The sequence below is a fragment of the Heterodontus francisci genome, chromosome 31 (genome assembly GCF_036365525.1).
Source record: "Heterodontus francisci isolate sHetFra1 chromosome 31, sHetFra1.hap1, whole genome shotgun sequence".
NCBI lineage: Eukaryota > Metazoa > Chordata > Chondrichthyes > Heterodontiformes > Heterodontidae > Heterodontus > Heterodontus francisci.
Genome location: NC_090401.1, coordinates 37,311,879 through 37,383,967, shown reverse-complemented (window position 1 = coordinate 37,383,967; position 72,089 = coordinate 37,311,879). Strand labels below are relative to the sequence as shown.

The 72,089-nt window shown below is 41.4% G+C and overlaps 1 protein-coding gene across 3 annotated transcripts; it reads left to right on the top strand.

Moving 5' to 3' along the window:
- The first annotated feature begins 36,934 nt into the window (after positions 1-36,934).
- Positions 36,935-60,150, top strand: LOC137346969 (transcription factor GATA-4-like). 3 transcript variants are annotated; one of them, XM_068010934.1, is made up of 6 exons: positions 36,935-37,765; positions 47,406-47,572; positions 52,346-52,471; positions 53,860-53,947; positions 55,835-55,959; positions 58,303-60,150. In XM_068010934.1, exons 1-6 carry the CDS (start codon positions 36,949-36,951, stop codon positions 58,438-58,440), a joined length of 1,461 nt encoding a protein of 486 aa, XP_067867035.1. In that variant the 5' UTR covers positions 36,935-36,948; the 3' UTR covers positions 58,441-60,150. The 3 variants fall into 3 exon arrangements, with proteins under 3 accessions (XP_067867035.1, XP_067867036.1, XP_067867037.1); XM_068010936.1 differs by lacking the exon at positions 36,935-37,765 and adding an exon at positions 39,895-39,944; XM_068010935.1 differs by lacking the exon at positions 55,835-55,959.
- Positions 60,151-72,089: the final 11,939 nt, after the last annotated feature.

The window sequence follows — 72,089 nt, the reverse complement described above, 5'->3', positions numbered from 1 at the left end:
GGAAATGTCATGCTGTAATAGAGCAGATTAGGAAACTGTGAGGAGAAAGATTGGAGCTCAGCGCCCAGCTCCAGTAACTGAATGACGCCGGCGGAATATGGGTTGGCACGAGTCAAGGGGGCAAAGGTCTATTCACACCCAAAGAAACACACACCCAGCTGACAGCAGGCAAAACTGTTAACTTCCTTTCGTTCGGTGAACATTCGACCTCCATTTGATTGTACTTCCTTCCTTTTTCTTTTGCACAGATCTCATTAGTGTGCACTCCTGCAATCATTTCCAATATCCTGTTTTGATCACTGGCCCTGTCTAAATCGTTTTTAAAGATCTAGACTTCTGTGGTCAATGACAGAAGTGCACCACACAGGGTAGCATTTTCCTTTAAAGCTATGTGTCTCTGACTGAAATGTCTAAAAGTTCAAGTCTCGCATGTTACCATTAACACTTACTATGTACAGTCTACACACAGATAGGGCAAGAGTTAGGTCACCTTACATTTCTGTTGTTTTTATAAACTTATAACAAAATTACATACAGCAGCACATCGGTGCTGTATGTGTAAACTGGATAGGAATATTTTAAAGAGAAACCATTCCTTTCACAAGATCACTGACTGTCTATTCCTGTCCAGACGATTGTCTAAGCAGCCATATTTTCATTTGCTGATCCTCCACATCTTAGCCAGGAAATTACAAATGCGTGTTAGTATTACCTGTAAGTCCAGAAACCCTCTGTTGGATATGTATGCATTTGCAATCAATAGCCAAGCAGACCATGATGAGGCCTGTCTATGCCTTTCTCTTAGGCCAGAGTGAGGAACCTTCAATTCTCCGCTCTTTCTTCCGTCCTTTGACATGAATGATCGACCTTGTGGCTTTTCTCTCTACTGCCTTCTGGTTATAAATGTTTTGCATGTGTCTCAGTGATCAAGACTGCACACAGTACTCAAGGTGCAGAGCACTGTACAGTTTTAACACAATAACCTATCATTTGAACTCTACTGATTTGACAGTAATGACATTATTTCAGTGCACTAAAATTCTGACCATTTTCTTGTGTAGTGATATCACAGAAGATTGGATAACATAAGTCATTCCTATGATCAGTTTTAAAGGATTTTATAAGAAAAAATACCATAATACAAAAAAAAATAGGGGCCCTAAATTCAATCCTGCCCCAAACTGGGCAAGATTCGGTACGCAACAACAACCACCAGAATGGGAAGGCCCGAGGGCCAAATTTGTCCTCGGACTTCATCATCATAATTTAGATGAGCTTTTTGGTGCCCACAGCTCACTTATTTGGGCCAAAATAATTTTGGCCTGTGCCAAGACCTACAGGTAAGTCAGCAGAGAGATGACACCCTGTTCCTTCCAACTGAACAAAAACACAATGGGCTTAATTTTAAGCTCCTCTGTCAGGCAGGTTTTTAGGTGGGGGGAATGGAGAATTAGTGTGGATTTGTCTGCCATGGAACTTGACGCTGTAATGCTGCATTCCGATTGTGTCGAAGGCAGCGAACTGCCGTGGCGCCATTGGCATTTACATATGTTAAACACTCTTTAGCATCCATCTGAATCTAATTAATAGTGATCGTACCAGGCATTCACAATCTTGTGTTGGGAGAACTCGGCAAGCGGTGTGTCTGTGGCAGGGTGGGGTTAGGAGAACTTGGCAAGTGTAGAGGTGGTTTTCTTTTGGAAGGCCAGTGCAGGGCACTGAAACGTTGTTGGTTTGCTCATGATGGCTCGCATCTTGGAAATGGTGCGGGTCCAACATCAATCCATACCATGGAGCTAATGTAGATTTCCTGTGACCAAAATTAAAACATCTTTTTGCCCAGAAAGGTAAACTTAACCTTTGAAGGAAGCCGAAGGACGATGAGGATGGAGATGGGTACGATTCACCCTGGTTTCTTGGATCTCCCTGCTGTGCTGAGGCAAATCCGCTGGGGGCAGGCCCAAGAGGCAGCTGCGGTGCAAGGGGAGCCTCCCAGACGTGAGCAACAGCAGCTGCGAATGTAACAAAGAACACAGTTACAGAATTCACCTGACATACCTGCAGATGTCTGAGTGGAACTGCCAGGGAAGACTGCGGCTGTCCAGAGAGGCTGTCACAGACCGCTGCACACTGCTTCAAGGACGATTTGCAACCAATGGGTTTTGGTGATCATCCCGTGCCTGTGGCCCTGAAGATTACTGTGGCCCTAAACTTTTATGCCTCTAGATCATTCCTGGGATCCACTGGGACATGTGTGGGTCTTTCACTCCACAGTACACTGCTGCATCAAGGAGGTGACCAATGCTCTGTAGGGCCGGCGAGTATTTGCGCTATAGGACAGACCCTGAGAGTCAAGCCGAGAGGGCCATTGGATTTGGGGCTATTGCAGGATTCCCACAGGTCCCAGGTATGATCGACTGCACGCATGTGGCCATCAAGGCTCCCACAGACCAATCAGCCGCCTTCATCAACAGAAAGGGTTTTCTTTCCATTAATTACAACTAGAATGCGACCACAGAAAGTGCTTCTTACGTGTTTGTGACTGCTTCCTGGGAAGCTGCCATGACTCATACACACTTAGGTCGTCCCAGATGCCACATCTTTTCACTCCTCTCCACTCGCCTTCAAGGGTGGATTCTCAGGATGACTTGATGCCTGTAAGGAACCTCATCAATGATGCGGAAGAGCGTTACGACGCCTGCCACAGCTCCACCAGAGCCACCATCGTGCAGGCCATTGGTATGCTGAAGATGTGGTTCCGCTGCCTCAATAGATCTGGTTGAGTCCTTCAAGAATGTCCCACAGAAGATTGGGTGCATCGTTGTGATCTGCTGCGTTCTACATAACATAGCACTACAGAGGGGGGGAGGCATTGCCAGAGGAAGGCATGTGGGAGTATGAAACTTCCTCTGATGAAGAGGATACAGAGGGCACACAAGGCCAAGTAGCCATGGAAGATCCTAGCAGAGTGATGGAAGGCAGACATCTTGAGCAGCGTGCAAGTGAGGCAAGGCACAGCCTTATAATGGAACGTTTCCGAAATGACACCCTCATGCAAGTAATCTGCCTCCGTACTATCTTGCCCTCCAGTATGAATGGCAACATTCAATTCAGCCAGTGCCCATGTGACATCATTCAAGTAATGAAACAATCATGCTCATTGGCATGTTAATGATATCAGTGGTCACTTTGCCAATGTAGTAAGGCGCTTGAGGGGATTGCAGTAGTTACACTCACGCCATGGTGGAATGCAGTTAACTATCAATGAAGGTTGAGGATTTGCATCAATGAACTTTTAATTACATTAAACAAGAGATATCTGTTTCACCCGTGAATACCCATGTGTGTCAAGGTATCTTTTTTATATGTTTGAGTGTGCTCCTGCATGGTACATCCCCTGCGATAGCAGCTGGACTGGAGGCAGGCTGTTGATCATCATTCCCCTTGGCTTGGGATAACTTTGGCAGGTGTCCTCTGGGTGCTTGAGGCCTGGAGGGCCCCGGCTGCCTGAAGGCTTCCTGCATTAGTGCAGGAGTGCACTCAGGCACATGGCTGCTGGAGCTTGGCCCATTGGCAGAGCGGATGGGGAGCCAATGTACACACTCAAATCGCCCTAAGGGCAGACCCAAGATGTGAAGCACATCCTCTCCTCCTCCCTCTAAAGGCACCTTGGAACCTCCTTGCTCACTGGAGAAGGACTAGAAGCTGGATATTGTCTGGCCTACAGATGTACATGTATACTATTTGTATTATATAACTAGCAGATGTCTTGTGGCATTGCCCACAGTGAATTAATATGCTGTTTTATATGAATAGGGATGTTAATCAACAAAGTGTTACTGGAAAATCTTTTGCAACAGGAAGGGTGCATCATACAGAAGACTGTTAATATTATACAACAACATGATGGTATGTATTATTTCAGAGGTGATTTATGATTTGACAAACTTTAAGTTTTCATTTGCTGTTGTGCATGTGTATAATCTGTAATATCAAAATGTTAGTTTTAATATTTGTTTCTCATTGTTTGTTGTCCCTGTCTGAAAAGTGTTGGCTGTTAGTCTGAAAGATGGAGGCATTCAAAGTATTAAACTTATATGATTAATTAAACTGATTCAACATTCTGTATCTTTGTGCAACTGTGCATGTGCAACTGTGCATGCTGTTCTCCCTTCGTCAGATACAGGAGAAATGCCGCGAACAACAGATGCCCCTCTACATTGCTTTCATTGATCTCACCAAAGCCTTTGACCTCGTCAGCAGACGTGGTCTCTTCAGACTACTAGAAAAGATTGGATGTCCACCAAAGCTACTAAGTATCATCACCTCATTCCATGAAAATATGAAAGGCACAATTCAACATGGTGGCTCCTCATCAGACCCCTTTCCTATCCTGAGTGGCGTGAAACAGGGCTGTGTTCTCGCACCCACACTGTTTGGGATTTTCTTCTCCCTGCTGCTTTCACATGCGTTCAAGTCCTCTGAAGAAGGAATTTTCCTCCACACAAGATCAAGGGGCAGGTTGTTCAACCTTGCCCGTCTAAGAGCGAAGACCAAAGTACGGAAAGTCCTGATCAGGGAACTCCTCTTTGCTGACGATGCTGCTTTAACATCTCACACTGAAGAGTGCCTGCAAAGTCTCATCGACAGGTTTGCGGCTGCCTGCAACGAATTTGGCCTAACCATCAGCCTCAAGAAAACTAACATCATGGGGCAGGACGTCAGAAATGCTTCATCCATCAATATTGGCGACCACGCTCTGGAAGTGGTTCAAAAGTTCACCTACCTAGGCTCAACTATCACCAGTAACCTGTCTCTAGATGCAGAAATCAACAAGTGCACGGGAAAGGCTTCTACTGCTATGTCCAGACTGGCCAAGAGAGTGTGGGAAAATGGCGCACTGACACGGAACACAAAAGTCCGAGTGTATCAAGGCTGTGTCCTCAGTACCTTGCTCTATGGCAGCGAGGCCTGGACAACGTATGTCAGCCAAGAGCAACGTCTCAATTCATTCCATCTTCGCTGCCTCCGGAGAATACTTTACATCAGGTGGCAGGACCGTATCTCCAACACAGAAGTCCTCGAGGCGGCCAACATCCCCAGCTTATACACACTACTGAGTCAGCGGCACTTGAGATGGCTTGGCCATGTGAGCCGCATGGAAGATGGCAGGATCCCCAAAGACACATTGTACAGTGAGCTCGCCACTGGTATCAGACCCACCGGCCGTCCATGTCTCCGCTTTAAAGACATCTGCAAACGCGACATGAAGTCCTGTGACATTGATCACAAGTCGTGGGAGTCAGTTGCCAGCGTTCGCCAGAGCTGACGGGCAGCCATAAAGGCGGGGCTAAAGTGTGGCGAGTCGAAGAGACTTAGCAGTTGGCAGGAAAAAAGACAGAGACGCAAGGGGAGAGCCAACTGTGTAACAGCCCTGACAAACAAATTTTTCTGCAGCACCTGTGGAAGAGCCTGTCACTCTAGAATTGGCCTTTATAGCCACTCCAGGCACTGCTCCACACACCACTGACCACCTCCAGGCGCTTACCCATTGTCTCTCGAGACAAGGAGGCCAAAGATGAGCATGTCTCAGAATAGAATTGTACATCTTCACTAGCCTTCAGGCTTGTTTTCACTGGAACTGTTAATTCAAATTGATTCTGAATACAGATCCCTCTCATAACCTGATGACCACTGAGTTACCATCTTTTGTCAAATCCAAAACTGGACAGGGGCTGGGTATCATGGGTGATATAGTCCAAATCGTAACAGGTTGTAACCCTGTTATATTAGTGAATGGAGGTCAGATTAGGCCAGGCCAAGTCCAAAACTCATAGCAGTACTCACCTCTCTGTGCAATATAATAGCTCCACAGTCAGATCGGTGCTGATTTCATGCTGGGATCAATTTGGGCACCTAGCAGATTATTGTAACTGTATCTCCCATGTCCTGCGCTGCATTCCCTCTTCCCACCCCCTTCCTTGTTCCCTAACACTGAAGCCATAATATTCAACTCAGCATCAAGTATATTTCAGTTAATTTTTTTTATGAGAAGGTTTTATTTACAAACTATCTCATGTGGAGGTTGTTGCGTTTGTATGTTTGTGTGACAGTGGGCAAGACAAAGAAAGAAGACAAGAAGAACTTGCATCTATACAGCATCTTTCACGACCCAGGATATCTGAAAGCATTTCACAGCCAATGGAATACTTTTGAACAACAGTCACTTGTAATTAGTGGAAAGTGGTGGTCAATTTTAGCACAGCAAGGTCCCACCAACAGAAAATGAGGAAGGTTCATCTGTTTTAGTTGTGTTGATTGAGGCGTAAATGTTGGCCATTAGGTGAACAGCAAACCTGGAGCAGCTTAACCAATCAGCCTGTACAAATTCCTCAGCCCAGGCAACTGCAACAGCATCCAAAGTAACTGGGCACACATTCTGACCTGCAAAAGTCAGCCCTTGTTCCTGGTATATCTAAGGTACTAGATTCTTACAATTCACAGTTAATTCAAATTAAATTAGCAATGTTTGGTAGCAGCATGTAATAATGAGGGGTTTGTATTCTTGTTCTTTTTATCTTATTTAGCCTTTTTTCCTGACTTGGAGCACAAGAATAATATTCTGTTTGATGGCATGACATGGTAGTTGGCATTACCCGCGAATATCGTTTGCTTCACTTCAACTCTGCCATTCCAGGTTCCAGTGACAAGTGCAATAAACAGGCTTTCTCTTTGTTCCTACATCGACTAGAAACCAGCTTGGTAGTGTCAATATTTGTCATCAGTTTTACATTTTTTAAAATGAACCCAATTCTGTGGGATCACTTGGGAGTAAATACAGATACTAATTTAAGTATTGAAGAAAATCTCTCCAAAACAGCTTGTGCAACCATGCTTGCTTCTTACCTCACCATACTACACAGACTCCATGTCTGATTGTATCAGATCTTAGTCAAACTGCCATCCCATGAGGCAAAAGGTTAACCGTGTTAAGCAAACACTGTAATCCCAAGTACTGATTGCTTTGATAGACAACCATTTTCTTTATTTTATCAAAATATTTATTTTCCTTTAACTATTAACTTGAACTAATTGTATGTGAATTGGTTGTCACTAATCTTGTGCTATCCTGAAAACTATATCTGATGCTGCAAACTGCTCCCAGACACTTAATACAGAATAAACATGGATACTATGTTTAGTGTTTAACCCACGAAAGCATTCCCATGGTCCCTATTAGTATTTCCAGAGATGCTATCAAATATCAGAGCTTCATTTCATCATTGGACATCTACACCACTGTACAATCTACTCATTTTATGTAGAAGGCCCTGCTGAAAGTGAATCCTGCAGCTAACTGAGAAACTCATGGGTATTTTTCTCCTTATTATAATATCCTGCATAAATAAAAGATAAATAAAACAAAACTAAATAAGAGCACCTTTCAGGATGATTTCTATTAGTTTCTATGGAAGCCTCTTCTGTTCAGTGTCAAAGCTGGGAACATGCTGCAGGGGTAGGGAGAAGAGGAGGTGGGGAGGGGTGTTATTTTGGTGGAAGGGCAGAGTCAGGCACAAAATGGGTGATGTGCTAATAAGAAACAGCTGTTCAAAAGTCTGGCTTTAGCATGAAATTTTGGTCCTAATTGCTGATTACCATAATTTGAACTTGCCTGGAGGTGCTAAAACAGACACCTGTAGGTTTAGCACTCAAGCACTGATTAGGTACAATCTTCATGGAGCAGTATATGTGGGCTCCACTCACCTATTTCCACTGAAGGTGTGGAGTCTACTGGCTGACACACAGGATTGCTCAGGAACTGAGTGAGAAGGTGCACAGGATTTTGGATGCGGCACTGGAGGTCCTGATGGAGAAGGTTCAGGAAGGAGGAATGTCCTGGACTCACAGGGAGAGATGGGGTCCATCTCACCCTCCTGTCCCTCTCTCCTGCAGCATTCTGTCCTCCCATTCCTCCTGCAGCCCAAGAGGAGTCCGTAGCAAGATACCAATGGCCAAGTACTCCCTTTCTCCTGGTGACTCCTATAAGGTGTCCATCAAAGTAGAGTAGCACAGCACTTACTCTTTTTAGATGAAGTCCTCAGAAAATTTTTTACAATAGACATTGGGAGAGCATTGGTGAATTATTGACCATGTCCCAAAAAGTCTCCCGATGTGTTTCAAAAGTTTTCTTCAAACCTCTAGCAGCTAGTGAACTTTAAAAGGTGATATACCTTTAAGTAGCGCTCAAAATCTCTGCAATGACTAGTTTACTCCCAATCAGCTGTTAGAAGTGGGCTTTAAGTCAAACATTCTTCACCAAAATGTTGTGCAGCCTTAGTGAGAGCTAACAGACAGTTGAAATAGTAATTAGCTACTTAATGTTTTTCTGGGTGCCCTTCCGACTGCAAATTTCAACTCCTTTACCAAGGTGGCATCTTATGCTAAACATGGGCCAAACTGTTTTTTCAGTTTAAAACCCCATCTTAATCACCTCAGAGGGTCTTTAGGACCTAAAGTATCTGGGGAAAATAACCCCTGAAGTTTTATGAGGTTCAATTTATTCCACAATTATTCTCAATGCTGCCCTGTCACTGATTATTGAAAGGTACTGATGCTAAAGAAGGGTAAAGAATTATACTAATCTTCCTTCTCCTATAGATAGTGGATATGCATTTTAAGTATATGGGGGTTTGTACTTTTAGTGTAAGCGAGGTATAGGTTTTTAGTTCTGAGTCAAGACTCATTGCTTAGTAGGAATAAGTGATCAGGCAGCCCAGGACTAAAGTTTACAACAATCCACATTGGATTCTTGTGTGGTAGAGGCTTGTGAAGATATATGCATCAAAATCAGGCTAATTCTGATTTCTTACTAGGATCATAATATCACAGGAAAGAGGAGCAGGAGTAGGCCATTCGGACTGTCGAGCCTGCTCCACCATTCAAACAGATCATGGATGAACATCTACCTCTATGTCATTTTTCCCCACCATCCCTATATCCCTTGATGTCATTAGTATTCAGAAATCTACCAATTTCTGTCTTGAATGTGCTCAATGATTGAGCTTCCACAGCCCTCTGGGATAGAGAATTCCACACATTCACCACCCTCTAAGTAAAGAAATTCCTCCTCATCTCAGTCTTAAATGGTCTGCCCGTTATTCTGAAACTGTGTTCCCTTCCTCTGGACTCACCTGCCAGAGGAAATATCCTATCCACATCTACCCTGTCACGCCCTGTAAGAATTTTGTAGGTTTCAATGAGATCATCTCGCTTTCTTCGAAACTCTAGAGAATACTGGCCCAGTTTCTGCAATCTCTCCTCATAAGACAATTCCCAGTGATTAGTCTGGTGAAAATCCTTGCACTCCCCCTATAGAAAGTATATCCTTCCTTAGAAAAGGAGACCAAAACTGTATACAATACTCCAGGTGTGGTCTCACCAAGGCTTTATAAAGTTGAAGCAATACATCTTTACTCCTGCTCTCAAATCCCTTTGCAATGAAGGCCAACATACCATTTGCCTTCTTAATTGCTTGCTGCACCTGCATACTAGCTTTTAGTGCCTCATGAACAAGGACACCAAGGTCTTTTTGGACATCAACACTTCCCAACCTCTTACCGTTTAAGAAATACTCTGCCTTTCTGTTTTTGCTACCAAAGTGGATCACTTCACATTATTCACATTATATTCCATCTGCCATACTCTTGCCCATTCACCTAGCCAGTTCAAATCCCCTTGAAGCCTCCTTGCATCCTTCTCACAACGTACATTCCCTACCAGTTTTGTGCCATCCACAAATTTGGAAATATTACAATTGGTCCCGATATCCAAATCATTTCTATAGATTGTAAATAGCAATGGCCCAAGCACTGACCCTTGCAGTACCCCACTAGTAACAGCCTGCCATCCTAAGAATGACTCATTTATTCCTACTCTCTGTTCTCTGTCTGTTAACCAATTCTCAATCCATTGCAGTATAGTACTCCCAATCCCATGTGCTCTAATTTTGTTTACTAACCTCTTGTGTGGGACCTTATCAACAGCCTTCTGAAAATCCAATACACCACATCCACTGGTTTTCCTTTATCTATGCTATAAGTAACATTCTCAAAAAACTCTAACACACTTGTCAAACATGATTTCCCTTTCATAAATCCATGTTGATTCTGTCCAATCATATCATTATTTTCCAAGTGTCCAGTTATCTCATCCTTTATAATAGATTCTAACATTTTCCCTACTACTGACATCAAATTAACAGGTCTGCAGTTCTCTGTTTTCTCTATCGCTCCCTTCTTAAATAGTGGGATTATATTTGCTACTTTACAGTTTGCAGGAACCCTTCCAGAATCTATCAAATTTTGAAAGATAACCACCAATGCATACATTATCTCCGTAGCCACCTCCTTCAACACTCTGGGATGCAGTTCATCTGGTCCAAGGGATTTATCAACTTTCAATCCAATTATTTTATCGAGTACTACCTCTTTATTTATACTAATTACTTTCAGTTCCTCATTTTTACAAGTCCCTTGGTTCCCTACTATTTCTGGGAGATTTTCTGTGCCTTCCTCCATGAAGACAGACGCAAAGTAATTGTTTAGTCTCTCTGCCATTTCCTCATTCTCCACCACAAATTCTCCTGTTTCCCCCTACAAGGGACCCACATTCATCCTTGCTAATTGTTTCCTTTTCACGTACCTAAAGAAGCTTTTACAGTCCGCCTTTATGTTTCTAGCTAGCTTACATTCATAATCTCCTTTCCCTTTCTTTACCAGTTTCTTGGTCCTCTTTTGTTGGACTTTAAATTGCTCCCAGTCCTCAGGTTTACCACTTTTCTGGCGACCTTATAAGTCACTTCCTTTGGCCTAATGCAGTCCTTAACTTTTTTTGTTAGCCACAGTTGATTCACCTTTCCTGTTGGGTTATTGTGTCTTAGTGGAATGTATATTTGTTGTAAACCAGGTAATAATTCTTTAAATACTAGCCATTGCCTGTCTACCATCAAATCTTTTAATGTATTTTCCCAATCCACCATAGCCAACTTGCTCCTCATATCTTCATTGTTTCCTTTGTTCAGCTGTTGTATAGCTGACAAGCTATACTTCTAATTCAGAGTGTTGCAACAACTCTTGTAATAGATAACACAGGAAGCTATTAGGAATACTGTCACAATCAAATATTTGATTGCTTATGGATACCTTCTTTTTTTTTCTTCTTTGGCCTCCTTATCTCGAGAGACAATGGATACGCGCCTGAAGGTGGTCAGTGGTTTGTGAAGCAGCGCCTGGAGTGGCTATAAAGGCCAATTCTAGAGTGACAGGCTCTTCCACAGGCGCTGCAGAAAAATTTGTTTGTTGGGGCTGTTACACAGTTGGCTCTCCCCTTGCGCCTCTGTCTTTTTTCCTGCCAACTACTAAGTCTCTTCGACTCGCCACATTTTAGCACCGTCTTTATGGCTGCCCGCCAGCTCTGGCAAACGCTGGCAACTGACTCCCACGACTTGTGATCAATGTCACAGGATTTCATGTCGCGTTTGCAGACGTCTTTATAGCAGAGACATGGACGGCCGGTGGGTCTGATACCAGTGGCGAGCTCACTGTACAATGTGTCTTTGGGGATCCTGCCATCTTCCATGCGGCTCACAAGGCCAAGCCATCTCAAGCGCCGCTGACTCAGTAGTATGTACAAGCTGGGGATGTTGGCCGCCTCGAGGACTTTTGTGTTGGAGATACGGTCCTGCCACCTGATGCCAAGTATTCTCCGGAGGCAGCGAAGATGGAATGAATTGAGACGTCGCTCTTGGCTGACATACATTGTCCAGGCCTCGCTGCCATAGAGCAAGGTACTGAGGACACAGGCCTGATACACTCGGACTTTTGTGTTCCGTGTCAGTGTGCCATTTTCCCACACTCTCTTGGCCAGTCTGGACATAGCAGTAGAAGCCTTTCCCGTGCGCTTGTTGATTTCTGCATCTAGAGACAGGTTACTGGAGATAGTTGAGCCTAGGTAGGTGAACTCTTGAACCACTTCCAGAGCATGGTCACCAATATTGATGGATGGAGCATTTCTGACATCCTGCCCCATGATGTTTGTTTTCTTGAGGCTGATGGTTAGGCCAAATTCATTGCAGGCAGCCGCAAACCTGTCGATGAGACTCTGCAGGCACTCTTTAGTGTGAGATGTTAAAGCAGCATCGTCAGCAAAGAGGAGTTCCCTGATCAGGACTTTCCGTACTTTGGACTTCGCTCTTAGACGGGCAAGGTTGAACAACCTGCCCCCTGATCTTGTGTGGAGGAAAATTCCTTCTTCAGAGGACTTGAACGCATGTGAAAGCAGCAGGGAGAAGAAAATCCCAAAAAGTGTGGGTGCGAGAACACAGCCCTGTTTCACGCCACTCAGGATAGGAAAGGGGTCTGATGAGGAGCCACCATGTTGAATTGTGCCTTTCATATTGTCATGGAATGAGGTGCTGATACTTAGTAGCTTTGGTGGGCATCCAATCTTTTCTAGTAGTCTGAAGAGACCACGTCTGCTGACGAGATCAAAGGCTTTGGTGAGATCAATGAAAGCAATGTAGAGGGGCATCTGTTGTTCACGGCATTTCTCCTGTATCTGACGAAGGGAGAACAGCATGTCAACGGTCGATCTATCTGCACGAAAGCCACACTGTGCCTCAGGGTAGACGCGCTCGGCCAGCTTCTGGAGCCTGTTCAGAGCGACTCGAGCAAAGACTTTCCCCACTATGCTGAGCAGGGAGATTCCATGGTAGTTGTTGCAGTCACCGCGGTCACCTTTGTTTTTATAGAGGGTGATGATATTGGCATCGCGCATGTCCTGGGGTACTGCTCCCTCGTCCCAGCACAGGCATAGCAGTTCATGTAGTGCTGAGAGTATAGCAGGCTTGGCACTCTTGATTATTTCAGGGGTAATGCTGTCCTTCCCAGGGGCTTTTCCGCCGGCTAGAGAATCAATGGCATCACTGAGTTCTGATTTGGTTGGCTGTATGTCCAGCTCATTCGTTGGAAGGATGAATGAGAACGGGCAGAGACTGCTTGAGTTGTGTACCTATCATAACCTCTGCATCACCAACTCGTTCTTTCACACTAAACCCTGTCACCAGGTTTCATGGAGGGACCCAAGATCGCGTCGTTGGCACCAGCTAGACCTCATTGTCACAAGGCGAGCCGCCTTAAACAGTGTTCAAATCACACGCAGCTTCCACAGTGCGGACTGCGACACCGACCACTCCCTGGTGTGCAGCAAGGTTAGACTCAGACCAAAGAAGTTGCATCATTCCAAGCAGAAGGGCCACCCACGCATCAACACTAGCAGAATTTCTCACCCACAGCTGTTACAAAAATTTCTAAATTCACTTGTAACAGCCCTTCAAAACACTCCCACAGGGGATGCTGAGACCAAGTGGGCCCACATCAGAGACGCCATCTATGAGTCAGCTTTGACCACCTACGGCAAAAGTGCGAGGTGAAATGCAGACTGGTTTCAATCTCATAATGAAGAGCTGGAACCTGTCATAGCCGCTAAGCGCATTGCACTGTTGAACTACAAGAAAGCCCCCAGCGATTTAACATCCGCAGCACTTAAAGCAGCCAGAAGCACTGCACAAAGAACAGCCAGGCGCTGCGCAAACGACTACTGGCAACACCTATGCAGTCATATTCAGCTGGCCTCAGACACCGGAAACATCAGAGGAATGTATGATGGCATGAAGAGAGCTCTTGGACCAACCATCAAGAAGATCGACCCCCTCAAATCTAAATCAGGGGACATAATCACTGACCAACACAAACAAATGGACCGCTGGGTTGAGCACTACCTAGAACTGTACTCCAGGGAGAATGCTGTCACTGAGACTGCCCTCAATGCAGCCCAGCCTCTACCAGTCATGGATACCTACTTTCTAACATCATCTTCAGTACTGATACTTTCCAGTGGCAAGTATCAATAACATTTTCATTCAGGTAAAAAGGCCTCAAAAAGCATCAGTAAATCTCACAGTAAATTGAAATAGGTAATTCTCTTGGTTGCTTGGCACAGATTGTTCTTCTCCTCATTTGGCGGCAAGACTTCTTTACAGCAGCCTTCAATATTTACAGTCAAGAAATAATTGTCCACAATGCAGGTGAGTACGGGATGGTCCCTCAGGTATGTTATGTTTCAAAACGTGCTAAGTACTTTGAGAACTTTGTAATGTATTTCTTAGTAGGACTGTCAAAACTTTTGTTTTAGCTTGATTTTTGAAATTAAAAATTATACAATTTAAGAGGGGAGAGCACCTCAAGCAGAATGAATGGAGAATTGCATCAAGCTCTCACGGAAGCACAGAGAGTAAAATTTGGCTGTTGCGTATTCTTTTAGCATGCGTCAGTTACCAGGAAAATGATCTGATCCCAGTGTTCCCAGGGGTTCATTGAAAAGGAGGAATCCCAGCAACTGCACAAACAAGAGGGAAGGGAGGAGCATTAATCAAACATGAGATAAATATTAACTCATTCAAAGCTGGTTTCCTAAGGATTCTGTAACAATATCTGTCATTAAAAACATTGTGAACTCTGCATGTGTTTCAGACATAAGCATTTCTGGTAAACAATCAAAAATAAACCAGCAGCATAGATATCACAAACATCAATCCACTTATATGAACGTCATCATGCATCATTTATGTGCAGCACTTGGACACTGGCATCTCCACTAACAGCCTCTTGTGGAATATAACTGAGGATGTCCCATGTAAATGTAAACATATGTATTATTACATATCAAAAAGTATTATTATTATGTTATTGTGATGCCAAGAAGGAGGGAGAAGCATTGAAATATTCTATACACATTTCTCAGAAATTCAAACTCATTTTTTCATTTTTGTATTAACCTAACTAGCTTTCATTTCTATTGATGGTCATTAATCTAAAAATAATATTGAATAACTTTTAACTGGTGTAAATAACTTGTTGCTATGGCTTCTTCATTCATTAATTCTTCACCTTAACTTCACTCTGACACGAAGGTTGTTGGAGGAGGGACTCTTAATCCTCTTTGTGTCAGTGTTGGGTCAGGCTTTACCTCTGGACATAAACTATAAAACTTTAATATTGGTGTGCATAAATTACATGGCATAGATGCGACCACTGCAGTGTAAATGCAGCCTTAACTTAAAGCCTGGCTCGGGTATAAAATTAAAACCCGACCCAGGCCCGACTCGACAACAGCCAAACCGAGCCCGACCCGGGCTTGAGTTCTTTAATTTTTTTAAATGCCCAACCCGAACCCGACACATGTAGTCGGGTTTGGTTGGATAGCCAGGCTTTACTGCAGAGTGCAGAGTCCGGACTGCACGTTTCCCGCCTTGACATCCAGAATGTTCATTTGAACATTACTTCCTGGAGCAAGGTAGCACTGTCCACGTCCAGCCCGACCCGACCCGAGCCCGAATGCTGGACCCAGAAGAGAGACCCATAGAAACATAGACATAGAAACAAAGAAAATAGGAGCAGGAGTAGGTCATTCGGCCCTTCAGGCCTGCTCCGCCATTCATAAAAGATCATGGCTGATCGTCTAATTCAGGACCTTGTTCCTGCTTTCTCCCCATATCCCTTTATCCCTTGACACATGTCGTCAGGTCTGGTTGGGTTTGGGTTGGGTAGCCACGCTTTACCTTAATTAGAAATCTACGGCAGCAGTACAGTTCATGAGGAAGCACAATATTGAAGAGCTTGATTACAACTCACAAACAGATAGCAAACCAAATCTACTTGCTTTTCAGGATAAATATTTTTGCTAGAACACCTTCTCTTGATCTTTGGGCAGATGTACTCTTGGGCAATCATAGTTGGATGCAGTCATTGAGCTGATCATGGTCATCTTTGTGTTTTCAGGATTTAATCAACTTGCTGATGATTTCCCAAAAATGAAGCTACAATTTTGCATTGACGAGTTCAGAATCCTCATTTATTTTGATTTCATTTTATTTAGTATCTTTTACCTCATTATCCACATTATATTTAATACCTTTTATACTGCTGGCCATTTCGGTTCATGAACTAATTTACAACAGGGCCTTGTTGGCATCTGACAAACATAATAATGACACAAGAAGAACAGTGATACAGTAGAAAGGATCAGCAAAGTGATTCTCAGGAAAACATTCAGTTACAAAAATAGACATTATAAATATACACAAATAGAACCATTGTCAGCTCAATGACTGCACCCAACTATGATTGCCCAAGACTGCATCTGCCCAAAGATCAAGAGAAGGTGTTCTAGCAAAAATATTTATCATTGCAGTCATGTGGAGATTTCAAATAAACATTTTAGAGAAAGATAATCCACCTTGTGCTCATACATTCTTCAGATCAATAGTGGGAGTTTGGACTTCCTTGTCTTCAGCTTCCTGTAATTCAAAGTTAAGTGGTCGATACCGAAGCACAGATGTTTACCTCTACTTAAATGCTTAAGTCAGTAACTCTTAGTAGTAGTACAATCTGTCCACATTACTGGAGCTTCAGAGCAAATCCTCACAAATGACATTTCATGAAAGTTGGGTGTCCATCACTTACTTACCTGGAGCCAGGGTAAAGGAAATTGAGCAATGTTTGGATAAATTGATGTTAGGTTCAGGAAATGAGTGAGTGTAATGCTAGATGTTGGTCTAAGTGACATGGGTGGTATAAAGATGGAGATATTAAGGGAAATGCACAGGTCTTTAGTTATAAGATAATGATCTCAGGATTACTTCAAATATCAAGACAATAAGTTGTGTAAGTACCTGAATATGTTGGCTTATAGACTTCATAGGAAACAGGAATTGTTTTGTGTGGAATGGGGAATTGCACAAAAAGTATAGGTTGCACTTGAGTAGATAAGGTACAAACAGGCTAACTATGAATTTCCTGTAGACGTCAGGGAATATCTGAACAAGAAAAGGTAGAGGCTGATTGCAGGAAAAACAAACAGAGCAAAAGTGACTTGGTATTACCACAAATGACCAAGCTGTCTGAGTTCTGAAGGACATAGCTGCCAGACTGGACTTGTGGCAGATGGTGAGAGAGCCAAAACAAGGGAAAAACCTACTTGACCTCATCCTCACCAATCTACCTGTCACAGATGCATCTGTCCATGACAGTACTGGTAGGAGTGACCACCATGCAATCCTTGTAGCCACAAATTTCACCTTAACATTGAGGACACCCTCCATTGTGCTAAATGGGATAGATTAAGAACAGATTTAGCAGCTCAAAACTGGGCATCCATGAGGCTCTGTGGACCATCACCAGCTGCAAAATAGTATTCAACCACAATCTGTAACCACATGGCTGGTGCATCCCTCCCTGTACTATTACCATCAAGCCAGGTGACAAACCCTGATTCGATGAGTCCTGTAAGTGTACCTGTAAAGGAGGTACCATCCTGATGAGGCTCCAACGCAAGACTACATGCATGCTAAACAGCGGAAACAGCATGCGATAGACAGACATAAGTGATCCCATAACTAATGGATAAGATCAAAGCTCTGCATCTAGTCAGGGATGGTGATGAACAATTAAACAACTAACAGGAGGAATAGCGTCCATGAACATCATCATCCTCAATGATGGCAGAGCCCAGCACATAAGTGCAAAAGATAACGCTGATGTGTTTGCAACCATCATTAGCCAGAAGTGTCGAGTGGATGATCCATCCCGGCCTCGTCCTGCAGTCCCCACCATCACAGATGCCAATCTCCAGCCTTTGATTCACTTCACTTGATAACAAAAAGCAGCTGATCACACTAGATGCAGCAAAGGCTATGGGCCTGACGACATCCAACTGAAGCGCTGAAGAACTAAGCTCCAAAACTTAGCCATGTCTCTAACTAAGCTGTTCCAATACAGCTACAATACTGATAGCTACCTGGCAATGTAGAAAATTGCCCAGGTATATCATGTCCACAACAAGCAGGACAAATCCAGTCTGGCCAATTACCACCCTATCAGACTACTGTCAATCATCACCAAAATGATGGAAGGTGTTGTTGACAGTGATATCAAGCAGCACTTACCAATAACCTGCTCACTGACACTCAGTTTGGGTTCCATCAGGATCATTCCATTCCAAACCTCATTACAGCCTTGTTCCAAACATGGAACAAAGACATACATTCCAGAGGTGAGGCAAGATTGACTGCCCTTAACATCAAGGCACCAAGGTGCCCTAGTAAATCTGATGACAATAGAAATCGGGGGGAAATTCTCCACCAGTAGGAGTCATACCAAGCACAATGGAAAATGTTTGTGGTTGTTGGAGACAAATCATCCCAGCCCCTGGACATCATTGCAGGAGTTCCTCAGGGCAGTGTCCTAGGCCCAACAATTTTCAGCTGCTTCATCAATAACCTTCCCTCCATCAAAACGTAAGAAGTGGGGATGTTTTCTGATGATTGCAGTGTTCAGTACCATTTACAATTTCTCATCTAATAAAACAGTCTGTGCCCACATGCAGCAAGGCCTGGAGAATATCCAGGCCTGGGTTGTTAAGTGGCAAGTAACATTTGCACAAACCAAGTGAAGACAATGGCCATCTTCAACAAGAGAGAGTCTAACCCCCTCCCACCATCAACATCCTGGGATTTACCATCCACCAGAAACCTAACTGGACCAGCTACACAAATATTGTGGCTACAAGAACAAGTCAGAGCTGGATATTTTTTGGCAAGTGGCTCACCTTCTGATTCCCCACAGCCTTACCACCACCTTCAAGGCACAAGTCAGGAATGTGAAGGGCAGCGGGCATATGAACACACCACCTCCAAGTTCTCTTTCGTATCATACACCCATCTTGACTTGGCCATATATTGCATTCCTGCATTGTTGCTGGGTCAAAATCAAGGAACTCTCTACCTAACAGCTCCATGAACTGCAGAGGTTCAAGAATGCGACTCACCACCACTGTCTTAAGGGCAACAAGGGATGGACAATAAATTTTGGCCTTGCCAGTGATGCTCACATCCTGTCATTTAATAAAATATAAAACAAGAAACCTGTGGAAATGATGCAAAGGGATGGTGGTGTAGTGGTAATGTCACTGAACTAGTAATCCAGAGGACCAGCTAATGCCTTGGCACAGGTTCCAATCCCTCCATGGCAGCTACTGGAATTTAAATTCAATTAATGAATGCAATTGATTAATAAAAATCTGGAATTGAAAGCTAGTCTCAGTCATGGTGCCAAGAAACTATCATCGATTGTTGTAAAAACCCATCAGGTTCATTAATGTCCTTTAGGGAAGGAAATCTGCCGTCCTTACCTGGTCTGGCCTGCATGTGACTCCAGACCCACTCACATCCCATGAAAGAATTTTGAAAAACCAAGGACAGCAGTCTAAAATAAATTAGAAAGGAAAACGTTATCTGGAAAAAAGATTTGAGTAATAAACTAAAGGGTCATTGCACTAATGCAAATAATTTAAAAATAAAATCCTGGGGTTGGAAACTTTTGTAAGCAGGGGAAGAATAAATATCATAGGAGTAATTGAAAAATAGAGAAATAATAAAGAAAGAGGAATTAACCCATGGGCTTACATATTTTTAGACAACAGGAACGCAGGGAGTGCAATAAAAACATATCAGGGAACAACTGAATGAAATTGAGGATAAGGATGTTGGAAGTGGCACTGATGTGGATAGAAATGAAGGACAGCAGATGGGATTAGTTAGTGTTAGAAATATTTGTGGATGAATGAGGGGAGTTAAGTCAAGTCATCTGGGAAGTAATAAAATAGTACTTTGTCCGGAATAATAATCATAGGCAATTTTTGTCAGGTCTCTTCCATATTGACTATATGATGCATAATGTGGAAAATCCAGTTATAAGTGGAAATGTATTGAATTGATACAGAATTTGCTTCTAAAGCAGCATGAGAGAACCAACATCAGAGAGTTCAGTGGAGGGAGTGCGGTAATAGTAGAGGAATATATTGAATCAAGGAACGACATTGCTATCAGATAGGGTAAAAACAGAGATTGTAAAATTGAAGGAAGACTTTGAAAAGCTTGATTTTAGGCAAACTAGCATTGAAGGTGAGGCAAGACGTAAAGGCAAAAAATGGGAAGGAAACACTAATATGAAAGAGTAGTGGAAAATCGGGACTTCTAAGAAATAAAGTACAGAAAGAATTTATCACTAAAATGAGTAGAAGACAAAAAGGATAAAACTACCACAGCTGAATAGAAGCGTCAAAAAAGACTTAAGAAAAAGGCGAAAGTGTTCAGGTTATTCAAGAGCTCAAGTAATGAACAAGATAAGAGGTCTATAAAGGCAAGCTAAGAATCGCAGGAGAGAAGCTGATAAGAAGCTGCAAAGAAGACACACAAGGAAAATATAGTAGCAAACATTAACGCAAACAATAAAATTGTCTTCAAGTATGCCAGAAGCAAACAAAGAAGGAAACAGGCCACTAAAATGAGAAAGGAGTTTGTATGCGAGGACAGTGAAGTTGCTGAATTGCTTAACTACTCTTTCACAAGTGTTGACTGATGACTTGAGAGGAGAAATGCTGGCAATTAGGGTGTTTTTGCAGAGGAGTGTACACTTGATAATTTTGGAATCACGAGAGTAAGTGCCAACTAGATTGCAAATGCTGATGGTGAATAAGATACCAGCCCTGAGTTGGGACAGGTGGCTGTGGACCCACTTACAGATATTTTCCAGAAATCACCAAAATGACAGCAGAACACAGAGGATTGAAAACTAACACATTTATCTTCTGCCTTCAAAATGTTAGAGATGAGTCATGTAAATTTAGACCTCCATGTCACATTGTGGAAAATTTGCTCACAACCGTGTTGTATAAGAGGTGACCTGAGGAGCATAGATTAATGGGGACAGGAAATATGGAGTGGAAGATTGTGTTTGATAAATATAATAGATTCTGTGCTAACGTTGCCAACCATATGGATAAGAGTAAGACATTGGATATTATTTATCTTTAAAAATTATTACTGCACAAGGTCCTGTTCCATTGGATATATACAAAGGATTAAAATGACTAGTTGAAAGAATTTAACAAGTAGCAGTAAATGGGATTGGATTGGAGTTGGTTGTTATGGTGTATTGCAGGGTTGATGCTGGGACTACTGTTTATCATTTTTAGGAATGACTAAGAGCCCTGAATCAGTATAAAAGTTGTTTATATTTGCAGAGAACACCAAATGGGAGCACTGGGAAAAGATTGCAGCTCCTTAAAGATTTTGAGATGATGGGTTTATGGGCAGAAAAATGGCAGATGTAGGTAAAAATGATGAAATTTGGCAAAATATAAAGGTAACATCGAGTATGTACTCAGTGGGAACATACAGAAGGCATCAGAGCAGGAAAGAAATCTTGGCAATATTTGGGTTAATGGTGTTAGTTACCTACCCAAATATTGCCAAGAGGTAATAGAAAAAACATGGGCTGCATAGTAAAGGGTGCCAGAAATACACTGAAAGATGATTTTAAAATTGTATGTGGTCTTGGTAAAACACCCCCAGAATATCATATCCCTTTTTGGCCCTCCTGCTTCAAAATGGCTATCCTGTTAATGAAGAATATTCAGCAGGATGCTACGAGAATAATAGTAGATCTTAAAGAGATGAACCATGAAGAGAGGTTACAAGTTTTCTTTTTCAAAAAGACTAAGGAAAGACTTATTAGAATTTTTTAAGCTGGTGAAGGGGTTTGGTAACTTGTAAAAAAAAAAAATTTCTGCATATAAAATTCCAGAATCAGAAAGCAGAGATTGAAGATAATGAAAATCAAAGTAAATAAGCAACTCAGCCAAAAAGCAATTTAATTAAATTTATTTTCCAAAAAAGTGATCAACACATGGAACTAACTGTATTGCATGTGGGTAATGGGAAACTTTAACTGGTTTGAAATAGGAAATGGACAAGCTCCTATTATTTGAAAGGATTCACAGTTAGCAAAGTTTATAAATGATATTTTACAGTAAAGAGACAGCGAGAGAATAACTGGACGGGCAAACTAAATGGACAAAAGGCCTTCTCCTGCCTGAAACACATTTCTATTTTACCATAACCTAGGTATTAGTGAGGTTTATATTATCAGGCTAATACTCAAGATGTGCATGTGGCATTGGTCTGTCTGCTAATTTAACCCATTTAAAGTAAACATGTGAACACCTGTGTTAAAACAACCAATGATGGAATGTCATACAAACGTGATAAGCTTCCATTCACTAGTATCACCAAGAGTAACTTCTCGGCTTATGTTACTATTGTTCAGTTGGCTCAGTTGATATGGCCTGCATTTCTGAATGTTCTCTACTTTGAGCTGATGGGATGTACTACAGTTTATTAAGGTAAATGCATGACTCATAATCTAAGTATTAGACTGCAAATGGTACAAAATAAGTAGGTTTCAGTGTAAAAGCAAGGGAACCAAAAACAGTCAGAATGAGTTATTAACTGCTACTGGCGCTGAAAATATTCTTCCAGCTGCGTACAAGGTTGCCAATGTTTTCCACATACCTTAATCATTTTACACAAAGATAACAGATACATACACGATAGGATACAATTCTGAGAAAACCTTGATGTCAAAGATGGCTTTGGTTAAACTCTAAGCTAATTGGGTAAATTGTACAAATTCTGCTGTGGCGAGTCACTTTGGGGAGGTTGTTGCTAAACCATAGGATTCTAACTTCTATCTTTTGAAATTGAAACAAATGAAAACACAGTTAGTTGCGGAGGAGGACTGCTTGCTGAGCAATCTGTACCAGAGAGAGACAGCGCAAAGCTCATAGGGAAACTGATTTCTAAAGCCTCTCCCCTTCCAGGCCCTAGCAAGGAGAGAAACATAAACAAAAGAAACAGTGATAAGAAGAGATAGAAAAATACAGAATAACGCAGAGACAAACAGAAAAAGGCACACGGACAGACAAAAAGGCATACATAGATAGCAAGTTCATTTTCCCAGTAATTGTATAATTTTTGCATTTTGAAGGAACTTGGGTTTTTTGGGAAGGGGGTGTGTTTAGAGACAGCAAAAAAAAACCTTGATTTTCAAACAGTCTATGTTTGCTGCACTGTTACTTTGCATAATGTCAAAAAGGCAGCTGTGTAAGAGGTTTTACCAATACTTATATACCCCAAACACAATATGATTTGATGAGACAGAATGCTATCAATTCAACATTGTTGTATTTTATTTCAAGAAAGCCAATACAGCTTAGTCTGCATTGGAAAGAGGAAGACCACAAAAGATATTTCCTAAAATAGGAAATAAAAGAGTGGTGTTTATAATCACAAAACATTATGACCAGTTATACAAAGCGACACCATACAAAGATCCTTCAGGCCTCCAAAGAGATGCTGCTCAACTGAACATATTTCTTACATTGCCTGGTTACGCAGACCATTCTACATGTGTTGTAATGATGCAAAAATAGAATGAAGAAGAATATTGCAGGTTTGTGTAAAGTACGCACGTACAGGCAACAGTCCATCCTACATGATTAACGAAAGCTAAGTATAGGTATACTCCCAATGAATTCTAGTTTAAGGAGAACAATCAAATTTTACTGTGAGTGACCCTTCAGGCAAATCATTAATTTAAACAGAAAAATAATCTACAATGATACTGAATGACCCTCTATTACATTATGATATTACAACATTATTCTTACATTACTACAGTGACTATCTTCAAAAGTACTGCATTGCCTGTATAGCGCTTTGGGATGCCCTGAGGTATTGAAAAACACAATATAAATACAAGTCTTTCCTTCTTTCCTTCCTTCCCTGGGACATTATTTCCAATGGCCACTCATGAATTCTCTTCTTTCAAAACTCATTCTTTAATCACTCCTTCTCTCACAGGTCCTTCTGGGTGGGAATGAGATTGTTATTTTGGCCTGTGTTAATCAGCTAAGTGTTTGATTCCAGCAACAATCAAGCAGAGTGAAGTGGAGATACCTGTTAAAATATCTCTTCTTCAATAAGTACCCCTTGGGCTGGGAAGATTATCTAACAAGTATGTCCCATTACCAAGAGGTACCTAGACAGAAGTGAAAATTCGTCTGTCCCTCTAGGTCTAAGCAGTGCTTGTTGGGTATTTGTTTGTGGTCAGACCACTGTAATTTAATCAAAGAGCTCATTGATCAAATTATTGAATGGTAGTTAACCTTATTCTCCTGGTGGTTTATTTTCTATGAAGACCTGCAAGGGGAGACCAAGGGTGATGGGCACAAAAGTAGCTGATTTGCCACCTTCATCAACAGTCAGTGCCCCTCCATGTGTTACAAGAGTTATCTATGACTGGCCCTCTCGATGAGGCAGACACTGCAAAAAAGTGAAATTGTAATTATCAGCTCAATATTATAACTTCATTTGTTCAATTAGCAATGTGGGAGTACCTCATCTCTTGAACTACTTTTCTTGATTTTGATTTTGTACAGAATGTAAGTTTTTTCCTTATGTTAAATGTTCCACAATTAAGTGTAACTCACTTACTGTATTACTTTAATTTTTTTGACCTATGAGGCTTTGAGTACAAACTTTTTCCAAAGTGTGGGATGTCACTGGGGATTTGTATCAACCTGCAAACCAAATGTCCGAAGTGATAATTGATGGCATCACAATTGGCGCATTCTTACCTTTAAGCATGGCCTTCTTGGTTAAATGGCCCTGCAAATTCATTCCTTCACTTTTTGTCTTGTCCTGAAAGTTAAATTGGAAACCTCCTATGTGAAGAGTTTCTGCCCCTCATCAATGCAATATTGAGGGACTGCTGTACCGATGAAGGTGCCGTCTTTCAGATGAGGCATTAAATGAGGCCCCAATTCCCCTCTCAGGAGGAGGTGAAAGATGCCATGACACAAATGCAGAGACAGCAAAAGACATTTCCCCAGTATCCTGACTAATATTTATCACTCAACCAACATGCTAAAACAGAATATATGGTCATTAGCACATTGTTGTTTGCGGGAATTTGTTGTGCACAAATTGGCTGCCACATTTCATGCATCATAACAGTGAGTAAACTTCAATAGAACTTGAGCAAAATACTGTGGATGCTGGAAATCTGAAATAAAAACAGAAAATGCGGGAAATAATCAGCAAATCAGGTAGCATCTGTGGAGAGAGAAACAGTTAACATTTCAGGTCGATGACCTTCCATCACAGGTAACGTTTCAGGTCAATGACCTTTCATCAGAAATTGCCAATAGGTTAAGGTCTTGAAATTACACCTGGGATGTAATTATACACATGGGATGTAAGTGTATCAACTCTTAACAGGTTTGTCTGAAACTTGTCTCTCTGCTATTTTAGTGGAGACATTGGCCTGGATTTCGCAGTCAGCGACAAAGTGGTGGCACTCACCGCTGACCTCAAAGAAAGTTGCCACAAAGATCTAGCTACCTTTGTGACATGGATTTCCCTTTCCCTTTCCCAATATTAGTTTGAATCTGGCACCAAGTGAGGGGGGGTCTACAGGCATCTAGCAACAGTGACATCATCAACCAGGGTAAGCAGCCAATCACATTGACATATTCTCACAAACAGCAAATCAGAAAGTAAAATGAATTGATTGTCCTTTGCTATTGGGTTAAATTGCAAAATAAATGATTAAAACATACACATGGGATTAAGGTGGAAGCTGAAATATCATACACAAACTATGTTCTTAAAAATTAATTTAAAAATGTGGATGTTTATCATAACAGAGAAATTTGACATTCCACAAACATAAAATTTGTTTTGCAGGACCAGAAAGCTTTTTCAGCAGTAATTATGAACTTAGTATGCCAATAAAAACCCAGTTACACCTCATTCAACAAGGGTTTTTTCAAGGGTTTTTACAGCAAGATTAATAGCATAAAAGGACAAGTTCTTGTCAGTTCAGTGATTTCAATTCATTTGCAGTCTGAGAGAACTTCAACAGTGCACTCTCTGGAGAAATGTAAAATCACTGACAGCGTCTTCTGGATTTAACTGTGCATGTACGGGCTCCAGAAGTTGTTGGCAGCTCCAGTGGGGTAATGACGGCAAATGCTGATAGTTTCACCATCACTACCACAACAAAATCTAGGCTATTAACTCATTTAAAATAAATGGATTAGCACCTCCATAAACAAATAGCAGAGAAATTTCATACAAGCACATCATATGTTCATATGTATTACACGGCCAGGTGAGAGGGGGGTCTCAGGCTACCCTCTTGCCCCTTTCCTCTTATTTAACTGCAACAGGGTTTATTCCATTTAAACTGTGGTTGTGCTTACCACCTCCATGAGTGTTTTACCTTTTTCCTTTACTGTGATTGTGAAAGAACCAATCGGACAGGTTTTCTTGAGTTTAAACAAAAAGAGGTAAGTTTATTATACATAACACTCTAACCCGATTTAAAAATATGAAAAATACATTATTCATTCACGCACGCATTCACACAAGGATCACACACACAAATAGATTACAGAAGGGAAAATACATTTGGTGGTTGGATTAAAGTCCAGACTAAATGGAACTTAAATATGGTCTGTAAAAGTGGATGATCCAGTAGTCCTCCGCTGAAGCTGTATTCTTGAAGTTCTTGGCTGGTCAAAGTGTATTTTGGCTGGCTTGCTTTGCTCAGGGTTTTCCTGAAGGCAGAACTTGTAGTTGGCTCTCTGCCCCTGGTTGCTGGCTGTAGCGGTCTGTAGGCTTGGAGGATCCCCCAGCCACAGACGGTTTTCAAACTTGATGTTTTCTGGGGAGAGAGAAAGAGAGAGGGAAAGGGAGGCACACAGCTTTCTACTGTTGCACACTGAGTTACTGCTTGTCTTCTGTCTGTGTAAGAAAACGTTTAGTTTCTTCAGGGATGAACATGGTTCTCTTAATCCCTTTTGTTTCTAATGAGGTTTTTCTGGAATCTTCTAATGAAATTCAAGGTTCTACATGCCCCAGGATGCCTATTCACACTTGGAGGAGGTTGGTTCTTTCAAACTCAATGGATTGAATTTGACCAGCCCCTCAACACCACTGGTCGCAGCGCGGGGGCCAGTAAAATTCTGCAGGAAGAGGCCCGCCTCGACCTGCGATGTCGAGAAGGGCCCGCCGCAAATTACCAACGGCGGGGGGACCTCAGTGCGGCACCCCCCCCCCGCCGCTCAGCGCTGGCACTCCAATTACCATATGTTAAAAGGTGCTTACCTCTGCAGGTTATGCAGCCCGCCGCCTCTCCATGGACACGTCCGGATTTTCCGTTGAGCGGGTGGCCGTCACGTGCCATCCTGTTCCTGAACAGAAAAGCCAATGGGTCGTCAGAGGCAGAAGGTTCCACTACGGAAGGTATGTTCCATTTTCAGGGGTCTCACTCTGCATTCTGGAAGAGAGGAGGGAGGGGGGATATGCAGGGGTCTCACAAATAAATAAAAGGCTTGTAGATCCGATCTTATCAAGAATTGGGAAATTTCCAGAATTATCTGCATCAATTAGCTGCTTCTATTCCCAGAGGGCCACAGAGACCTGCAAAGCAGTTTAACACTTAAACAGTGAAGTGTTTACAGCCTACTCCAAAATGTTTTGTAAGATTGAGATCTGTACCAAAACTCATGATGTAATTTATACAAGAGAATGCATCTGTTTCTCTTTAGAACACATGAAAATATAAGAATTTTACACAGAACATATAAACCGAAACAATCGGGGAGGGGGAAAGTCAGAAACACTCTCTCTTAACTCACATGTGGCATTCCAAGTAGTAAATATGCAATCTATATAAGCATGTATGAACAACTACATTCCAGCCTGAAACTGTTATAAAATGATATTCTCAACACTGGAATCTCTTTCAAACTAATGTGTACTTCCTTATCATTCGATTTCATTTGCCTTTCCCCCAAGATTAAGACCCAGCTGACTGAACATGTACAGCAATTTACTGATTGGCAGTGTGATGAACTTGGCAAAAACAGCCAGTTCAAGTTTAGTTTCACTACATATTAAGCTTGAAGTTGCTTCATCCCTCCTAATAATTTAAAGACTGTCAACACCATATTCTGTGCTTCTTCACATCAATCTGGTTGCCACCGTAAACTGCACAACAAAAGACAAAGATTACAGTTAACAGGCTATTTCTTGTAACTACACAGGAATGAATACTTTTAAAAATGGAATACTCCATTGATACTGTTACTTATAATCTGGAGAGCTTCCGGTTTACAGGTAGATCTGCAATGGAACTTCCTAATCAGAAAGTACTATAAATACAGCACTAGAGGAAAAGATCAAAATGAAGGCATCAGTTTCCATTGATCTATGAGGTACAGCACATTATGGCCTGATTGACAGCAGCCCCACTCTTCAACAGTGAGGTAAGTATTTCTTTGACAGCTGTCAGGAAGCAGGTGCTGGGGTGCTTTAAATAGAGACCCAGCACCTGCTGCACAACTGTCAAAAGGTTCCACACTGCGCCGGATGTCCCGCCGCTCCCTATGTAATGGGGGGCTGGCTTGGCGCAGTGATGCTAATGAGCCCCCGCACATAATATTGCGAGGGCTCTGCGACGGCCGCTGAATGCAGGCACCCCGCCGAGTTCAAAGAGCTCTGCCGCAGACCACAGCACCCAAATAAAATTCAGCCCCATGTGTGAGGATGGCCTTGACTGTCATACTAAAGAAGCCATTTTAGGTAATTCAATCACTTAGAGTAGGCCATTGTCTTGGCTGGACTTCTTGTTAGATTTTTTGTCTCCAATTCAATCTCCTGGTATTTCAGATGTAAATGGCAGTGGCCATCTTGGATGCTAGTTTTTTTTAAAGTTACTGTAGGGTTTATTCCCATTAAAAGTCTAATGTAAGTTTCCAACTGATGAAATTAATATTTACCATTTGGCATATAGGGTTTTCCTGACATTACTATCATATAATGTAATTTCAGGGCTTAAATGCTGGACTGCTTCTGCAAATATACCATTACTGATACTCCACACACCATTGTTTTGTCCAAAGGGGAAAGAACAGGCTTATTTCCAAATCAATTTTCTTCCCTCTTTTTCTAAAGGTATTGACTCCTTGCTGCCATACTCTTCCTTGGGCTCAAGATGCCATCTGCCCAAGTAACTGTTCTTCATGTGTAGACTTCGACAGTAAGTTTTGCCAAGCTCTCAACACTGGGAAGGATCACAGCCAAGCCTGATCCTCTCCTCATCCAAACCAAGCAAGAATGGCTGATGGGATAACTAGGAGGGGAAACCCAGAACAATTTTTCCCATACATAACTTAGAAGTGTTGATGACAATCATAGGACCCCTACCTGGCGACACAGATTGGGGATTGGACCTGCAATTTTCCTGACCTGGGCTAACTGCTACCTCATTTTTAATCTGAAAAAACCCACTAAGCCTTCAAGGGAGCTTTTACTGTGCTTTCGCAAATTTTTCAAAGGGAAAATTTCTTTCTCCCACAATAACAGGCTTGAAGGGCTCAATGGCCTTTTCTTTTCCGTGCTTCCTTATGTTCTCATGTTATAACTGAAGTCCATGATGGTGAATAAACACTGAAACTAATCTGTTAATGCATTGGATGCCTAATTGCTCTGTACACTCGAAGGAAGGTTGACTCTATCATTGTTATACCATGTGCTCGAGTATTTTAATTAAAACCATCAGTTAAAAAATATTTACACAGATTTTTCTTTCAGGATAATGGGCTGAACTTTATTCGGGTACCGCGCTCTGCAGTGGCTCCCTTTGAACTCGGTAGGGTGCTGCATTCAGCAGCTGCCGAGGAGCCCCCGTGATATCTCGCGTGGGGGCTCATTTAAATTGTAGGGGCAGAGCAGCTGCCCCCGATGACATGTAGGGGCAGCCTCCGCATCCCCAGCAACAGCATCCGGCGCCACCACGCAAGTGCCAGTGCTATTTTTAAAGGGCTTTAAGCCCTCACAAATACTTTACATTCTTAAACAGGCAGCAGCATTAAAATTTTATTAAACACTAAAAAATATGCGGATGGCCCTGCCCCAACCCCCCAATGGTTATTTCAATGCCCTATCTGAACTTTACCCCCCTAAACCTATAACATTAGGCCTATAAACCCTTCCCATCATCCCCACATCCAATAAAAATTGATTTTCCCGCTCCTCCACCCCTCCCACCCTGAAACTTTTATCACTCCCACCTCTCCACAAGGTTCTCGCCTCGGAACTGAGTGCAGAGTCCTGAAGGTGCACAAAGGCCGAATGGAGGCCGTAAAATAGGCGTGGGACAGTAGGTAAGTTAATTTGTATGTAATTGATCTCAATTTAAATATGCAGAGGAAGAGCCCGCCGCCAGGCTGCGTGGGAGCCGCACCAACATCCCCCGCCGCCAGTAATATGCGGCGGGCCCTTCACGATGTCAGGGTTAAATTAAATGTTAATTTAGTTTTAGAACTGCACAAAAAATTTCTTAGTGTTCCTTCATCTGGCAATATTATTCTTCAGCAGTAATATCACAACAGTGTCCTCGTCTTCAGACAATAGCCTTCTAAGTAATCTGAAAATGTTACCATACAAACACTTACTTAACATGTTTGTATCAAATTCCTCTTTCTGCTATTTTAAAGGAGGATTTAACCATTTAAAATATAAGCTAATGCCTCACAAAATAGCAGACAGGGATTTGATGCAAAATCTTATCCATTTGACATTGCCCATAGAAATCTCCACAGTAATATAAAAGCAAAATATTGCAGGTGCTGAAAATCTGAAATAAAAGCAGAAAATGCTGGAAATACTCAGCAGGTCTGGCAGCATCAGTGGAGAGAGAAACAGAGTTGACGTTTCAGGTCGATGACCTTTCACCAGAACTGATTCTGATGAAAGGTCATCGACCTGAAATGTTTACTCTGTTCCTCGCTCCGCAGTTGCTGCCAGACCTACTGAGAGTCTCCACAGTAACGTCATTTCAACACTACTTTTAATTGTCACAAGCTCTATAATGACTTTATTGAGATAATATATTATTTAAAAATTGTTTATTTTTAAATTTAATCTTGTAGTCCAGATGATACCCTTAAACCATTTGAAATTCACTCTCGTCGTTTGTAAGAACTGATAATAAATAATATAATGTAATAATAATAATTAGAAGCAGTTCAGAGAAGGTTCACTCAACTGATTCCTGGGGTGAAGGGGTTATCTTATGAGGAAAGGTTGGACAGGTTGGGCTTGTAGTCATTGGAGTTTACATCTTATTGAAACATATAAGATTTTTCCCCTTATGGAAGAGACTAAAACTAGGGGACACCATTTAAAAAAGGGGTCTCCCATTTAAGATGGAGATGAGGTGATTTTATTTTCTCTCAGAGGGTTGTTGGTCTGTGGAATGCTGTGGAGGCAGGGTCATTGAATTTTTTTCAGGTTGTTAGATAGATTCTTGATCGACAAGGGGGTCAAAGGTTATAGTGGGTAAACAGGAAAATAGAGTTGAGGCCACAATCAGATCAGCTATGACTTTATTGAATGATGGAGCAGGTTTGAGGGGCTGAATGGCCAGCTTCTGCCCTAATTTGAATGTTTGTATGTTTATAATAGCCTTCTTACTTAGTTGACCATTTGTAAATCTCTATCAGATGTTGGCAGAATGTGAGTAGCTACTAATAAAACACATATAAAACCCGCAAACATGTATGCGGGATTCTACATAAGTAATAGTTTGTTGATTCTGTACCATGATTGGATAATGATGAGGCCATGTTTTCAAGTGTTATCTGTATTTATGCCTTGTATTATTTATTGTTTGAAGGGGAGATGGTGCCATAGTGGTAACGTCACTGCACTAGTAATCCAGAGGCCCAGGCTAATAGCCTGGGGACACGGATTCAAATCCCACCACAGCAGCTGGTGGAATTTAAATTCAACGAATGAATAAATGCAATTAATTAATAAAAATCTGGAATTGAAAGCCAGTCTCAGTAATGATGCCATGAAACTATCATCAATTACTGTGAAGACCCAGCTGGTTCATTAATGTCCTTTAGGGAAGGAAATCTACTGCTGACTCCAGACCCACAGCAATGCGATTGACTCTTAACTGCCCTCTGAAATGGCCCAGCAAGCCACTCAGTTGTCAAGGGCAATTAGGGATGGGCAACAAATTCTGGGCTTGCCAGCAATGCCTAAAACCCAGGAAAGAATAAAAAAATTAATGCACTCATCATATTTTGGATTTTATGTCATGTGTTATAAAAGCTGCATTATCACAATGCACACACCAATCAGGGTCATTTCAGTGAGTGTGATATCCCCACATTTTATTTTCTCCTTTGACATAGACCACACCTTCAGACACCAATGTCACATTGGTTGAATAAAGTTCCACATGGGAGGAGGCACTAAAGATGCAGTTAATGTTATACATCAACTATTTTTAGCTTTGTGAAGATAGTTATTATTTATTTGCTGCTCAAATTGTTTTGCTGATTAAATCTGAAGTTTTCTGATTATGAATATTCTGTAACTTTTTTAGCTCAGAAAGCACAGATTCACTCAGATTTCACCCATTTTTTTACATCAACTCAGAAAAAAATCAAATGGTCTATGTATAAGATAATTGGAAAACTATTTTGTGACACATCATACTGAAGATTATGTGAAAAGAACTGTTAAGTGTACTTTGACCAGACTGTAATATCTTTACTAATATAAGAAACATGTATCTTTTCATACAGTACAAACCACATTTGTGTCAACATATTCTATTTAGTTCTCTGTGTTCTATGTTGCTCCACAATGAGTTATTTATATTCTATAATGTCAGTATTTAAGAATACGTTAGATAGGTGGTTGAAAAAAAGAAGTAAAGGGATATGAAGACAGGCCACGCTCATGAAATTAGGAATACAGGTTGAGTGGAATATAAACACCAACATGGGCTGTTGGACTGAAAGACCTAGTTCTCTGTTTTAATAGTCATGTATATTTAGCTAATTCCATGTTCCTACTAGCAGAGTTATAGTTATATAGGTAGGTTAAAGGGAATCATAATCAAATCTGTAAACCTATCAGCAGATTTCATGAATTTTGATAGAAATTGGAAGGCTGAAGAACATTAAGTGGTCATTTATATTCTGTAGAAAAATGTTTATGAAAATCCCCTCCAATTTAATCTGCACGTGATTCAGAAGACATCTAGAACTGTCCAATTAGTTCATCCAAGTCCAACTTGTCTACGGTATCTTACAGGATATACAGCACTGTGTAGGAGTCACCAGATTCAGTATCTGGACTAGCTCTGCAGTTTACACTGCAGTTAAAGTTTGCATGAATACCATCCCTTTGGATGTTTTACTAAGTTAAAGATAAATAGAAGTGGTTGTTCTTGTTCCTTGTGTTGGTTCACATTTTCAGGCAGTGATAGTGATGTGAAGTTCAAAAGGAGATCATAAAAAAGCAACATAAAATCTTTGTAACTTTTACTTTGCAAGTTTGGTTTTAGATTCCCTCCCTCCCCCTTCCCCCAACATCATTTATGCTCTTTGCACTTTTGGGTTCTTTTAGGCAAGTGGAATTTCTAAGCCAAGAAATGGCCTTTATCCCCTGAAACAGCCATGGAAACGATCCAGAGTACTCACCAGAGCATTTCTCAATGGGAAGAAGCATTCTCTTTCACTGGTGCTTCTACTGCTACTGGGTTATAAGCAGTTTATTTGATTTTAATACAATAATTAATTATGAATATCATATGTTAACAATCTTTTGTGTGCTATAATAATGAGTAATATTACCTCACAGTTTGTTAACTAATGGTTTTTAGAAATTTCCTTAAACATCTCCCAATGAGTATTGCAGTTACCAGCCATGAAAAGAAAATCTACATTGCATTTGAAAGCAAGTCTAGTTTTTTGATTATGCATTATCTCGAGTTGTATTATTACAGTTTGGCACAAAGGAAATAAAAAGTTTCTTTTGTTCAAACATTTTTAGAATGGTGAGATAAACTGTGCTAACAAACCTTTTCAAATGACACTGAGACTTATGTTTATAATTAATGAAGTGAATGTGAAAAGAGGCTCACCTGACAATGGAGAGTAAATGAAACAAATTTAAAACAGTCTTCTTGCCTATCTCCTGACACATTTTTATCGGACATGCAAGGGGAGTGGTGTCTTGCTTAATGTGTCTCTTGCAATCGACGCCAAAACCAACACTTTTAACATTAAGAGGGTCAAAACCTGCCCTGTGGTTAAAAGAGATGGTGCTCCTGTTCCTTCAATATGTAAAAATCTTCACTGATTAGATTAGGTGATGAAAAGAAGTATTCTAGTTGGTTGAGAATAGTGCTAAAATCCATAGTAAACGCATGTTTTTTCTCAGCACTTAAACTGAGGAGCTTCAGTGAGATAAATATAAGATATAAACGGAATGGGATTAATATACTCAAAGGCTGAGTACTGGCATGTACATTTTACCACTTGTCACTTTGCTTATATTAAACATTGTCACAGATGCACACCTTCGAGAATTATATACTTGGGCCTGCTTAATCCGTATAGTAGTAAGAGGACAGGCATCATATTCCAGAGGTCATGGTGCAGAGTATCAAGACTACCTGATACACAGATATGCCAGCTTTACTGGTGTAGCAATGTGTATTCCCTCACAATATGAGAAAGATCTATGTTGGCAGAGCTCATGTTTTGACAGTCAGGCAGAGATCTACAGATTGGACTGCTCATGCTCTCAACATCACAATATTTGAAAGAATACAGACACGCATAAAAAAAGAAAGTGAAAATTGTGTCAATTGCTAGTTTAGAAGTATGTACTGGTTAATTTTTTATGACAGTAAGAAAATTCTTAAACTTTTATTATAATGTATTGGAGTAGCCAATAACTGGTACTGTTAGAATGTCACCACAACACACTATATCACAATAGGTCAAAGTTCATTTTGGGCCTATCCAAAGATTCCTTACTTTACCTATCATCACAGGCTGGCCAATTAGGGTGGCATTCGGTCTTTTTTGGGAGAGATACACAGCTTGAAATAACAGCCAGAGAGGTTTGCAGCACATGAGGCCATTCAGCCCATTGTGTCTATGCCATTTATTAGGTAGAGCAATCCAAAATTAATCTCACTTCATAGCCCTGTTTCAAATGTTGATCTGATATTCAATGGTCCCTTGCTTCAACCGCTCGCTCTAACAAATTATTCCACTCTTTAATAAGTCTCCATATAAATTATGTTTTCTAATCTCTCACCTCAATCTCAATTAAATTGATGACCCTCATCATTGACCCTCCAACCAAAGGAAATCGTCTTTTCTCTTCACCCTTTGGAAACTCTATAGAATTTTAAAAAAAACTCCCTGACATCTCCTCTTAGTCTTCCCTTCTCCAGTGGCAATAGTCGCAGTATTTCAAGTCTCTCTTCCATAACTATAGTTTCCCATTCCTGGAATTATCCTGCTGAATCTTTGCTCTGTGTCCTCAGTGGTTTTCTTATCCTTTCTATCATGGGGAGCTCCAAACTCTGCCCCAACTGTGACCTTGTACAAATTTATCATAACCCTTATCCCATTACAAAAAGAAAGTTAGCCTCTCTATCTGCCTCCGGGTCACTTGGAAGGAATTGCCTATTTCCATTAAGTGTATAACTCCCAATCTTCATTTACGAAATTGCAAAAGGGAAAAGATTGATACTTTTTTTGGCTATAGAAAACATTAAATGCAGTTATTCCAGTTTGGAATATACCTGATGAACAGCAATCACTCCTTTTGTAAACTACTGATTTGTATCTCTTCTGCTGTGTCGCGTTGCAAGGTACGATTCACTTCATACATATGGAAAGTGCAGTAATATTTATGTGATTTTTAAGTACTGATTTTATTTGCTGAAAATCTTTATCGAAACAGATCATAGTTCGGCAAGTAAACATTTTCAAGGACAGGTAAAGTCATGATCTGACGTATGTAGAATTTTAACAATATCTCCGCGTGTTATATTAACAGAGAAACAGCTTTATTAATGGCTCAATATTTTCAACATCCGCACTGAGGACTGTGCTGAATGTCTGTACAATATTTAGATGAGGCGGAGTTCTTATAGATTGAACATTTCACCATGTTTCCAATTCAAACAGATCAACTTTGCGCAGACCATTTGCATCTGCTCTCCAGTCAAACCATTCTCTGCAAATGTTCTTTGATTCACTGCTGTCAATTTCTACTAAGTGAACCATTTGTTCACTGGCCGCCCTTATCAAGAATATTCTCTTATCAGAAATTTACAACGACACATTAGCAAGTTTTCTGCTGGACGATTCTTTTTAAGGTTTTTGTTCCAGCAGATTTTCTGAAGTTTAAACAGCTTCGTACCATTATTGCATGAATCCGGTTGTAACTGCATTGGACAGAAGGAGTGCCACAGGTTACACAGAGGGTGGCGGTGCCTGAGCTTTAAACAGGCCGACTGGGCAAAGAATTCCAGCAGGGGATAGGACCTAAAATATCTAGCAAACAGCAGGGAATCAAAAGAAGCTTTTGCATTATTATTCTGTATTTGCCGAGTGCACTAGTCTGCACTCCTTTCCTTAACCCACAAATTTAGTTTCAGTTCGCCCTCTGTTTTCATTATTATTAGTAATTAATAATATTCCCGGTCAATCCGTCTCAAACAACCACTTGAAAGTATTATCGAAGCTTTATATGGGAAACACGGGACTAAAAGTCCAGCCAAACACACGGAGTGGCCGCCTCTAACTGCACATTCTCAAGTGCCGGGGAATAAACTTGGAAAAACAAACAGCGCCCAAGTTGCTGTTTCTCCTCGGGCCGGAACGGGACAACTGCCGCCGCCTTCAAAGGGTTAAGCGGCAGATTGACAGGGAGATGCAGTTACTGGGAGAAATGGGAGGTTCTACCCAAATCCCCCACCATTTGATTTCCATTTCCTTTCCCTTTTTACTTCGATCTTTGACCACTTTATGAACTCTGTCTCTCCCTCCCTCACTCACTCACTCACTCACACCCTCTCGGAGTTGGAAAGTTTGTTTTCCCTCCCTCTCTCCCTCCCTCCCCTGCTTGCTGGCAGATGTCAGAGGCTCGGATCAACTCTCCTGGCTTTGGACGGATTCAGATCTGCGACGATTTGGCACCGGTTGGAATCGAAAGGATTTTATACTAAAGGACACTATCTAATATTTTATCAACGCTGTGGCCGGGGGGAACCAAGCGGGTGGCGGCTGCAGCTTTCCCAGGGGGTGGTGTCTCTCTCTGCGGGGGCTCCTCCAGGTTCCACGCCGACGAGGATGTACCAGGGGCTGGCGAACCCTCCGCCGTACACGGCGCACCCTGACCCAGTCGGGGCTTTCCTGCACTCGGCCAGTTCCGCCGTCTATGTGCCGAGCTCCAGAGTGAGCCCGGCTCTCTCAGGCTTCTCTTACCTGCAGAGCGGCTCCACGCAGCAGGGTAGCCCTGTGTCCCCGCACCCGTCCTGGGCTCAGCCGGCCGCCAGCAGCGAGCCCCTGTGCAGCCGGCACTCCGCCTCCTCCAGTTTCTCCTCCAGCCCGCCCGTCTCCAGTGTCTCTCCCCGGGAGACTGCCTTCAGCAGCCCGCTCTCCATCTCCTCGGCTGCAGCCGCCGCCGCCGTGCGGGACCAGGTCAGCATCAGCTGGACCCTCAGCGGCTCCTTCCCCAACCACTACCCGCAGTACATGAGCTCGGAGGCGGCCACAGCCTGGAGCCAGGCTCCCTTGGAGAATCCTGCCTTCAGCCTGATCCCCGCTCGCAGGCACGGCGAAGGTAGGAACCCAGATTCGGCTTGTCGACTTTACCTGTTTGTACATTGGCAAATGTTGGGAGAATGTTCTATCATTGAGTGCCAGAGAGGGAAGACGGGGCTGGCTGTTGCTCTGAACACACGTTTTTTTTTGCTAAAGTAACTTGCAGGAACTTTCTCACTTGTTCTGGGCACCAGGGACGGTTCCAGTTGATCAGCAATTGGCCTCAGTTCCCAATTCATCCCGAACCTGCATTTCCCAAAGACCCAGTGTCAGATTGTACAATGGATCAAAATTCTCACAGGTTAATACAAGGGAAATAAGACCCCCCGTTTCTAATCGTTAACAAAGCTAAATGTTGACATTCTAATGTGCAAGTTAATTAACAATGACCAACTTGAACTAGAAAGGAGCTGTGTATTCTCATAGTTGGAGCCTGTGAGTATCTATATATATATCAACGAATGTATATTTAACAGTGTCTGTGTTTATAGTTAGTCTAAAATCGTTAACTCTGACAACTTTAAAGATGGGTAAGATTTCAGTCTAGTTGGTGAATTCGTTGTAGTAGGAGACAGTAAGGATTCTTGCTATATTTTGAAAAAACAAAATCCGACGGATTAAAATTATACGAATGAAATGTTTGATGAGGCAATCTAATGTCAGAAGCATTTTCTTCCAGGGGTCGGTTCTCATAACCTTTGTTCATATAAGTGGCCGAACGTGTTAACACGGTGAATCCTGTTATAATACGCTAGGGCAGGACCGAGCTCAAATTCTGTTTTGAATCACAAGTAACAGGACTGACTGTATCTCGATTACTGACTCGATAAGAGGCGGAACTGCGGCCTAGCAACAATTTGTACAGATTACCAGCGATGCCTGTCTAGAAGGTATATGTGGGCGAGATGATATTGTAGCTGAACCATAGATTCTATTAGATTGAGCATATCCTTTGAACAGGCGAGAAAGGACTTCCCAATACTGAGATTAAATAAATTTGTAATTTTGTACTAAAACAGAAAATATTGAAAAAAACAAGGTCAGGCAGCATGTATAAAGAGAGAAGTCGGGTTATTGAGTTTGGCGGGTTTGGGTGATGGTACCATGCAGATCATAGCACTGTGAGTAAAGACAGGACTCAAGCAGAACGTATGTAACACACCTGCAAAGTAACGTTATCTTATAGCTCACGCCTTATTTTTGATGTGTGATTTTGAACCCTGAGCCTATTATGCTGTCCGAAATTGCAGCCTTTTGATGTTTAACTGCTACAGACCAAAGGATGAATATTCAATCTGTAACAGAACATGGCTTCACTCCATTGTTTGGGGAAGGCAAACCTTTTGATAATAATAGCTGAATCACAGTTAGCACCGCAGCCTCACAGCTCCAGCGACCCGGGTTCAATTCTGGGTACTGCCTGTGTGGAGTTTGCAAGTTCTCCCTGTGTCTGCGTGGGTTTCCTCCGGGTGCTCCCGTTTCCTCCCACATGCCAAAAGACTTGCAGGTTGATAGGCAAAATTGGCCGTTATAAATTGCCCCTAGTATAGGTAGGTGGTAGGGGAATATAGGGACAGGTGGGGATGTGGTAGGAATATGGAATTAGTGTAGGATTAGTATAAATGGGTGGTTGATGGTCGGCACAGACTCGGTGGGCCAAAGGGCCTGTTTCAGTGCTGTATCTCGAAAACTAAAACTAAAAAAAACAGTCAAAATCCCACGATGGAGCGTGCTCCCTATTCTGCTCTGTTTCATTATAAATATGAATAATAGAGTGGTGTAATGGGTAGTGTTATCCCTCAGTTAGAGAAAGTTGTGAAACAGAGAAGGTAACAGAAACTATTCTAAATGGAAAAGCTCGTATTTCAATCAGGAGACGTCTGACTCCTGATGGTGCTGTTATCAGATTAGAAAGTAATTATTTTCATAAGGAACCAATCCCATATAATTCAGGTAGATTTCCCCTATAATTCCTTCCCGGTTTCCTGATTTGTACTTTAAGGAACCGGCTGTGAAGTTTCGTTGGCTGTGTTTCTTTTCGTTAAATCGTGTCGAGATTTTCACATTCTTCACGTCCTGTCTGCACTCGGGTTTCAATACAATCGGTGGCGATGGCTCGGTGCCGTTTCACATGGAAATGAAAACGCGTTTACGGTTTATTGAAGAAATGGCTGGGAACTGAACAATGAGAAAGTGCAGTAAGTGAATAAGGAGTTCCCTCGCTGGAGGGAAACAAAACTTTCGAAACTATTCTAATGCACATTACCACACTTCGCCAGAGTCCACTGTGACCCTGGTATCTTCTCTGTCTAGGTTTCTGGAAATGCAGGAAACACACACACACACATATAGCTGTTTTTAAGATATATGTCAACATCCTAAAACACGCGAGGAGATATTCGGCAGTGATTGACATTTTCTGCAAACACCCTGCAGGATATAAATTACAAATGACTAAGGGAAAATCTACGCGTCCAATATCCAATCTTACACATATGATGTAACTTATTTATATGTTAGATAGAGGAGCAGACAAAACGCTGCATATAGCAGATACACTGGACGTGAAGTTCAGGCCGTGCTAAGTGGAATCTCTGCATTCTTTGAAGAAATAAATTTTCCTTTGTTCCCAAAGGCAACTACAGTGGTTTGGCTGGGAGTGGAAGTGCAGGAAAAGGTGTTTGACAGGAACATGACATGTTTAGTATCAGGAAGAGAACCATGAAAAGTTATGGCTTTTGTTTTAGCTGAACTGGAAAGACTTCGTTCGTTGAAATATAAACGCTTATTTAATGTTATTTGAAAAAAGAAAAATAAATCCATGGCATGTAGATTAGGCCTTTGAGTACGAGACAGCCCCAGCAAACTCCTGCAGCCGGAAAATATTGTCACAATTTTCTAAATTTAAAACTTTTAGCAAAGCGCCACTTATATGAACGAAGCAATATGCTCCTGGCCATCTTTTAAAAATATTTTGGAAAGCTTGATTAGTTTGGTTTCTAGAAGGGAAAGAGAAATGAATTGGATTAATATAATATCCAGGAGATTGAAATCATGGGTCCATGAATTATACCCGAGAGCCTTGCCCTGAATGAACAGACACACTGGTAATTGCTGAATGTTCCCTCTGTATCAATTTCCAAAGCACAGTCTGTCCCCAGTGTAAATGTTCTGTTGTAAATGCATCGCGGGAATCATTTTGTTTTAGTCCATCTGTAGCGGGTGAGGTTTAAAACACGATAATGATGTATCACAGGTTGTTGGAAGTGAAGTACCGGACTGCAAATAGTTTCTGCAGGAACTCTCTGGGAAGTTTCAGGATTTCCCACCAAATTCGTGAAAAGTGTCATGAAGGTTCTCTGCTTGAGCCCCACCGTAAAAACAGCCCTGAACCCAAATACCATAAAAAATATCTCTCAGAATTCGCTCTAAAATGATGCCACATTCACAGAGTTGATCCCGTTTCAGTTCTAACCGGATTGATTTGTGGTTTTTTTTAATGTCTTGTTCAGCTGAGAAGATCCTTTATAGTGCAAAATGAAAACTAATTGGAGGTTTTAAAATAAGGGCATAACTTGTCACCCCTCCCCAACCTTTAACCGAAATGGGACGGTGAAAACCGGCGGAGAATAGAAATCGAATAGGAGTGTCCCTTCCTCGGGCAATTCGGCAATTTAAAACCTCGTGAAAATAATCTCTAGCATGAAAGCAAAGGAGCGAAATAGCTAATATATAACCAAAACAGGGAAACAGCGACAGTGACAATTTGGGGACCATGCGGAAAATCTTGACACCTGTGGGGTCATGTTAAGGCGGGGGGTGGGGGGGGAGGTTGCTTGTTGATCAGAGCAAGTATTAATGGAGCAACCAAGACTACCTGAGCTCAAAGTTCAGGAGAGCTGCATGTATCCAATGAATATCATGCGATAAGTACCCCAGCATGCTAGAGGAAATGACTAAACACTATACAAAGATACAGTCCATTGAATTTTTGTATCATGTTAAGGAACATTTGCTGTACGTTCTGACCCGATGCAATGTTCACAGTACAATTTTCAACCTTCACACGCCTCTCATTTTTAAACTTAGATTTTTGGGGTGGAGAGTTATGGGGGGCGGGGGGGGGGGGTGCCCCTGTGAGAGGTGTATTGCACAAAATGGAACAAATTGTGTGGATGGAAACCGGGCCTTGTGTCTTTTGAGCCTAGTTTATTTTTTTCAGCAATCAGCGCGTTCCATTCGTAAGCATTTCTCTTTCTTTCAGTTGCCTTTTGTTGGCCTTGTAATATAGAAGCAAAAAGAGATACTGATGAGAATGCGAAAAGAGAAAATATTGAAAATCCACACCAAGCCAGTCAAATCAGGAAACCGAATGAAATAGAAGAGTAAGGTCGGGGCGCAGATGGAGGTCTCACCCCAACCGTTAAACCTTCCCTTTCAGATATTAACTCATTTCAGCATATTTTGCTTTATTCCGCGGAAGCATTGAGGGAAAATGTGTCGGGAAGAAAATGTGCGGTCAACTCCATGAAAGAACTGACACACCCTCTGCATTATTCACTAAGCACTGAATCACCAAAGGCAGTAAGCGGTAAAATCACCGAATGCTGCGGCTTTTCTTTGTGGATGAGACTGGGATTGGTTTATTCTGACGGCCGCTGAGGAAGTTTACCTGCTTGGTCTGGACACAGGTCGTTGGTGAGCAGATTCCGGCAGCGAAACCCAAATGACACACAAAAACATTACCCAAATGGTGTCTTTAAAAATGTAGAGCAGTCTAGTGACGGGGTTAGGGCTTGTGTTGGAGGACGACACATGAGGGTCGTATTGAAATAAAAGGTGTTAAGTCGTTTTTCTAAGCTGAGGTGATGACGCAGTAGCGTTTTAACGGGCAGTAAAATGATAAGATTCGTGGGATTATTCCCTGAGCCTTCACTCAAAACATTCCAAAATTCATCGTGAAAAAGGAAACATGTAACAATTTTATATTTGCGTCTCCGTCGTTACTTTACTATTCAATGTCCAAATATTAATTACTTTTACAGGAAAAAGGGATACGTTCATTTTTCATAGCTTAATTTCAGAAAGGCCCCACCTTTAGCACAAGCTGTAGGAATGAACTATAGTGCTAGTGATCTGTTGTGATATTTGCGGGCTTTTGAGTAGTTGGTTTTCAAATTAATTCGAATCTATTGCTAATAGTTTCATGATTGAGAATTGATTCTAGCCCATCGGTAACTCGGTGCTGCTTCCAACGGCGCCGTCGCAGAATCGGAATGTGCACAGATTTCTCGCCATTCACCGACTGAAACAAACTCCGTCCGAATGGAATGGCAAAGGGGAAAAGGCTGCACCATGCAAAAACATGATGTGCTATTCACTAAATACATCCTCTAAATGTCCCGATACACTATCCAGGCCGATGAAGCGGTTAAATCCATTCGCAGAGAGGTTCACATTCACTACAGTAGTAAAGTAGGGGTTTAAACTACTTATTTTCTTTAAGCTCATCTATGAATACAGTGTATTGAAGAAAGCGCACATACGCAATCTGGTGTGGTTAGGTTGAGTGAGGACAAGTCTGCAGAAGTTGCTATAAATGATAACGAATATTTTAACATTCATTCGAAAAAAAAAGTATTCTTTATCAAGCAAAGAGTAACTGGGCGATTGGATTAACCAGGGGTGATGAATGTCGATGAATGTCGAGTTTGGGTTGTTGCATACTAACAGTTGAAAGCGAGAGATGGGACGAGAATGAATAACATCCCATAGAAATCTGTCTTTGGTGGCCTCATAACTCATTATGTGATGGTTAGAGCGAAAGAGATGGGAGTAAAGGAAAGATGGCAGAGATATAAGCAGGAAAGGTGACGCGAGACGGAGAGAAAGAGATAGAAACAGGCGGGCAAACGGTGAGTGTCTGTTTAACGCCGACATTCATTTTATACCAGAAAACACAATTTCACTTCCACGCCAATCCTATCCTCAATATACACATCAGAGCCCACAGCTGCCCAGTTACTGAAACCAATCTCCGGATTTATTGAAAACCTGGATGACCAAATATGTCGCGGCACATAAGGGTTTGCGAAAGCTGCAGTATATTAAACTTAATTAAGATTTGTTTTCCGATAGTCTGGAATTACACACTGACTTGCCCGACAGAAATACAGTACTGTGTGGAGGATTGGTGCAGTTTTTAGCACGGACACTGCCTGTACTAATAAGGAACCATTCTCTAGCCATTAGCCTAGGCGCTTCTCGCAAGGCGTTAGTGTAATTACGCATTTCTTCGATCAAGATTTTAAGTATAAATTTCGAACAAATTCAAATACCCTTTTAAAAATGCGCCATTCTTAATTTCGAAACAGTGAGTCCCAGTATCCGAAACCCCGGCGTGTGCGGTGATTAGCTCGCAGTATAACATCACAGACCATCGCTTCAAGTTCAGTTCCAGCAGCTTCCCAGGCGAGAGCTGCAGGCCTCTCGGTTATATTATATTACGTTAAAATAATGAACTGGCGGGGATAGAAAATGAGACTTAAAAAAAAGTTAACGCGCCATTGTTTTCTTTGAATTCACCGCTCCATCCATATTCTTACCAAACTCTAATTGCTGTTTAATCAAATTGATGGGTTAGATGTGCGGGGAAAAAAGAGTGTTTCTATTTAAAAACCTCACCTTTTCACACATAAGCACTTGCGCTCACCAACATTTTCAGCATACCTGACACATGTTGGATCATCCTTAACACTGCGATCTTATTGGATAATTTACTATGTTTATCTTCAGATCTTAACTAATTTCTGAAGGGATTATTATTTTTACAAATTCTTCAAATGAGTATTAAATATCTCGAGTTACTTTAGTCCCTGAAAGGCGAATTGAATGAAATGACTTTCTGTTTTTGCTCGGTGATTTGACCAGCGTTATGCAGTGAATAGCAAATATGAGATTTAAGCGACGTATATCCTTTGAGAATTGAAATTAAACTCCCACAAGTTTCAATGTTTTAGATGATTGTTTCCCCAGATTACTGATGCAGAATTGTTCCACATTTTGTACATCGCTGATGGTACATTTTGCTACAGTATCTTTCAAAATATATCTATCTTACAGTATGAAAGGAAGAATTTGGATATGAGAATGTGGAAAACAGTTGTCTCCAAAATGCGAATAGGACATCGAGTCCAATGATAGTTGTTAAGTTCCCTTTCAGCCACTTCCTTTTCAAACATTTTTGATACTGACTGACGTTCCTTGAAAATACTTTTTGGGGGAAATAGCATACAAATTTTATTGAAATTTCTCTGTACCATCAGACTGTGACGACAGAGCTCAACCACCAGTGTTACAGTATTTACGAAATGAGCGTAAGCAGCACATCACTGGTGGCTATGAACGCACATAAATGGAAAATCTGATGGATACAATGATGTTCAAGCTCAGGCGGACTTGTGTTGCCCGCTCCTCTACATGTGGGTCTATTTGTAACTAGTATACCTGACAGTGTGGGGGCAGGGTGGCTACATAATAACCTAACAACTGGCAAGATGCTATTGGCACCTGAGACCTGATCTGCCTCCGGATTCTGCCATCGGTTAAAATAAAGCACTTTGTCTTGATCGAATGAATTATTGGAACAGAAGCTTGGTAACTTGGAGATGACTCATTGCCAGTGTTGGAGTTCAGTGGAATGAGGCAATTGTGCAACGTGACATCGGAATAGCCGCACATTTGGATTTTGGCCATTAGTTTAATTAACAAATTGTTTTTATATCTCTAATAGATACCAGGGCTTAAACCCAATTTAGACGGATAGGAAAGAATTTACTTTTAATGTCAGCTCTAAGACATGCAGTTAATTGCGGACAGTCTTAATTCAATTTCAAGAGAACTGAAGACTGCTAGCATTCAAAGAAGCATTAGGGGTGGCAATTTAAAACGAAACTGGTGCAACAGAAACTGTTGCTCTGTAAACGAGTTAGGGCATATTGTTGGAACAGATTGGAATTATCTTTGCATCAGCTTGTATTATACCTGATCTGGGAGAAATGATGTTGACATGGAGTGCACCTAAAATAGGTGTTCCATTTCAAACCATTCCGTCCATTTCACTGATGAATATGAAAAAAGAATACTGTTTATATAATTTCTTCACTTTGTATTCACCCATTTCATTGCACCATGATCATTGGTTGAGCGAGTAGTTGAATGGCAAGAGTTGACATCTTGATCTCTCAATACTGCAGCAAATCCTTAACCAATGTTCTCTTCGCAAGTGATAGCATCTCTTTCTATCCAATGTTGCGCTTGATAACATAATTCACCAACCTGAATGTGAATTTAAGCCAAGTGGCATTTAAAGGTATTTTCTGTTAGTACGTAGTGAAGTGCATTGACACCTTGTTCGTGGACCACTCTGAAATTTCAGGTGTGGTGAAAACAGCAGTCAGCACTGCTACTGAAATATATTCAAAGGTGCATCAATACTACAACTATAGCATCAGTGGGATGGGCTGGCTTCGCACTGACTGCAGTTACGGTGCAAGTGAGCCTCAACCCTGAATTAGGGCCCGACCTGCCTGCCACCAAAACGAAATTGAGCAAGATTCACGGGAGGAGTTTCGCTCCGTTTGACTGTGGAAACATGTCAGCTACCCGACCTACCTTCAAATTTAGCATCATGGCAAGTTAATTAGGGTTTCACACCACGTTAAATTTACAGAGTGTGCATGTATTTTAAGATACAACACCCAAACAGAAAGATTTGATACGCAATGTTTCAGTTAATATGTTTCATCAGTTCCCAGGATACAAGACGCAACGTTGCATGGAAACCTTTGTGTAGATATGTTGCTCTTATTGTTATTTAAAGAGAGGCCTATATCCAGCCTATACCTTTAAGGCTTAAGTACATTTCTTTTAGGATAGTTGGCTGATAAATCTAGGAAACAATGCCTAAACTTATATCTCCCAAAATAAAAATAAGTTGACTGTATAAAAGAGTAGATACTTAATCCAGGAAAATAATCTAATTGATTATAATAAAGCCCATTGGAGTTCTTTAAAAGACCACAGAATCTTTAAGATGAGATATTATATGTAAGGTTAGGAGCTCGGTACATGCAGAGCTCCAATTTCTCACACTAACAATGGGGATGCCCACTGTCTGAAAATATTGGAATGGGTCGCGCTTACGTTAATAAAATGCCCAGAAAGCCTACAAGACCTCCTGGGCGCCCTTTAAACTGTGGGGTACAGATGTATTGCTGGCGTTATAAGGCACGAATCTCTACTCAAGTGCTACTAGTTAGCAGAAGTAGCAAGGAGTGCTGACTGGGAAATCATGTGTCGCAGCCCCCAATTTTCCACCCACTTAAATTCAGGGACAGGGTTGCAGGCTGTAATTTCTTGAGCAGTGTTCATGGCAGCTTTCTTCCTTGCGGATTGAGTGCGGTTCAGCTCCATGGCTGTCAGTTTTGCGTTCACTGCAATGCAAAGGCGGCAATATAACTACATCCTTAATGTTTATAGACAGAAGAGGCTAGGACTCAAAACTTCTGTCCTTAGCTTGTGGTAGACTAGACTGCGTTGATTGCAAATAGCATTGTGTGTATGTTTAATGGTTACTTTGGATTTTTCTTCCTGCCCAGAACTACTCGATGATGTCCTTGAAGGCCGAGAGTGCGTGAATTGTGGTGCTATGTCCACGCCTCTGTGGCGGAGAGATGGAACTGGCCACTATCTGTGCAATGCATGTGGACTTTATAACAGAATTAATGGAATTAATCGACCCCTTATCAAACCTCTCAAACGACTGGTAAGATATAGGAGAACCGTTCAGCATAACGTGGTTGCAGTTTTTAACTAATATTCTGCTGAAGCAACCAAGGCATTCTGTAATTTTGAAATAATCACAAACAAGTTACCCAAGTAACAATCTCAGTAAAGTCTCCACCAGTCAACCAATGGCTCCCACACGCTCGATTGAGGTGGATTCAGCATGAGTAGGAGTTGTCTTATGATGAATAGACATTTTGTTCCCAATGTTGTCTATGTTACGCTGAAGGATTTGTAAGAAAGATGGAAACCTTCAGGAAGATTTACGATATTTGATGTTTTTAAAACTAGTACACAGTGTTTGAAGTTAAAAAAAAACTTAGAATGTATACTTTTTACTGCATTTAGGTCTGCTTGTAATCACTTATTTAAACTTCTAAATTTCCTTTTTTTTTTTAAAAAAAGGAATTTTCCCTTTAACAATTCCCTTAAAAAATCAAATAGTCATAGAGTCATAGTCATAGAGTTATATGAAAAATCCAGTATTTGAATGTTATTTTGTTAGCAGGTCTTGACAGCAACAAAAAAAAATCTTTGGTATGGAAGAGAATCTCATCCCTTTAGTTGACCATATTTTCTTTTATGACAATTGTGTTGGTTCCTTCCTCTAATAGGTTGCTCTCGATAGAGTATTGTAATAACTGGTTATAGTAACCAGTCAGAGTGGAGAGGATTTAGCACTCTGATTGATTAATTTTCCAATTTCATTTTTCTCTGTCGATGTTGCTTGGGTGAATTGTGATTGGATGAGACTCATCAATTTGTTGGACTTTTAAAAAAATCAATTATTTCCAGTTCTGTATGAAACGACCATCTCTCAATGAGTGAGGAACAGAAGTAGACCATTCAGTCCCCGATGCCTGTTCCGCCATTCAATTAAAGCACGGCTGATCTGTATCTTAATTCCGTCTACCCACCTTGGTTCCTTAACCCTTCCCTAACAATAATCTATCAGACTAGTTCCCCTCCACCAAATGTTATCTAACAGAATAACATCACATTTAATCAATTCAAAAAAGCTTGTTTCCAAAATATTACCTTGAGACAGTTTCCACTCTCTCTAATTTATACAATACGTTGTTAAATTGGAAGAATGTTTTAGTATATATGTTCAGGGCCAGTAGCTACTGAACAATATTAGCTTCTTAAATTGAACTACTGGTTCATTCCTTGCAACTTCCAAACCCAAATTGAAGTCAGTCGTACAGATTATGTGGAATTTGCATTCTTCCAATTAGGCCACGGGCCCACAACAGTTTAATGTGCAGCTTGTATTCTAATAGATTCCAAATAAAGGGCCACAGTACATAATGGTTTCTGTTCGGCTACTGCTCAGTTGAAAAAAAAAACTAATGTTCTTCACAGTTATTGTGATAAGTAAATATAAATTGTCATTTGACTGGAAGAACAGTAGTTTATATCCAGGAAGGAGTCTCACGGCCGTTACATAATCAAGCAATTCAGATGACAAGTTCAAGAGCAGTTTATGAGCATTACTGTAGCATGGGCTTGTATTAAAGCCTTGAACTCCTGTGTTTTTTTTAAGAATGGTTGAACAATCCACGAGTCACGGTGTGAAAACTGTCCGAGTTTTTTGTGGTCTGTGTACTCGATGCCAGATTACAATATTCATAGTGGGGTTTTATGGGGCTATTTTTTGCAGGGGCGCTCGCTACTGATTTATTGAGCGTCATGTATCTATTATAAGGTTTTTAATTAGTGAGATAGTTATTCCCTTTTAAGCTCTCTATATATACACCACAGATATAAATATATATTATATATAGACAGCTAAAGCTCATTATTGGAAACGTGTGACAAAATAATTCTTCTCACGCGATCTTCTTTATCCGGGTTTAAACTTTCTCCTGACTAAAATGAAGCTTCTCCCAGAACCTGAAGGAATATTTGCTGCAATGAAGGGATATTAGAAGCAAACCTACTGGGGAAAAAATCCTTCACTATAATGCTGGAGAGAAATCCTTCACTATAAGGAACAGAGTTTGGAGCAGAAACCAAAGAAAATATTTAATTGGAGGAAATTTCTGCTCATCCAATACTAGCTGTCGGATTAGTAGTTTGATAATTTAGCAAAAGTGGAGGAGTTGAGAGAGGTGATGGTGAGGTAGAGTTGGGTGTTGTCAGCGTACATGTGAAAAATAATGCTGTGCTTTCAGACTTTAATTCGCCACACTACCAGAAGGACATGGAGGCTTTGGAGAGGGTACAGAGGAGGTTTACCAGGATGTTGCCTGGTCTGGAGGGCATTAGCTATGAGGAGAGGTTGGAAAAACTTGGATTGTTTTCACTGGAACGACAGAGGTGGAGGGGCGACATGATAGAGGTTTACAAAGTTATGAGTGGCATGGGCAGAGTGGATAGTCAGAAGCTTTTTCCCAGGGTGGAAGAGTCACTTACTAGGGGACATAGGTTTAAGGTGCGAGGGGCAAAGTTTAGAGGGGATGTGCGAGGCAAGTATTTTTACACAGAAGGTGGTGAATGCCTGGAACTTGCTGCCAGGTGAGTGGTGGAAGCAGATACGATAGCGACGTTTAAGAGACATCTTGACAAATACATGAATAGGATGGGAATAGAGGGATATGGGCCCCGGAAGTGCAGAAGGTGTTAGTTTAGGCAGGCATCAAGATCGGCGCAGGCTTGGAGGGCCGAATGGCCTGTTCCTGTGCTGTACTGTTCTTTGTTCTTTGTTCTTTTAATGCCTCTCGCTGTTTAATTGACTTTGAGCACAAATATACAACCGAGCTGTGCCAACCACTTATTTTTTCGTACATTAATATTTCACTTACTAAAATGATTAATATTCGGCGCGCTGTAGGCGCTTATTTTAAACAATTCACTGTGAATGCTTAAGACCGTCAGTTTATCCATGAGTCATTCTTATGGTTAAGGCAGCAGTGATTTTATCCACACATTGAAAGTGGGATTTTTAGCCTTTGGTTTATCAACTGGGAAGTTGCCACTATAATATATTGGCTGTGAAATGTAATCTGAACGAGTCGGGGCTTGCTTGTACCATTCCTGGCTAAATGTGTGTTCAGCCTGATGTCAACATATTAATGTGGTACCAGTGGTACAATATACACATGTCCGTTACTCAGCTAATAAGCTGAAGATTAAAACAACATTTCAGTGTTTGCTTTATTGTTACTTTCTCACCGGCCGCTTGTAGAATAGGGATCCGGACACGCAGGTCAAATATGTGCACAGTGGCGTTCCATGACCACGCCCACTGAATGGTAACAAGATATTTGGTTATTGATTAATTGTTGATCCAGCTTCAAGATAAGGTTGCCACCTGTCCTGATGTAGACAGGATAATCAACTTTTTCAGTGCGTGGATATCATTTTTATAAATTGTAAAGCAGGCAAGATTTTTTTAATGATAGAAGTTCACTTTCCAATTTCCGTCTTACGAGGTGAAATAATTTTATTTCTTTAACGTTATGATTATCAGCAAAGAAAACACAAGCCATAATCCAAAACCCTCTCCTGTCTCTCCCAATTTTAGAAGGCAAAATGTGGACCAATTCAAATGAAGGAAAAAAAATTGCTTCCTGCATTGAATTCCTTCCTCCCTTATTCAGTTCTTTAATACTTCAATCGTTGTCGGCGGAAATAACCATATCCCAGCATGATTCATTAACTTGAGGAGAGAAGGGCTGAGGAGAGCAAGTTGGAGTGGAAGTAACAGCAAGCCATTCTTTAATGAGATTGAGAAGCTACATTTTTCCGAAGGATGCTCAATTTATTGGAGAATTATGCATGAGATGAGGGAGAGAGGTGATCTAAAGGAAGGGAATTATAAAATAATACATATAAATAACACATAGCAGATTCTCTCCAATAGAAACTTTTAACTGATATTTAAAAACCTAAGCAGCTGCTAAAGAGAAATAGTTCCAAGTTTGTTTCAATCTTAAACAATGGGCTTACAAGTTCAATTGGATACCACTGCTACGAATACAAACTGTAAGGTTTCCATCTCCTCGCCATATGTAATACATTTGCATTCTTTCAAATCTTTACTCTTTAAATTATATGATTAAACAGCTGATAAATTAGGCAAGTGCAAAAAGAATCTCTTGGCATAAACCGTTAGACTCATCAGGTTTCTGTTTCTGAATCCACACGTGGTTTGGCTATAAAAACCCGCAATGGTAAAGCATCAACTGTCTGCAGTAACTCATCAATATTGTTATTATGCAAACCCTTGGGAAAACATAGCTCCCTTAGCCTGCAATCCTGCAGTATACACCCTTGGTTGAGGCAGCCAGTGAAAAGCATATAGCTCACAAAGGCCACACTGCATTATTAAAGGCTAACAGCTACTCTTAATAGTCTTTACTTATTAAGCATTTGTCAATATTAAAGTATATTGTCTTTAATGGCAGATAGGCTAAATGATTTAAGGATGAGACCAAAGGTCTAATCTGTCATTGTTCTGTCAATATGTTAGGAAACAATTTAAATGATTCTTGAACCAAGGCAATCTGTGGTGCTAAAGGTTATTGTGACCTAAGGAGCCAATGGAAAAGCTGTTTCTTAATAAAGCACGATTCCCAGAAAGTCTTGCACAACAGTAAATTCCAAACTTTTCATTGTAGAGTTTGAAGTTTTCTGTCTATAACAGACATTCCTATCCCTCTCAAAGCTCTAAAGAGATGGTGCTTTAATTGAGTTTTATTATAAAATCTGTTTTTTGTGGGTATTAATGCTGATTTTTCTCTGTTAGTCTGCATCTCGGAGAGAAGGACTCTCCTGCTCTAACTGTCACACCACTACCACCACCCTGTGGCGGCGTAATGCTGAGGGAGAGCCTGTCTGCAATGCCTGTGGACTGTACATGAAGCTCCATGGGGTAAGTGGACACAAAAAGCCATAACATGTATTGGAAGTGTGTCATATAACAGAACCCAGATCTGTGTAAATCAATCACATTTAATCAATACTTAGAAAGAGTCAGTGCTATTGGTCAGAGATTCATTCAGCAAATGTTTCATCTACAGAGAGACAGTCTTGAACCTAGGAATCTGAAAATTGAATCTAATTTTGCTTTTGTCCTTTAAAGGGGTGTTTGTTATTCTTTAGTTTCCTTATCTTCAAATGTCCAAACACATGGAACTTCCATTTTTATTGATCAGTTTCTTTCACTGTTCTTTGTTTCATGCTCACATGGAAGCATCTAATGAAAACCCTTAAAAAATATTTTATGTACTGAATATGTGTCAGCTCTATAGTCAGGTATGTACATATTGGCAGGAATCATCAATTGAAAATCCTCCTTAGAGGGACTCAGTTGCTAGTATTCTCACCTCTGAGTCAGAAGGTTGTAGGTTCAAGTGCCAGTCCAGGGACTTGAGCGCAAACCTCTAGACTGGCACTCCAAGGCAGTACTGAGGGAGTGTTGCACTGTCGGGGGTGCCCCTTTCGGTTGAGTTGTTAAATCAAAGTCTCTTAGGTGGACACAAAAGATCCCATGGTGCTATTTCAAAAAGAAGTACGGAATTATCCCTGGTATCCTGGCTAATATTTATCCCTCAATTAGCATCAATAAAAACGGGTTATCTGGTCATTATCACTTTGCTGTTTGTGGGAACTTGCTATGTGCAAATTGGTTGCCACGTTTCGTACATTACAACAGTAACTACACTTCAAAAAGTACTTCATTGACTGTAAAGCACTTTGGGGCATCCTGAGGTCAGGAAAGGCATAATATAAATGCAAGTCTTTCTTTCTCCTTTGTCAACAGTTATTACTGATCTGAATACAACCAAAAGGAAAGAAATGTAGATCCTGTACTTTCGACTGAGTCCAAAAGTAAAGAGCAGGGACTAAGTCTTGTGCACATGTTATAACAGCACAGGTGACTGCAACTACATTTCCTGAAGAGATGTTTACTCCCATGTCCTGACCCCCAGTTTAAAGGTAGCTGTGAAGCAGTAACTTGGCACCAGCCTGATTTAAATTCCATTATTTGTTCATAAATGGAGTCGGAAAGTATTGGTTACTTGGTACCACCTGACACATGAATAATGTTACACTATGAGGTCACATTCGGTTCACATCAGCCTGATATATGTTTGATGTGACTTTCTACTTCATGCGACATTCAAACTAACAGTGCATTTTCTAAGGTAAAATGCATTGAAGTTATGAACTTTTTTCTGATCTGCTTCTTTTCCTCACCGTATTTCTAAATTTAATTTTTTGTAGTTTTATTTATCAAGCCCTCACTTTACTTGGCAGATACCACGACCTTTAGCAATGAAAAAAGAGGGAATTCAGACCAGGAAACGCAAACCAAAGAATGTGAATAAAGACACCTCCCCTGCAGGTAAGCAACAGTCTCCAGTAATGATGACTTTTATTGTGTAACTTTTCAGCTTTTCTGGTAAGACATTTTGAGTCATAGAAAAGAACAGGTAGAGCCATCAGTGAAATGATGCTGGTAAAATATTCCAATCTGCAGGAAGCTCATCACTGAGGACATGGTCTTTTATTGCAAATCTCTTTTTAAATACTTGTTCCATATAGGCATTTCCAGCTGCAGGCCATCACTACAGGTTCTGAAGACAATTGTGAGAGAGACTTTCATAACTTGCGTGATCCGAAGTTTACTAGTAATGAAGAAATACTTAAGGGAAATACCAGATGTTAGCACAGATCATGTAATTAGCTCAGAGGACATTGACAGATTTGTGGTCGTCATGGGGATACTTTTCTAAAGAACCATACACTTTCTTTGAATCTTGAATGTGTTGAAGTTTTTTGTGATTTAAATTTAAAGTGAGTTCTTATACATCTATGTTAGGAAAAGATAGTTCATATCTGAAATAATCTGCCAAGCAGGGTAATAGGGACAAAAAGTAGGGGTATTCAAAATGCAGTTGGATGTTCTAATGAGATAATTAGGGTGCTGGACAGATAAGCTTCAATGAGCCACTTTAGGCATTTCTTATATTCTTATGTATGTGGCAAATGAACCAACCCACAAAGTGTAGAATGGTGCCTCATTATAATAACCTTTGATGTGCCACAACATCCCAAGGTGTTTTGTTCCTTTAGAAACGGAAAGCTCTGCTCTTTAACCCATTTGAAGATTTTATGTATATTGCTATATTACTTCTACTGATCTTCTCTCCTGAGATCTGCAAAGGCATTAGTAAAATTCATATATTTTTGTGTAATACACTCTACTGAGAAAAGGCTGTCTGTGATAAAAACAGCTCCAATCTAAGATAGGAAGTCTAGGAAACAGCTGGTAAGGTTGAACAAGTTTTAAATGTTCATTGCACATTTATGTACTACAATTTATTTTGATTAAAATTTTTAGTTTGTCAGTGTAAGTTATCAAGAATGTGAACATAATGGATAAAGACTTTAATAATTTCCTTAATAACCCACAAAACACTTCATTAAAACTGATTTGTTCAGGTTTCTATGATGTGAACTACCTTCCTCACACATTGAGAATGCAATGCTTTAGGGTCCAGCAGTGTCAAAGCAGCTTAGTGCTTCTTTTAGCATCTACTCACCCTATACACATGCGCCTGTATGTATGCACAGGTGTGTATACACACGAAACAGTTGGAGAGAGTTATTTTCTCTTTCCACCATACACAGACTGAGTTCAGCTTTCATCTGTAAATGAAATGCTCCTCTAGCATGCTTCACTCATATAGGTGGACACGATTCAGGAAACAAATGAACAACTGGGTCTTTAGTTTTCAATTCTGAGGAAGGGTCTTGCACCCAAAATGATGATCTGCTTTTTTGCTTTGTAAATGCTGACTGATCTGCTGTGTATTTCTACTATTTTCAGTTTTGTTTGATTTTTATTTTATTGGATAAGTTATTGGTTGAAAACTGTAATGCAAATTAATGCTAGTTAATTGTGTATTCAGCATTACACCCAGTAGTCTAATAATATGCCAAATAAGCATAACCTCCAAATATTAGACTGTCATCCTATTTCCTATGATTCCTGAATGTATCACAATATTTTGTTACTATAATGATCATTTGGTATGCCTTTAATTGTCACATTGCACTGTTCTTTTTATCAGTGTCATATCTTATCAAAAGCCATATTGTAAGAAACATCTAATATCATTGAACTTACTGATGAAGTACATTTATTTTCACTTCCTTGATATTTGTTAGGGCTGCTGTGAAGATTACACAACTCCTAATAATTCTATTTTCTCTCTTTGTTGTTCAGTACCTTTCTCAAGTGTGCCATCCACCCCCAGTAGCACTGCTACTGGTGCATTAGAACTTATAACACCAAAGACTGAGCCAGGCCTTTACTCATCTGCATGCTGTGTCCAGAAGGTCAGCTCCCAGGTAGGGTCAGTGAATAGGAAAAGGGAAGATCTTGTTGGGCTACTTCTTAACCTTCATCCAATTTATTTGTAGAAAGGTGACTCAATTGATGCTTTCCTTATGTAAGTTTGTGTTAAAAGAGATTAAAAGGTAAAAATTCTGGAAGTGAGTCATAACTTGCACACGTTGCTTTAGTTCCACCATGACATTGGCCCAAATCCCTGATATAGGTCATCATCATATTGAGGGAAGGCATCTGTCTCTGCAGTGGCACAACTGGGCATCCCATCCAATAGAGGAGGTGAAGCTGCTGTTCCTACATGGGACCCCACAGGTGGATCAGATCAACAAATCTTTCTATAACCTTTCCTCCTCTGGGAACAATTCTTGTTTGATTTCTACATGGTGGAGCCAATCTTTGGACCAGAACAGTGCCTATACCTGCTCTCAGCAGATAGGTCCTAGGTTACCTGCATCAGAAGTGGTTCTGGGGTATTCTGAGAGTAGCTGGAGAACACCCTCAGAAATGCCCTAATCTGTGTAGAGTGTGAGTGGGGGGGAGGGGAGGGGGGGGGTGAAATGTCAGCAGAAAACATGCCAATGGCCTTACCCTCACCTTTGCCACCACCACCACCTCACATTGCCACCCCACCCTCCAGCTCCACCATCGGAGTTTACCAGTGAAGCCCTGAAGTGGCAGTAACACGACAGAGTTGGGTTCAACCTCTACTCTCCATTCCTGCATAATACTTGTGCCAGAATTCTGCCATACAGAAGTGGAAATTCCATCTCTCTCTCTTGGCTATAAGAATAAATTACTGAGCAGCCCAAAATTGTCTGGAAAGATTTTTGAATGGCTCTGGTGAGCACAGTAACAATAACATCGTAATTGTCCACACAAAGGAAATAATGGCCATCCCAGATGTGAAGAAATGCAATATTATAAACTAGATTTCACTACAACCTGGAAATACATGGTTCAGTACACTACACAGAGGATTTTTTTGTCAATTAACTATTGACATTTATTAACATGGGGAGAACTGCCCTTTAACAGGATACAGTGAATGAGTATTTGCCATATTTCTGATTACTTTTGATCATAATTGTTTCACATTGAATTTTTCTAAACTCTGCCTGTCTAGCATCAGAACATAGAGTACATTTTCTGCTGCCTAACTGAATGTTACTAATTCATTTTAAATTATTTCTACTGCTTTGTGCCCATTCCATTGCCAAGCCAGTTTGCAGATTAGCCTTTTATTGTTGGTGCAGATAGTCTCTTTTTCTCTTTATTGCCACCTTAATTTTAAAAGTACATTTTTAATTTAAAATGTTCATTAAAAATCTGATCCCTGCAAATTTCTGTTGCCCCTTGGGAAGGTTTTATTTCTAAATATTTTTTAAAAATTAATCAATTGACCAGAATTTATATCATTTTATCACTTACTGCATTAGAAAAATAAGCCAATGGCAACCAACAATTCCCTTTTGAAAATCAGACATATCACGGGGGTATTTGGACATGGCGGCGGGGGTGGGGGGGGGGGTGGGGGTTCACATATCATAAGGAGGGGATTTGGACATCGCGGTGGGGTGAGAATCTGACATTATAGGGGGAATCAGACATCACGGTGGAGTGGGGGGGGGATGGAATTGGACATTGTGTGGAGGGGGATAAGGACATTGCATGTCGGCCAATCACTAGGGGCACAGGGGTGTGTGGGTCAGCTAATTGCACAGGTCTGACTGTGTGGAGTTAAGCTTGTTGATACTGGGAGAAAACACCCTTGTTTCTCCTGGCTCACAAGCAGTGTAATAAAGGTACTTTCTTCACGTTTCCTTTTTGGCGGCTGGGATTCCGAGGCCTGGCCTCCTTGAGTTAAGAATTTAAAAAAGAGTTAAAATGGAGGCACACAGCCTCCTTCATAATACATTTTAATGACCGACCCACTTCCTGGTTGCCTGCCACCCCCCACGACACCACTCCTCCCCACCTCTGTTAAACCCGGAAGTGGGCGGGTTGGGGTCAGGATACAGAATTTTAAAATTTTTACCTTCCCACTCACCCCCAACCCATCTGTCCTTGGTGGTTAAAACTCCCCCCACCACGAACTATGTTAGAAAAACATGAAAATTGGCTGAATTTCCCATTTCATAGGAAAACAGATCCATGTAAGTAAAACCCAGAACATTTCTTGGCAAAATAGTTCTGAGGTTATCAGGATTCAAGTTTACTGCCAAATTTCTTTGGGTCAAGATGTTAATACTGAGAGATACTGATATTGCACTCCTAGCATGACACAGACTTGCCCAACCCTATACACTCTCTGCTTCAACAGCTCCCATATCCTTTGTTTCCAGGACACTTCAGTGGCAGGTGGCAACAGCCTTCGCTTCAGCATTCCAGCTCTGAAACTGACAAACTCAAGTGAAGCAGCCACAAGTAGAGATTCCAAGGGAGGCAAACCTTACCCCTGGGGCAGCATGGAACTCGTCTGACATCAAAGAGACCTCCACCACAATCCTCCAAAAGCTACATGAATGGAGTTTGCAACTGAGATTCATTTTATCTGAATGAAAACTGGAAATGATGAAAAGAAGATAAAAGAATGCCAGGAAGAGAAATCAAATGGAATGCTGGATCATATCATGTCATAATTTTTTTTTAAAGTGCGTGTTGCAAAAATGATGTCTTACTGCCAAGGCTTAACACCACCTAAATTCTATGTAGGTGACCTTGGTGCAATTCTGATCCAACATTGTTAGTAATTAAGTGCCTTTTTTGGACCACCACTTGCTGTCTGTCTCTAACTTTCCACTTGAAAATGGATATTTTGGAGGGCACTCCCTGGACCTTTGCAGCTATGGAACAGTTTGAACAGACCTTGCCTCTGATAAAAATACAACAGCATTTCATAGAGAAATTATTTTTTCTTAGTGTAGGTAGTTCTAGATCTATATGGATGGTTCAGGCTAATAATAAAAAGCAACTTATTAAATTCAGATTGTCTCTCAGCTATTAGTGTCATGTCTGCAAATTGTCTAATGGATTAGTCACAGTTGGTTAGATTTGGGTACGGACTGTCAGTCATTGAATAATCTCATATGGTGCAAACCTTTCCATTCTACTGCCCACAGTTGTTGAGCTGTTGCAGTATTTACTAGAGAAAGAATATTGGAGTATGCAATGATACCATTGTGACTGGGCTTTCTTAATGGTTTATTTGCTTGCCTGTGTGTGTGTATATATGCATGTGTATGTGAGTTGAGGTCAGAGTTTTGGAGGGTGGAGGGGGGGTAGTGGGGCGGGTGAAATTTGTCTATGCCAGCAGCGCAAAACAGGCTCATAGTGAATCGGTAGCCAATTTTTCTACCCTGTCCAAACTTCTTTCCACTGAAGTTCACAGAACAGAAGCACAAAATCATTTTGGAGACTCATTTCATATTCTCACTGTTGTTTTTAACTTGGCTTAAAATTAAAAATCTCGGCAATATTTTCCAAGTCAATGGTAAAGAAAAACTGGCGCAGTGAAAGATTACCTGCCGATTTGCTACAAGCCCGTTTCACGCTGCTGGTGTAGACTAGTTTCAGCCCCTCCACCTCACCTGGTTGTTTTGCAAAAGCACTTGTGCTTTTTTTGTAGATTTTATTTTTGGGGAGAAAGCTTCACTGCCTTGTCATCACTTCCAGGCATTCATTATTCTGTATATAATAAAAGAACAGTTGCTGGAAGTGTAGTATTCCTGCATTTCACAGGTCACCTGTTGACAATACCAAGCTGATTATATTGTCACTAGATGGTTCTTCCCACTTGCAGCCTGACCCTGCTACACAGCTTGCCTGCGGGTAGTGTTGATCTGAAGACTGCAGCCACCAATTGTCACCCAGCTATAGGCTGTATATCTCTATCTCTTCGGGTTGACCTGAAGTCAGGTACCAGCAGGGTTTGAGTCATGCTAAAGCAACTGTTAAACTGAATAAAAGTGTCTAAAATGGAGGATGAAGGCACTATGTGCCCTCAGTTATAAAATAAAGCAATGGAAAAAACGAAACTGTCAACATGTGTCTAAGCATTCTGATATAAGAACACCATAAATATTCCATTATTGAAAGGTGAAACAGAGCACTGGAACACTTTAGGGATACTGTGTGCACATTGGTTCATTTCTGGTTCTCCCAGGAGCACTATTATAATTTACCAAGAGCAGCAAAGTAAAGTGGGGGGCGGGGTGGTGTGGGGGGGGAGTGGGTGGTGGTGAGTAGTATGGAAACTAAGCTGAGGTGTGATGACCTAATGTAGCACATGAAATGAAAGGTACGCACAATAATGGACTCTCCTAGGGAGCAAAAGGCTCTCTACCAACAGGTATAAACTGAGAAGAGATTACATATGGGTTCACAAACCATCTGTATATTCATAAATACGGCTTCATTGACTGAAGTATGTCTATTATAGGCAGGTGGATTGTGAGTTCCACATATAACAGCACTGATCCACGTTGCTGACAACTCTGCTCCTGCTGTGTGACTTGGAGATGTCTACAGACTCCTGGCAACCACTTTAAAATCAACTGAAACCTGTTACCACCCCCAAAGTATGCCTATTTATTATTGAAGAAGCCACATTATTACTAAAGCACATAACTGCACATATAGTGTACCAAAGTTAAATCTCCACGTGAAATTGAACTGACTCATTGAATATAATAGCTCCACAAAAATGGTTTGATTTTTCTTTAATAGGAAAGAAAAAGCTGACAACATAGGTTGTGCTTTTTTGTTGAAATGGAATACCTCTTCCTAACCTCAATACAAACAGGTTATTTGACGCACTGAATTTTTCATGTATTTTGCCTCAGCTTCTGTAGGAGGTTTGAAATAGCTTCTTCAATAGGCACCATGGTAGGAATAGAGTACATTCAGAGTTTTAGTGGAGTCAGGGGTATTGACTGCATTAAAGGCAGATTGTATGCTGTAAGTATTTTTAGTAACAATGGAACAAGTCTTAATTTGAGATTGCTGATATTCGAACCATTAATATTGAGACCTCACATTAAGAAATGCCCTTCAATTGCAAGCTTTTATTCTTAAAATTGGGCATAAGGACAGTGGGCTAGCCAGGGCACTAGGAAGGTAATTTCCCAAATACATGCTCAAGATGGGGAAATGCGCTCTATGATTTCAATGGACTCTTAATTTACCACACTGGGGAAGTTACTCCCTACATATGCCATGAAGAATAAGCACTTGTGGAAGGTACCAGACAGCACCTAATGCCTGTGGAATCATACTATCACAATTGGATACTATTTCTCAGGCAGTCTAGGGTATACAGATATATGTGACAGGGTCACTATCATATTTGCAGTTGACTCAGGAGATATGACAGAGAGCGAGACAAGCCGAGCTGGGTTGAAGTACTGGTATTCTAGGTCTTTCAGCAATGATGCTATTTCTTGAAATGTGTCCTTTGGAGGGGTGAGGTTAAATGTAAATCCTTTTGAATTCAAGTTTCAGATGGCTTTTAAGAAAGCAAGTATTACTTTAATATGAATATGCTGCAAATTGTACTCCACTGTAGCTGGACACTGTAGATCCTCTATAATTGGTTCCAGAACTAAATCCACACCACAGAGATTGATAGATCTATTTGGGCAGCCTTCTCTGAGGTAAGAAGTAAATGCCATTGCTTTGTTGCTGAATGCAAAGTCCAGGCCATCATTTAAGGTGGGCATTTATGAATCGGGCAATGTAAGAAATAATTTTATTCTTACATTATTTACACTGTCTAAAGTAATGAAGTATGCTTAAAAAAGGTTTATTAAAACCACCAATCAGCAGCTAATTTAGTTTAGTTTAGTTTAGAGATACAGCACTGAAACAGGCCCTTCGGCCCACCGAGTCTGTGCCGACCATCAACCACCCATTTATACTAATCCTACACTAAATTCCATATTCCTACCACATCCCCACCTGTCCCTATATTTTCCCTACCACCTACCTATACTCGGGGCAATTTATAATGGCCAATTTACCTATCAACCTGCAAGTCTTTGGCTTGTGGGAGGAAACTGGAGCACCCGGAGGAAACCCACACAGACACAGGGAGAACTTGCAAACTCCACACAGGCAGTACCCAGAATTGAACCCGGGTCGCTGGAGCTGTGAGGCTGCGGTGCTAACCACTGCGCCACTGTGCCACCCTAAATGTACTGTAAGTTATATTTTCACAAATAAAGTAATATTCATCAATGTGCTGATGGAAAAATGATACCAACTCTGTTGTTTCCTGTTGACATATAGGGCTGAATTTGTCTGGCCCTTGGAGATGGGTTGGGAGACGTTGTCCTGCCCCGATGCCATATTGGCTGTGCCGTACACCGTGGCAGATGGGAAGTCCACTGGAAGGCCAATTAAGCCACTTAAGTAGCACATTGAGGGCCACTTAAGTCTGCCTCCTGCCTCTGCTGGCATTTAGCCAATGTCAGAGAGGCACACCACTGCGTGGAGATACTGCCAGGTGAGACCTAGCAGCCTCCTAGTGAGCTTGGTGGGGTCCCTCCTCTGGGGGCAATCCATGGCCCATGGAGGGACCCTCCCCATGGTGGTGTTTGCCACCCCCAGGGTAAGAAACCCCCCTGCCCTCGCCAACCATCATTCTCACACTCCCTTGCCGGGGCTGCCTGACTGGCCCTGGAGACCCCAACCCCACTTACATTTGGCCCGGGGCCAGTTCCATCTTGGCTGTTCCAAGCCTCCTGCGGTTCCAGCAGAGGCCACTGCTCCAAGTGGTGCCACAGGTACTGTTGAGCTGCACCCTCCCCACCAATTGGCCTGTAGCTCCAAGGGCTGGATCTTGTCCCTTAAAGGGACGGCATCCCCGCCGGCAGGCAGTTAATTGCCTGCCCACCAATAACTTCAGCCAGAGGTACAATGGAGGGCCGAGGTGGGGTCCCCCCGGCTTTCCAGCCCATCACTGGGACCCCCTTCACTGAACTAGAAATCAGCCCATAAAGTCCACCTGGTGAATACAAAAAGGTTTTGCATGTTCTGCCCAGATTATTTGGGAACAACTTCCCACACTGTAAGAACACTTTATGAGGATTTGAGAGACACTATGATTACTAATGGAATGTGATTGCCAGACTTTATTCTGTGTAAATGGAACCACCACTATCTCAGTTACTATATTTGCACTGGTGATTGAATCCATAGCAGTGCTGATACAGTCACGCCAGGACACTGAAGGTATCTGAGCAGCAGGAACAGAACACAGGATTTCCCTCTTTAGAGATTAGGTCACTGTGGGATCAATAAGAGCCCTGTGATTGCACTGTAATAAGTCACAGTATACTTAGATTGTTGATTTTAGGATTTGCATTGTATTCTGTGTGACTTTACATAAGGATTTTGAGACTGGTACACAAATTGTTATTCCATGCCTGTTCTCTGTTTGTTCAAATTTCATTAAAATGCATTTATTGTATCTAAGCAATCTATATAAGATATTAATAATGGTACATCAGTGTCACACTTTGTTCTGAGTGCAAATCAATCTGAAGATGTCTGCTTCTGAGCTGCAACATGTACATTCCAATCTGCAAACTTCTTTGATTAAACAGTTAAATGCCTGCTTTACTTAACAACAATTACACTTTGTGAGCTTAAAAAGACATTTCTTTACTTGAGCAGGTTAGTACATTGTGTGTTCCATGACATAACTCCCCTGCCCTTATAAAACTGTGTATCATCTGCATTACAAAGAGCAACTTCATACGAGATTGATTCTTTATTTTTTTTTAAATGGTTGATATTCATCACAGAACCTGATGGCAACAATATAGTCCCAAGTATATCTATATTGGCATCACCTTTTGCCAAAGCAGGCACTGGTATAGTAAAGCTCTGATATATACACTCTTCGTCTTCTCCTTCTTTGGCCCCCTTGTCTCGGGAGACAATGGGTAAGCACCGAGAGGTGGTCAGTGGTTTGTGAAGCAACGCCTGGAGTGCTCTAAAGGCCAATTCTAGAGTGATAGACTCTTCCACAGGCGCTGCAGATAAAATTGGTTGTCGAGGCCGTTACACAGTTGGCTCTCTCCTTGCGCTTGTCTTTTTTCCTGCCAACTGCTAAGTCTCTTCGACTCGCCACTCTTTAGCCCCGCCTTTATGGCTGTCCACAGCTCTGGTGATCACTGGCAACTGACTCCCATGACTTGTGGTCAATGTCGCAGGACTTCATGTCATGTTTGCAGACGTCTTTAATGCGGAGACATAGACGGCCGGTGGGTCTGATACCAGTGACGAGCTCGCAGTACAATGTGTCCTTGGGGACCTGCCATCTTCCATGCGCCTCATATGGCCAAGCTATCTCAAGGGCCGCTGGTTCAGTAGGGTGTCTCTGCTGGGGATGTTGGCCGCCTTGAGGACTTCTGTGTTGGAGATACGGTCCTGCCACCTGATGCCAAGGATTCTCCGGAGGCAGCGGAGATGGAATGAGTTGAGACGTTGCTCTTGGCTGACATACGTTGTCCAGGCCTCGCTGCCATAGAGCAAGGTACTGAGGACACAGGCTTGAAACACTCGGACTTTTGTGTCCGTGTCAGTGTGCCATTTTCCCACACCCTCTTGGCCAGTCTGGACATAGCAGCGGACGCCTTTCCCATGCGCTTGTTGATTTCTGCTTCGAGAGACAGGTTACTGGTGACAGTTGAGCCTAGGTAGGTGAACTCTTGAACCACTTCCAAAGCGTGGTCGCTGATATTGATGGATGGAGCATTTCTGACGTCCTGTCCCATGATGTTCGTTTTCTTGAGGCTGATGGTTAGGCCAAATTCGTTGCAGGCAGCCACAATCCTGTTGATGAGTCTCTGCAGACACTCTTCTGTGTGGGATGTTATGCAACATCGTCAGCAAAGAGGAGTTCCCTGATGATGACCTTCCATACTTTGGTCTTCGCTCTAAGATGGGCAAGGTTGAACAACCTGCTATCTGATCTTGTGTGGAGGATACACAGTGAGTATACACAGTCAGTATACACTCACTGTCTCATTTATTACTAGTTAGCTGGGAGACTTCCATTGTTTGCTAATTATAGTGAAATTTTAAATGTGTTCTTTCCACATGCTTGCAATTTTGTTATATTTAGCTAAAAAAAAAGCTATTCCTCCTTCCTGTCTTATCAGCCATTGAGTATTTAAAGCTGGTCAGTTGAGTGTGATCGAATCAATTTCAGATTAGTACATTATTCATTTTGGGTATAGTAACCAGTCTATGTTACTGGACTAGTAATCAGGTCTTTTTATTCAGCAGAAATATATAACAATTTCTAATAGGATCAATTCATTCCAGTTGGCTAATCCCAAGAAATCTCTGTTAAATAAATCTCAAACCCTTACCAAAATTTAGCTAATTCACTGACTTATACCAGTTTAAAAAATTGGACATTTGTGAAGAACTTCCCAGGCATTAATTCAGTCGCTCCACTGCAAAGCACTGGTGTTATCAGGAAACTGTACAAACAGATGATAATGACAGGACCTCCTGTCAGTACTGGCGTCTTAAACTTGGATGGTAAAGTCCTGGACTGATGGCTTTGTTCCTAACTTACAAGTTGATGTATTTTTCTGACCCTACCTTTGCTGTAGTTTAGAACCAGAAAGAATCCGATGCGCCCAAATGTTTTTTTGCTTATTGTTCAAAGACTATTTGGTAAGATTTTTTTTCCCAGGAGAAAAAATTATTCTTTTAAATGTTAGGCTACCTACACTTCACATTTGGTGCAGCTTAAACATCTTCAGGGTCAATTTAATTTTTGCACTTGTCATGGAAGCTATATTTCTATAGAAAGCAGCTCATGCTAAACACATAATAAAGTTCAGCACAGTTTATACCATGTTGACTGCATTTGCTTTTTAAAATTAACATTTCCAGAAGGAAAAGATGAGTATTCACCTGGGTTACCAATATTAGAAAATAAATCGCCTGAGTCACATTTTATGGCATAGGAGGCTTGAAATTTTAACCCATGCAAACTTGATAACAAAATAAGTAGAGACTTCACGTTGGTACCCAATTTATAAGTGAAAGAATGTTACTAGGTTACTCAAGATAGCATGGGGAACTCGGGAACCCATTTGTATACTGAAGGATTACGTGCATTCAATAGATAAAAAAGTAAATAATTAATTTGAAACTTAAAGCAGAATAAGCAGATTGGAAATTTAAGATGGCCAAGAAGTTATATTCGAATAGCATTTAAAGTATTTTTTTACACTTGATAATTTACAGACTTAAGTGGGGTTCAAAAACACTTTGCTCACCCAGCTATGTTAGATTGCTGAAGACCAACCAACTTGAGGAATGTCAGGGAAAATAACACAAGAGTGTCAGCGAATGCCTGAGCAGGAGACAGGTATACTCAGAGCAACAAGGCATGGTGGGAGAGAAAGGAGAAGCTGTATACCAAAGGCAATATCATAAACGGCTGCTCTAAGTAGGTTCAAGGAGAGGAGAAAACAGCCGAACAACCCTATTCAAAGCTGTTTTTATAGTGGCGTAGTTTTTATTCGTATTTCAGGAGACCAGTGTCCATGAGCTGGTTCCCCTTTTCCTGCATTTGACCTGTAGACCTAGATGAGTCAGTTGCCAGGATAAGAAAGTTGAATTTAGTAATGAAAACACTGAGCCAGCTCACAGATGTCATCTCATGGAATCTGAAATAAAGCAGCCCAAGTCTCTTTGTGATCATTTAATTTTTCATTGCAGACTTATGCCCCATGTTTTTCTCAATTCCCTTGCAGTATTAAATTTCATTTCTTGTGTATCTGCCCAGTTGCATAACTGATCTATATCTTTTGCTGCATCTACTACTCTTACTATCTTATTTTCCTCAGCAGATCTGACCAAGTTCCAGTTGAGTTGTTGTAACACAATGGATTGAATTTTACTAGCCCTGTAGGGACAGGCTGGGAGGTTCGGGGGGGTGGTGGGGGGAGGTGGTGGGGGTGGGGGGTCTGTAAAATGGTGAGGGAAAGCCGGGGAGGGGGGGGTGGAGTGCCCATCACCTTCCCAAAGCCGTGCGATTTTATGAGCAGCAGGGAAGATCAAGGACGGCCTTCCTGTCCAGAGGCCAACTGAGACCCTTACGTAGCCAATTAAGACCCAATTAAAGGCCGTGTCCGACTGCCGTTGGCATTCTGCCAGTGGCGGGGAGGGGCCTCCACTGTGTGGGGAACTGCCCAGTAAAAGCAGACAGCTTCCCTGCAGGCTCAGTTGGGGGGGCAGGGGGCGCCCCCTGATTGGGCACCCTATAGCCCACAGAGAGCCCCCGGTGACAAGGGCTGCACCTTTGGAAACACCTCCCTTGTCCTCAGCAATGATCCTCACCCCCTCATTGGGACCTGCCTGAGTGGTCCCAGCAACCCTGACCCCACTCACCTGGGTTCCAGAGTGGCATCCATGATGCTGCTGCTGGCCAGGTGCAGTGCCAGCAGTGGCCACCAGTGACGCTGCTGGGATTGAAGAGTTGCCGGTCCTCTGATTGGCCAGCAGCTCTTGGAGGCAGGATCTCTTCCCTTAAAAGGACGGTAGCCCTGATGCCAGACAGTTAATTTCCCTATGGTCACAGAATCGGGTCAGGATCCCCAGAAACGGCCAAGGCAGGGTTGGCTCTGGCCTTCCGGCCCACTGTTGGGGCCACTGTCATCCCAACAAAATTCCGGCCAATGCATCCAGGGTTGAGACTCAATCAATTCCTCTTATACGCATAAAGACCAATTAATGAATCAACCAGTTAATATATTAAAGAAGCACTGTCTTCATTAAAATTGTCTTATCAAACTTTATTCTCACTTGTTTGCAAACACACAACACAGTCATTATCATCATGTCGTTGTGTGGAATGTTATCAGAATGAAAGTAACAATTAGCTCCTCTCTTTCCCCAACCAACAGAAACCAACCTGGGATTGCTGCAGTGTTCCAGTGAACATCAACGCAAGCTCGAGGAACAGCATCTCATCTACCGATTAGGCACACTACAGCCTGCCGGACTGAACATTGAGTTCAATAATTTCAGAGCATGACAGCCCCCCATTTTACTTTCATTTTTAGTTATTTTTTTCTTCCTTTTTTTTTTACATTCTTTTTTACAATCTTTTTTTTGCATTTATTTCATTTCATCTTAGTTTGTTCAGTTTGCTTACCCACTGTTTTTTTTCAGGTTTGCACTTGCTGCTGTTCAATATTCAGTGTATTAACACCTAATCTGTACTAATGCTTTGTCTTTCAACACACCATTAACATATTGTTTGCCTTTGCTCCGTGACCTTTTGGTCAGCTATGTGGCCTGGTCCAATCTAGACCTCCTTTGTTATCTCTTGCCCCACCCCCCACCTCACTTGCTTCTAACCTGTGACTTTTCTAATATTTGTCAGTTCCGAAGAAGGGTCACTGACCCGAAACGTTAACTCTGCTTCTCTTTTCACAGATGCTGCCAGACCTGCTGAGTGATTCCAGCATTTCTTGTTTTTATTTTAGAAAGAAACTCTTGATCAATTCATTTATATGAAAGCAGTGCTCCTTTAAAATATATGCAGTGCAGTACATGAATAAATGGTGAATAGCTACTTGTTCTACTGCACTTTCTCTCCCCACAAACCTTGCTCTATGTATGCCATGCTCCTTTAAACTACCTAAGCTTTCAGTTTTGATTTCTAACTTCTGATACGTTTTGTTACAAAGTTGCATGAATAACCTCTCTCAGGTCATAAGTTATGTCATAATCAAAAGTTTAAAATCAAAATCAGAAAATCATTCTGTTAACAAAAAAACACTAAATACAGATGAGAGTTACTGTTGCAACATAGAAAGATTTGCAGCACAGAAGGAGGCCATTTAGCCGACCGTGTCCATGCTGGCCAAAAAAGACCCATCCAGTCTAATCCCACCTTCCAGCTCTTTGTCCGTAGCCCTGTAGGTTACAACATCTCAAGTGCATATTTGCGATGAGTGTTTCTGCCTCTTCCTTCCTTTCAGGCAATGAATTCCAGACTTCCACCACCCTCTGGGTGAAAACAATTACTCAACTCCCCTCTAATCCTTCTACCAATTACTTTAAATCCATGTCTTCTGGTTATTGACCTCACTGCTAAAGGAAATGAGGTCCCTCATAATTTTATACACCTCAATTAAATCTCCCCTCAGCTTCCTCTGTTCCAAACAGAACAACCCCAGCCTATCTAATCTTTCCTCACAGCTAAAATTCTCCATTTCTGTCAACTTACTCATAAGTATCCTCTGTAGTGTGATCACATCCTTCCTGTAATGCGGTGACCAGAATTATAAGCAGTACTGTAGCTGTGGTCTATCTACTGTTTTATAGAGTTCCAGCATAACCCCACCCTGCGATTATCGTCTAGGTCTCGGTCACTAAAGGAAAGTATCCCATAAGCCTTCTTGACCTATCCTGCTACCTTCAGGGATCTGTAGACATACACCTCAAGCCCCTCTGATCCTCTACACTTATCAGAATCCTATCATTTTCATGTATTCCCTTGCCTTGTTTATCCTCCCCCAATGCATTAGCTCACACTTCTCCAGACTGAATTCCATTTGCCATTTTTCTGATCTTCCTGCAGTCTACAGCATTTTTCCTCACCATCAACCACAAGACCAACTTTTATATCATCTGCAAAGTTCTTAATCGTGCCCCCAATCATTGATATATATCCTGTATGCAAAGGACCCAGGACCCTTCCCTTGCTTCTTTTAGTAGCCTGGAATACATTTCATCCAGGTCTAGTGATTTATCCACTTTCAAGGATGCTAAACACCTTAATATTTCCTCCCTCACAATGACTAACCCACCCAATATTTAATTACAATGTTTGCTTCATTCCTCTCTTTCGTGAAATCAGATGCAAAATGTTCATTCAGAATAATGCCTATATCTTCTGCCTTCATACACAGGTTACCATTTTGGTCCTTAATTGGCCCTTGTCTTTCCCTAGTTATCCTCTTGCTCTTTATGTATTTATAAAACATCTTTCAGTTTTCCTTGATTTTGCTTGATTTTTCATGCCCTCTCTTTGCTTTCCTAATTTTCTTTTTAATTTCCCCCCTGCACTTTCTATACACCTGTAGAATTGCTGCAGCATTGAGCTCTTGGGATCTGACATAAGCTTTTTTTTTTGCCTTATCCTACTCTGTATGCTCTTTGACATCCAGGAGGTTCTAGGTTTGTGAGTCCCACCCTTTTTCTTTGTGGGAAATATTTGTTCTGAACCCTCTTCAGCTCTCCTTGAATGCCTCCCACTGCTCTGACACTGATTTACTTCCAGTCCACTTTTGCCAAATCACAGGCTGGATTTTGCCAGCCTTCTGGAGAAGCTGGGAGGTGGGGGGCCTTGTAAAATGGCAGGGGAAGGCATCGAGAGGGGAGCCTGGTGTCATCCTGCCCTCACAGGATATTACCAGTGGCAGGAAACTTAGCAGCATGGCCGTGGGCAGCCAATTATACCATCTAAGGGACACTTCCCGCCCCCGCCAGCATTTTACTGGCATCAGAAGGTGCCGCCACAGTTTTGGGAGACCGCCAGGTAAACCTACTGTAGAGGGTGGGGTAAGTGAAAACTGAGCCAGAAACCTGGGCGAATCCATAGTGAAGAAACCAGAAACTGAATTGGACCAGTCACATAAATAGGGTGGCTACAAGAGCAGGTCAGAGACTGGGAATTTTGCAGTGAGTAACTCACCTCCAGACTCCCCAAAGCCTGTCCACCAACTACGAGACACAAGTCAGGAATGTGATGGAATACTCTCCACTTGCCTGGTTGGGTGCAGCTGCAACAATACTTAAGAAGCTCAACACCATCCAGAACAAAGCAGCCGCTTGATTAGCACCCCATCCACCACCTTCAACATTCAGTCCCTCCACCACTGACGCACAGTGGCACCATCTGCAAGATGCACTCCAGCAACTGGCCAAGGCTCCTTTGACAGCACCTTCCAAATTCCCGACCTCTACCACCTAGAAGGACAAGGGCAGCAAATGTATGGGAACACCACCACCTGAAAGTTCCTCTACAAGCCACACACCATCCTGACTTGGAACTATATCGCTGTTCCTTCACTGTCGCTGGATCAAAATCCTGGAACTCCCTCCCTAACAGCACCTACACCCCAAGGACTGCAGCAGTTCAAGAAGGCATTCTTCCTTCCAAGAAGGAAGAACCACCACCTTCTCAAGGGAAATTAGGGATGGACAGATCCCATGAATGAATAAAAAAAAAGAATCAATACTTTCTCTTAAAAGTTGTGGCAACAAAGAAATATTTAAGTTGTTACCATAAAGAAAAAATCGGCATAGTACAACGTAGGCTGATGGCAGAAAATTGAATCAACTTTGATCTTTACAATCAGATATTATGGAGTTTTCCTAAAATGTGATTTTAATATATTATATTACAGATATCATTGCTAATGTAAATTGATCATAATATCCCCTTGTTAGCAGAGTTTCCATTTCCTAAACAGGGCCAATAGTAGAAAATCTTCCACTTGTCTGGCAGTTTACAATAAGACTGACCACACATGTGGAATACTTTCCAATCCACCGTGACATATTATGACATACAGTTAAACCCAACAGCATCACAAGATGGTTAATTTGCTTGTCACTATCATGTTTGAAAAACAGACCAAGTCTGTGACTTTCTGTAAAAACATTCTGTCTCTGTTCTCAGAGCACTGATAAGCACAAATGACAGAGTGTCTGTACTGTGTCTAATGATAAAAGTGTCTGTATTGCTTCATGTATCACAGTGAAAATACATTACTCTAACTCAAGCAAAGGTAACAAAAGATTGCATTAACTCATTAAGCACTGGATCGCCTCTGGTTTTCAAGCTACATCTGTATCATTATATGAGATATTTAATGTTGGAAAGTATAATTAAAGAAATCTTTGGCAGAAATGTTCAGCAACTCAGCACAAATCATGGATGTCTGATTGCTCAACAGTGGCTCTGTGGGCTTTGAATTTCAGAGCCATGGCCAAGGGAATTATAAACCAAAACAGTTAACATCAACAACAATGAAAAAAAATACCTGCAAGCAATACATAAACACATTTGAAAGAAAAGACG

Excerpts from the sequence above, each read along its gene's own strand:
- LOC137346969 (XM_068010934.1), top strand. The coding sequence starts at position 36,949 with ATGAACTCTGTCTCTCCCTCCCTCACTCACTCACTCACTCACACCCTC. Across the intron at positions 37,766-47,405 it reads CGCTCGCAGGCACGGCGAAG|AACTACTCGATGATGTCCTT; the intron begins GTAGGAACCCAG and ends CTTCCTGCCCAG. Across the intron at positions 47,573-52,345 it reads TCAAACCTCTCAAACGACTG|TCTGCATCTCGGAGAGAAGG; the intron begins GTAAGATATAGG and ends TTTCTCTGTTAG.